The sequence below is a fragment of the Choloepus didactylus genome (assembly GCF_015220235.1).
Source record: "Choloepus didactylus isolate mChoDid1 chromosome 11 unlocalized genomic scaffold, mChoDid1.pri SUPER_11_unloc1, whole genome shotgun sequence".
Classification (NCBI taxonomy): Eukaryota; Metazoa; Chordata; class Mammalia; order Pilosa; family Megalonychidae; genus Choloepus; species Choloepus didactylus.
The window spans coordinates 9,438-70,385 of NW_023637577.1; the positions used below are offsets into that span (position 1 = coordinate 9,438).

The 60,948-nt window shown below is 38.7% G+C and overlaps 1 protein-coding gene and 1 pseudogene across 1 annotated transcript; one reads left to right on the top strand and one right to left on the bottom strand.

Annotated features, from left to right (window-relative positions):
• The first annotated feature begins 11,492 nt into the window (after nucleotides 1-11,492).
• Nucleotides 11,493-12,446, top strand: LOC119524461 (olfactory receptor 2T27-like). Its single transcript, XM_037823150.1, has one exon. It carries the CDS (start codon nucleotides 11,493-11,495, stop codon nucleotides 12,444-12,446), a length of 954 nt encoding a protein of 317 aa, XP_037679078.1.
• Nucleotides 12,447-45,424: 32,978 nt separating this feature from the next.
• LOC119524382 lies at nucleotides 45,425-46,365 on the bottom strand (annotated as a pseudogene).
• Between the last annotated feature and the right edge of the window lie 14,583 nt (nucleotides 46,366-60,948).

The window sequence follows — 60,948 nt, forward strand, 5'->3', positions numbered from 1 at the left end:
GTTGTGAAAGCATTGAGAAGCAGGTTGTGTATTTTATTTTCTCTGGACATTATCTGGAGCATGCATTGCAAATCTCAGGCTGTAAGGATGTCATTTGAGTGGAAGTTTGAAGAAATTTGTTTTCTACTCAATTCCTATTTATGCCTTTGTATGTGTGAGTTAAGCAGAGCCTTTTGAATTTCTGTTTTTTTTTTTTATTTTTTAAGCACCTTGTCCTTGTGGATTAGATGGCATAGGGACAATGCTATTTTAAAGGAGAAAGCAGGTTAAGTGAAAAATGTGTGCTGAATCTTAGTTTATAAGGAAAAGAATTAGGGCAGAGGGTGGATATTACTACAGATTTTGAAAAAATAAAAAATATCATAAGGGGATACTATGAATAACTTTATGCCAACAAACTAGATAATTTAGAGGAAATGGACAATTTCCTGGAAACACATGAACAATCTAGGCTGACTAGAAAAGAAATAAAGACCTCAACAAATCAATCACAAGTAAAAAGATCCAATCAGTTATTAAAAACCTTCCTACAAATAAAACTCAAGGACCAGATGCCTTCACAGGGGAGTTCTACCAAACTTTCCAAAAAGAACTTAAACCAATCTTGCCTAAACTCTTTCAAAAACTGAAGAAAACAGAACATTGCATAACTCATTTTAGGAAGCTAACCTCACTGTAACACCAAAACCATGTAAAGATGTTACAAGAAAGGAAAGTTACAGGACAATCTCCCTAATGAATATAGACGCAAAAATTCTCAACAAAATACTTGCAAATAAAATTCAAAGATACGTTTAAAAAATCATATACCATGACCAAGTGGGGTTCATTCGAGGCATGTAAAGGTGGTTCAGCATAAGAAAATCAATCAATGTAATACAACACATTAACAAATCAAAAGGGAAAAATCAAATATCATCTCAATAGGTGCTAAAAAAGCATTCAACAAAATCCAGCATCCTTTTTTGATAAGAAGACTTCAAAAGGTAGGAATTGAAAGAAATTTCCTCAATATGATAAAGGGCATATATGAAAAAAAACCACAGCCAGCATAGCACTCTGGCAAGAGACTGAAAGCCTTCCTTCTAAGATCAGAACAAAGACAAGGATGCCCGCTGTCACCACTGTTATTCAACATTGTGCTAGAAGTGCTAACCAGAGCAATACAGCAAAACAAAGAAATAAAAGGCATCCAAACTGGAAAAGAAGATGTAAAACTGTCATTATTTGGAGATGATATGATCTTATATTTGGAAAACCCTGAAAAATCAATGACACAGCTACTTGAGCTAATAAACAAATTTAGCAATGTAGAAAGATACAAGATTAATGCATATAAATCAGTAATGTTCCTATACACCAGAAATAACCTAACTGAAGAGACACTCAAGAAAAATATTCAATTCTAAATACCAACTAAAAAAATCAAGTACCAAGGAATAAACTTAACCAAGGATATAAAAGTCGTATTCATGGAAAATTGCATAATTTTACTTAAAGAAATAGAAGCAGACCTAAAAAAATAGAAACATATACCATGTTCATGGATAGGAAGGCTAAATGTTGTTAAGATGTCAATTCTACCCAAACTCATCTACAGATTCAATGTAATTCCAATCAAAATTACAACAACCCTACTTTGCAGACTTGGAAAAAGTGGTTATCAAATTTATTTGGAAGGGAAAGATGCCTCAAATTGCTAAAAACATTCTAAAAAAGAGAAACAAAGCAGGAGGAATTACACATTCTCTCTTTGAAGCTTACTATAAAGCCACAGTAGTAAAACAGCATAGTATTTGCACCAAGATAAATGTATTGATCAATGGAATTGAATTGAGAATTTGGAAATAGACCACAAGATCTATGGTTGACTGATCTTTGATAAGTCCCCCAAAACCACTGAACTGGGACCTAACAGTCTCTTCTACAAATGGGGCTGGGAGAGCTGGATATCCATCACCAAAAGAATGAAGGAGGACCCCTACACAAAAAATTAACTCAAAGTGAATCAAAGACCTCAATATAAGAGACAGTATCCTAAAACTCCTAGAAGATAATGTTGGGAAACATCTTCAAGACCTTGTATTAGGAGGTCACTTCTTAGACCTTACACCCAAAGTACAAGCAACAAAAGAAAACATTGATAAATGGGAGCTCCTCAAAATTAAAAGCTTCTGTACATCAAAGGAATTTGCCAAAAAGGTGAAGAGGCAGCCAACTCAATGGAAAAAATATTTGGAAACCATGTATCTGATAAAAGACTGATATCTTGCATATATAAAGAAATCATACAACTCAACAACAATAGTACAAACAACCCAATTATAAAATGGGCAAAAGATATAAGACATTTCTCTGAATAGGAAATACAAATGGCTAAAAAACACATCAGAAAATGTTCATCTTCACTAGCTATTAGGGAAATGCAGATTAATACCACATTGAGATATGCTCTCACACCAACCAGAATGGCTGCCATTAAATAAACAGGAAACTACAAATTCTGGAGAGGATGTGAAGAAATTGGAACTCTTATTCAGTGCTGGTGGAATTGTATAATGAATGGTACAGCCACTCTGGAAGGACAGTCTGGTGGTTCCTTAGAAACCCTATGATCCAGCAATTGCACTTCTTGATATATATCTAGAAGATCTGAAAGCAATGACACAAACATTTGCACATCGATGTTCATAGCAGCATTATTCACAATTGCCAAGAGATGGAAAGAATCCAAATGTCCTTCAACAGATGAGTGGATTAAAAAAATCTGGTATGTACACACAATGGAATACTATGTGGCAGTAAGAAGGAACAAGGTCATGAAACATATAACAACATGGATGAAGTTATAATGCTGACTGAAATAAACCATACAAAAAAAGAGAGAGACTGTATGTTATCACTAATGTGAACTCAGTGAAAAATGTAAAATAAATGTTTTATATTGTAGAATGCAAGGGACCTAGAGATAGACAGCAACTAGTGAAGGGGGAATGATAATCTAATAAGAACAGAGACGTTATTGAGGGTAATCTTAATGTTATAGGAATGCTCAGGAATGATTATGGTTTGTAAATTTTCTTGGGTATGGTAGGAACACCTTGGAAGCAATGTAGTTATTTTGGGTTATTTGTTTTCCTTATTCCTTTGTTTTGTTCTCTTTGAAAGGTTTTTTTTTTAATTTTTTGATAAATAAAGTTAAAATATAAATAAAAGGATCAGTCTACAAAAAAAAATCCATGAAAGTGACTTAAACTGCAGACATATTCAACTGAGCTCATTTTAAATGTATCCCAAACTCTACTGCTCTTTAGTTATGTCAAAAATGCCAAGGTACTCTGTATTACTCAAGGAGAGGTAAAGGGAGCTGTTAAATAAAATTTGCAGGCAATGGTATAATAACCCTGGTATTTGGAAAGGTAGGAAAAATCTTATCAGCATTATTTAAAAATATTAACATGTATGTAAAACACATGCCTTGAACAGCTCATTCCCCCAATTAGAGAAAAAAGCTGCCTCTCCAGTATCTGAAAATACTTCTTTGGTGTTCTGCCACCATTGTGTTTTCCTTTTAGATCTTTTGAGTGGGTGGAGGACTTTGAACACACATGCCAACTTGGGTGTTTCTCTAAAGATTCTAGAGCAATGGTCTTTCCATTATAAAGTTGTTCAAGCCTTAAAATATGGCCAGGGCATCATACAAAGGACACTAAAATGCTTTTTTTGTAGTCTCAATGAATCAGGTAGAAAACAAATTAAGTTCAAATACTTATTGAAAATGTTATTAAAAAAAATCCAACTTCAATTTGGAAATGTGTTCTGGAATATTTAAATGAACACATAAGAGCAGACTCCTGATTTGGGGTTATAAGAAGAATAACAACTTTGCCCTTTTAAAATATATTTACTGAATAATGGAAAATTCAGACAAAATTTAATAACATGAATAAAAGAGATAAATTTGAGTGATTAAATATCAACACATATTATATTGCAATTGAGAAGATAATAATAAAAATATTTAGATCCTACATAAAAAGATAAATTCTGAATAGAAATAATGAAAAATGCATTGGAATTTTTAAAATCTGAATTAAAGTGAAGTGATTCATATGAATATACTGTGGAAATTCCAAGTATCTACCTATCTATCATCTATTTAGTTACCCCATCAATCTATTTTTTGCTGATTTGACAAAAATATTTACATGTATGAAGACTACATAACACTAATTATATTGTCAATTCCTAACTTGTTTAAGAAAGGTCACTGCACAAGAGATATTGAAGTGCTCTAAAATCTTGCAGAGCACAGAATCACATACCTCCTGGGCACCACTGCAGATTCTTGTGGCCTCACTTGTTTCTTTTCCGTTATTACCTCAGTGAAACTTTTGTTTGGGCACCAACCAGTTTCACGAGAATAAGCCTTGTGGGAACGCACCCCTGCTAGGCTTCTCTTCCTGCCAGGCTTCTCCTGACACCCTGGAGGAGACACCTTGGGAACACTCTCTGATTTTGTACAGGTGCCATCTTGAGAAGCACACTGCAAGCACCCAGGAGCTAGCGAATGGATCCATCTCTTCCTCATTCTTTCTTCCTGGCTCCCTGAGGATGCCCAAAATGAAGTTTCCAGACATCTCTTAGGATGCCCCAGATGAAGTTTCCAGGCAGCCACAATCAAAATGCATCCTCTACTGCCTCACTTTCTCCTTGCTTTAACCTTCACCCATACCTGTCCTTCTGTCCAGCTCTCTGGATCACATTCCTCAAGAAAATATTTACAATTAAAATATCCTAAGATTGACATACTGGGAAGCCTAGCAAAGGTAGGCCATATATGAAAGTAACTTAATGATAGTTTTCTCAAATTGGACCCCAATCCAAAAAATGTGGGAGAGGCAGAAATAATATTTTCTTATCTATCAAAAACAACCAAAAGCAAAAAACACATTTCAGTAAATTATAGTAAAAGGATTGAATTGTTTTTCTATCTATTCTCAAAATAAAAGTGATACTGACCTATAAATGAGAAAATCACAAAGTAGACAGCCAAAAAGTACTGAAAAAAAAATGGTTAAAGAGGTGTGTCAAGCAGGTAAATGACAGCAAGATTGTTTTAGGATTTTCTTGATTTCTTTTTAGTATTTTTCAGCTTTTTAAAATTTGTAATTTGTTGTGAATTCTTTTCTTATTATTTATTCTTGTAACTAATTATGTGATTATGATCTTGTAGCCTTTTTCTTAAGAAGGGCTTTTGAAATTATGTAAGCTTCAGGTTCTAGAAAACCTAGATTCCACCTCCTACCTGAGAGAGTTAAATGTGAATCACATGAAAAAGAACCTAGATATAATGTGGAGGGAGAGTACTCAGAGAGGCCTGCATTCTGGGGATACACCCAAACCTTCCAAGAGAAGAGGTGGAGATTGTGAGAATATTGGAAAGAGGATGAGGAAAGAGATTTTATTGTTCTTGTAGTAACTCAATGTTTTCAATTTGTTATTATTTTTAGTTGTTTTGCTCTACATTTCAAATGTACTGCAAATGTACTTTCAAATGTTTTTACTATTACAAATTATATGAAAGACTAGGTGATTATACATCAATTAAGTACTTAAATGATGAAGTGGGATCTGAAAGGTAATATTTTAGAAAGACAATACTTCCTAAGGAGGGGTATATTTTCTTTAATCATTTAAGAGAAGGATGATAAGGATTGGCCTTGTTAAAAAGGGTAGGGGTTGGGGGGGGCAAATTCCAGAACAATGTCATGAGCAAAATAAGAAGAAAAAAAAGTAATTTAACTTGAGTGCAGGGAACAGCCTGATTTATTTGGTGAAAGTTTGATTATTATAATTCCTTGTAAATTTAAAGGTTACTTTTTCCCATATTAAAAAAATAATGTGAGGGAGCACGTCACCTTTGGGTGAACTGTGTAATTGTAGGCCAGGGACAAAGGGCCCCAGAGAATGATATTCTTAATTCAATTCTCCTTCCAAATGAGATGACTGGCCCCACCACCATGATGCAAGCTCTTCTACTTAAGTCCCTTGGTCTCTTTGTTCTTAGCAGCCTATGCAATGGAAGTAAGTGTGACCTTCCCTTGCATCATCTTTATTTGGAATTTAAGAACTCAGGCTGGTCAATCTCTTGATCCTCAAACAATTTGCCTATTTTAAAGGGTCTCAGACTGGTTAGGGACTGGCCCTTATCCTCATGCCAACAACACATAATTTAGGTCCAAGCCTGTGCACCATGTCATGCTTTGAATCCATAGATACTCCCTACCTGTGTATTCCTTCTTTTATCTTATCCTCTCTCCACTTTGTTTTCCTTTGCTTCTCTCCTCTGCTTCAAAAAAAAGTCAAAGATTTAGAAGGTCTGATTTCTTGCCTCTCATCTGCTCACACTTAATAGAAACAGAAATGCTGAGCAATTCCATTTAATACTTTAGTACTATAAGGTTTTTCTCTGAACAATAGGTACTTGACTTTCAGATTCAGATAATCAGATTTGGGGAGGCAGCTGTGTGAGGTAAGTAACTTGAAGGATTTTACATCAATCAATCACAAAGTGTTTTAAATATCAGATTCTGGATTTACCTATTGGAACATTGATTCACACCAGCACAATGTTGGACAATATTGAAGTTGATATGTCTGAACATTCTAATTATATGTATTCATGCATCTGTGCTACCCATGTAAATTTTATGTATTTTGGTTTCATTTCTTCAATCAGTTGATATGATGAACTTGATTCTGTAATGTGTATATCAGAATGTGAATTTTTTTCAGTGTAAATGTTCAACAAATTGTCCTTGTTGAAAAGTTATACTCATTTATAATTTAGAAATTTTTTATACTATTCAATCTTCTTAGGTACTTCATAAAATCTCTAAAGTATTTCAATTTAAAAAAATCCTTCATATCCTGCCTCAAGAAACTGCTCTTCCCTGACTTTCTAATTTAATTCTTAGAAATTCTTGTGAGAGAGATAGGACAAAAAATGTGAGTGGCGTGCCAGGCATCCAGAAGCTTGTAAATGATGAAGATAGGATGTGAAATAGGCTTTCTGATCCCCAACCTGCTGCAGTAGTCACAAAACCAATGCAAATGCCATGGATGAATGTGTTCCAAGTGTGAGAATAGACAGGGGGAAACAGGGGAAGTTCAGCTTCTCATGAGACTTAGCTGAGAAGGTAATAATGTCTCTGTTATGCTTTCAGGATGAAGGAAGTTCCCTTTGCTGTTATTAAAAATTCTCTACCATTTCAAAGATTCTCCCAATTGTTTCAGTTTTGCAAAGGTCATTTATTTCACCAGAAAAGGTGAGGGTTCATATGCAAACACTGCTGGGAAAAAAAAATTAACAGATTGGATTATATAGATGTTAAAAGGCTCATAGCAAGGGATGCCTTTCTTCCCTGATTGCCTAGGACAGTCCCTATTTATAACAATTGTCCACCTATTCTGTCCAGTTTAGCCTTTTAGCACTCAAATATCTTATGTGTTAGCTGGTGCTCCTCTTAAAATCTACTCCTTGACATAGAGCAGAGTTTGACAAGAGAATCACAATATAAAGCAATGACCACCTGCAAAAATCTGTCTACCTGCTATTGGATCTGCTATTATTGGGGATTAAAAGATATAAAATGAAGAGATGAAGTTCCAAAAGTTAAATGTTACTGCTATTACAATTTGCCTAAGATTAACCAATGTTATAGTCTTTCTTTTTTGGTATCTGTGCTTCATACCAGAATTTACACATGAAGCTTGGGTTAAAATTGAGTTCACCCAATATGATACTTACCTCAAATCACAGAGAAGTGGTGCACCCCATGAAGCAATCATGCTTATTCCTTATTCAGAGGTGAACTCTTTGATTATTTGAAAAACAAGAAATAAATGTCAATTGGCCTGATCTGAAAGGACAAATTTATCATATGTCATGGCCTTTTAAGAAATCCATAATTTGCACCAAAGAGCAAAATGGATTCTACATTTCCTAAATATTATATATTTTACGTTTATGATAACTGGACTAAAATAGAATTGCATGTTAATCACAGGCAAAATGGGGAATAAATTTAAAAATTAAACTCAGAATACAATAGGAAAATGAAATATCTTAACTACGTAAACAGTTAAAAATTTTTGTCCTAAAGTTATTGTAATTGCAAGTAACTGGAGGAAAAATAGTTACAAGTTAATGTCTTACACAAAAGAATGTCTTTATTATATAAAGGGAAAATGCATATTTTTGAGAAATTAAATATAATAATGAGTAGAGGCCATGAACAACAACAACAAAAAGAAGCAACCAAAAGACAAAAATAAAAGTGTTCAAATTTCTTAGTAATCAAAGAGATTCATATTTTAAAAGTTGTCATTTAAAAATTTTGCATATGATATGAAGCTGAAAGTGTTCCAAAATTTAAAACTTTCCACAGATATAGCAATACTTATGATATGGGCTTCAGATATTACAATTGATTTTCCTCCCTCATTTTCAAAATATTCTTTAATGTTGTTATACTGCTTTATATTATTTTTAATGCAGGGCATGAGTCAATTTTGACAGAGTAGAAGGAAGATGCTCTTAAAGTATGAGGAATTAACAGAGCTGCTCAAATCTCCTTTCCCATTTCTGAGGAATGCTGGGGAAATCTCCAGGGTCTCATTATGTGAGAATTAGTGCCACGAATATTCCTGGGCAAGGATGGGAATACTCATGCCATGAAAGGGAAATTTTGGTGCCCATTTCTCTCTCTTAGGCTTTACTATTCCTTATGGATCAATGCCAGTCACTGTGCTTGGTCTCCGCTAACCATCTACTGCCCACTGTATTTATAACAAAATAATGAACAGAGTACTTGGAGGAGCTTGATCTTATCCAACTTGTGAGGGGCAGGGCTGGTGGGCATTACCCTCTCTGTGTCATGCACTGCTGCTGAATGCTAGCATTTAATTTCCCTAATGGTTAAACACAGTGGGAACAAAGACAGAAAGAGAACAATGACACATATCAGGACAATAGACAGTGAAAAGCACTGGGGTAAAGCCAATATTTTAAGAATGAGAAAGCTGGAAAATCTGCAAAAATATAACTGGGGTCTCATCAGTAAAAGTTTGCCTGAGAATGTATTTTACATTATTATAGATCCATATGCCATGACAGAGCTGTAGTGAAATGCACAGAGGAGTTTTGGTATGAATTACCCATGTACCTGCCCTTGGACTTCAGCTTCTGTTACGCCAATCTTCCTCTTCTTATTGTGTTCTACCCTTTTCATGTCCTACATTATACCTTAGCTGGAGAGAAGTTAAGACCCCAGAGATCCTAATAAAAATTATTCTTAAAATGCACCTGCATGGCTGTGCTTGTTTGCCTTTGAAATTTAAATAAATTTATATAAAGTGGGCAGGTTTCCCCTGGGAAATAAACACCACCTACAGTCATACATAAAATGAGGGCTCTTAGTCTGCTCAATCCTTGGCTTCTTGAAAGCAAGGACCATTGCCACGTACATTCCTATCAGGGCTTAAAAGTTTGACTTACACAGTGTGTTCAGAAAATATTTATGGAATGAATGAACTGCTGGTCTATTTTGGCTTACTGGAAAACTGCATAAAGCAATTATACTGCCACTGGTTAAGTTGAGACATACACCAATGAGGAAGTTTCTTAGCCTCTGTAATTTTGTTTTTTTTTCATCTACAGAATGTATAAAGCAAATAGTATCTCATGAGGTTGTTGGGAAAAGTAAATGAAACAGAACTTGTGAATCATTAAGCAATGAGCAATCTTTTAGTGTTCTACTAAGAATGTAGTAACTGCTCTTACTATGATTTGCCAGTGAAAGAATAAACATGTAACATTGCTACTCTTAGTTGCCCTTGCAACTGAATTTTTTGCTATATTCTTTCTAATTTTGGGTGTTGTGACAATTAAGCTCTCAAGTACTTGGTTGGACAAAGATATTTAAAGCCATCTTATTCTGGGAAATGGAAGACCGCAGAGCAGCACTGTCTAGTAGAAATCTGATGGGAGTCACAGAAGTAATTATATATTTTATAGTAGCCATGTTACAAAAAGTGAAAAAGGAACAGGTGAAATTGATTATTAAAATCCATTTTATTTAACCCAATATATCCAAAATATTATCATTTTGACATGCAATCAATATAAAAATTTAATCTATATGTTGCATTCTTTTTTTCATACTAAGCCTTTGAAGCTAAGTACAATGTTAACTATAGCACATCCCTGTTCAGACCACTCACAATTCAGGTGATGAATATCCTATGTGGTTCCTGCCACTGTATTGGAGAGTTTAGATAAGTATGATGTCAAAAGAAGTTGCTTGTCTAAATAATTCACCCATTCAAAACTGTGGTAAAATATTATTTAACTGACATACACACACACACACACACACACACACAATTTGAATTCAGGTTTAAGCAAATAAGTTCCTCTGTTGGGAGACAGTATCCACTAGTATTATTTAAATTTAAATAGGATTATTTTTCCATTCCTGTTTCTATTTTTAACAGTTATTTGTTAATCAATCAATTTTTATTAATCATGTAAATGACTTGTAATTAATCAGTATTTTTCTGCTAAATGAAAGAAAATAAAAATACCAATTGACCATAAACATTATTTGTACCTTGATTGCCTTCTTTCAACTAATTATCTGATTGCTTCTCAGAGCTCAGAATTATGGCTTATTCTTTAATACAAGATCATTATTTTCCAAACATGCAACACCTGATTAATGTAAGTTAAGCAATAAAATTTTAAAAATATGCCAACATCTCAGTAATGGTATAAATTCCTTAAAATCAGTCCATGGACTTATATTTTCATAGGCAAAACATATGTCACAATGGGTGATTTTTCAAATGGGATTCAAGGTGTCAGATCTATAGCACCATGGAGGGAGAAGAGGATAAATTGGGGCCCTACTTTCCTACCTTACCCACCACCCTATCCTAATTCAATTTGCCTGGTTCTGTTTTTATTTCTTGTATGTATATTGAACCTAGTGTAATATTCAGAGTTCTATGCTAAAAGTATTTAAATTTCAATTACCTGAAGGACATAAAATTGTTTCATCATGAAATCTCAGAAGTAATCATCGAGAAGTCACGCATGTCATCCTTGAATGAATGATGGTGTGATGGGACAAAATAAAATCTTGTTCAGGCTATTCTTCCAGAAAACTGAAATTTCTGAGATTCATGGATGTGAGTAGTGCTTAAGACTCAATAGTAAAGATTAATTTCTTAGAGAAACCAATTAACTGTAGTAAACCCCAGAGAGTATTATAAAAAGGGAGAGATTACACAACGAGACATGATAAATTTCTCAGAAGTTGATATGTCCGTGACTGCATCACAGTTTTAAGCAAACCAGATAGTTTTCTTTCTATGCCAAATATTATGTATCATACCCATCTAATTTTTATGTAACTTACAGAGCTATGGAGTGGGGTAATTATTCCATGTATGCCGACTTTTTTCTCCTGGGCTTGTTCAGCAATACCCGCTTCCCCTGGCTCCTCTTTGCCCTCATCCTCCTCGTCTTTGTGATCTCCATCGCCAGCAACACCATCATGATTATTCTCATCCAAGTGGACTCTGTTCTCCACATGCCCATGTATTTCCTGCTCAGCCAGCTCTCTCTCATGGACATCTTGTACATTTCCACCATTGTGCCCAAGATGCTGGTTGACCAGGTGTTGGGCCACACGGCCATTTCCTTTGCAGCGTGCACTGCCCAGCACTTCCTCTACTTGACCTTGGCAGGAGCTGAGTTCTTCCTTCTAGGACTCATGACCTATGACCGCTATGTGGCCATCTGCCACCCTCTGCACTACCCTATCCTCATGAGCCGCAAAGTCTGCCTATTGATTGTGGTGGCAGCATGGCTGGGAGGGTCCATAGATGGATTCTTGCTCACCCCAGTCACCATGCAATTCCCATTCTGTGCCTCTAGGGAAATCAACCACTTCTTCTGTGAGGTGCCCGCCCTTCTGAAGCTCTCCTGTATGGACACGTCAGCCTATGAAACGGTCATGTATGTCTGCTGCATTTTGATGCTTCTCATCCCTTTCTCTGTCATTTCTGCCTCTTCCACTAGGATTCTCATCACTGTTTACAGGATGACTGAGGCGGAGGGGAGGAAGAAGGCAGTGGCCACCTGTTCCTCACACATGGTAATTGTCTGTCTCTTCTATGGGGCCGCCATGTACACGTATGTGCTGCCTCACTCCTACCACACTCCTGAGCAAGACAAGACTGTGTCTGCCTTCTACACCATCCTCACTCCCATGCTCAACCCACTCATCTACAGCCTCAGGAACAAGGATGTCACAAGAGCCCTACAGAAGGCTCTGGGGAGGTGTTTCTCCTCAGGAAGGTTAAATGCTTTTTAAGGAAACTGCCCCTGAAGCCAGAGGCTTAAAAATAATGAAATGATGTGAATCCTAGTGTAAGAGTCAGGCCTTGATCTTCACTTTTGGAGTTAAATATTCTCTGCCTAGAAATTTAGCAAGTCACTCATGGTCCAGAAACTATGGGGAATTCTTGGGATTTGAAAAGCTGACTGGATTTTCAAGGCTTGGCCATTTTGTGAAAGGTTTGAGGGTTCTGAATGATAGGAAATTTTGGATGGAGTAGGAATAAAATTGGGATTTCAGTATTCAGCCAATCTGCTTTGGACAAAGCATGTGCTCCACTGGAAACCGGTGACCTCTGGCACTCTTTGTATTGGCTACACTTAGTCATGCAAAGGGAATGCTGCCTTCAGGTATTCCTCTGATTTCTCAGCTTTCTTTCTCCTTAGACACTCTGCCATTTGGGCAATGCAATGAACTCTACTTGTCAACTATTAGCTTCATTTTATTTTAAATATTATTTCACTGTCTAACTGATTTTCTGCAAGTGATATTTTGGTCTTCCATAGATAAATTTAATTCAATCAAACTAGTAGTGGCATCATTATCTGTTGAAAATAAAGTTGATTTGAAGGTATTCAACTAATCCACTCAAATGAATTTAGTCAACATGGCTTATAGGAATAATCTAACAGGCCAGATTTTGTAGGAAGACACATAAAGATATCTATCTTAATTTTTTTTCATAACATTTTACTAAAACCATCCCAGCACAATGGATATAATGTAAAAAATTAAAAATGTAGTCATGAGACACTGATAAACATGGATGATTCCTACATTTCTTATCCATCATTGTCTCTGATCTCCTAATGATATCATTTAACAGGAGGAAACAAGATACCTCCAAATCATATCTTTTTTGCTATATTTAAATTTCTGATTGCTTTATATGTTATTTTTAGAGAAATCAGAGAAATAAGTTTACAGGAAAATAATTCAGAAAATACATAGCTCTCATACCCTCCCCTATTAATACCATTTCTTACAAATGATGAAAGAATATTATTATAATTATACTATTTACTGTAGTCTATGGTTGTCATTAGAGTCCCCTGACTGTGTTTTACAGTTTGTAGGTTGTTTCTTTTTTTATAATTTTTATTCTTGTAAGATATATACAGCCTAAAATTTCCCCTTTTAACAATATTCAAATATATAATTCACTGCTATTAATTACATATGCAGTGTTGTGCTACAATCATGACCACTCACTAACAAAATAGTTCCATCATCATAAATAGAAGCTCTGCACAATTTATGCATTAACATCCTATTCCCTACCCCCACTCTGGTTCCTGGTGACCCATATTGTAGTTTCTGACTCAATGAATTAACTTATTTGTATTATTTCATGTAAGTAAGTTCATGAAATATTTGTCCCTTTGTGTTTGGCTTATTATACTCAACTGGGATTCTTGCATCATATAGTAATTCTATACTTAACTTTCTGAGGAACTGCCAAACTGTCTTCATGTGGCTATACCATTTTACATTCCCACTGACAATGAATGAGTGTTCCTATTTCTTCATATCCTTTCCAACACTTGTAATTTTCTTTTTTTTTTGTAAATAGTAGCCATTCTAGTGGGTATAAAATGGTATTTCATTGTGGTTTTGATTTGCATTTCCCTAGTGGCTAATAATGTTGAGCATCATTTCATGTTCTTTTTGGCCATTTGTATATCTTCCTTGGATAAATGTCTATTCAAGTCTTTTGCCCCTTTTTAAAAATTAAGTTGATTTTGGGTTGAGTTGAAGAATTATTTTGTAAATTCTGGATATTAATTTCTTATTAGTATGGGGTTTTCAAATAAATTCTCCCATTTAGTAGGTTTACTTTTAACTTTCATGATGAAGTCCTTTGATAAACAAAATTTTTAATTTTGTTGAGGACCCATTTACTGTTTTTTCCTCATATTTTGGGTGTACAGTCTAATAAATCATTGCCTAACACAAGATCTGAAAGATGTTTCTACACAATTTCTTTTAGAGTTTTATAGTTCTGGTTCTTATACTTATATCTTTGATCCATTTTGTAGCTGATTTTGTATATGGTGAGAGTGGGGGGTCCACCTTCATTCTTTTCAAATGGACATCCAGCTTTCTCAGCACCATTTGTTAAAGAGACTATTCTTCCCTAATTGAGTGGAGTTGGCATGCTTGTCAAAAATAAGTCAGCAATAGAGGTGAAGGTTTATTTCTGAAGTCTGAATTTGATTCTATTGTTATTCATGCCTGTCTTTGTGCCAATAATATGCTATTTTGATAACTGTGGGTTTGTAATAAGTTTTAAGTTCAGGCAGTGTGAGTCTCAGAATCTTATTCTTCTTTTTCAAGATGGCTTTGGCTATCTGGGGACTCTTAAACTTCCAAATAAATTTGATGATTAACTTTTCCACTTGTGCAAAGAAGGCTGTTGGAATTTTGATTGGGATTTCATTGACCCTATATATTGGTTTGAGTAGAATTGACATCTTAATAATACTTAGTCTCTCAATCCATGAACACATGGAATGTGCTATTGGATTCAATTTGCTAGTAATTTATTGAGGATTTTTGCATTTATATTCATAAGGGATATTGGTTTTTAATTTTCTCTTTTTTGTGGTATTTGTACCTGTTTTTAGTTTATGGCAATGTTAGTCTCAGAATGAATTAGGGAGTGTTCCCTCATATTCAATGTTTTTGAAGCATTTGAGCAGGATTAGTGTTAGTTCTTCATGGATCATTTGGTAAAATAAAACTGAAACCATCTGGTGCTGGGTTTTTCTTTGTTAAGAGGTTTTTAATTCTGATTCAATCTCTTTATTAGTTTTTGGTATGTTGATATCTTCTATTTTTTTCTTGAATCAGTGTAGGTATCTTGTGTTTCTAAGAATGTATTCATTTCACCTAGGTTATCTGGTGTGCTGCTGTAGAGCTGTTCATAGTGTCCTCTTATAATCCTCCATTTCTTTGGGGTCAGTAGTAATGTCTTCTCGCTCATTACTGATTTTGATATTTGTGCCCTCTCTTTTTTTAATCTGTCAGGCTAGCTAAAGTTTTGTTGATTTTTTTAAAAAAAATTGGTTTTGTTGATACTATTTTTTTGCTGTTTGTTGTTCTCTCATTCATTTATCTCAGCTCAAAACTTTATTTTCTTCCTTCTGCTTTCTTTGGTTTAGTTTACTCTTTTTCTAGTTCTTCCAGTTTTGATTTTAGGTCTCTGATTTGAAATCTTTCTTTTCTTTTTAATGTAATAATTTACAGGTACACATTTCTCTCTCAGCACTGCCTTGCTGCATTTTCATTTGCATTTACCTCAAGATATTTCATAATTACCCGTTTGATTTCTTCTTTGACTCATTGGTTGTTTAAGAGGACACTGTTTAATTTCCACATAGTTCTGGATTTTCCAGTTCTTTCTGTCTTTATTAATTTCTAGCTTCATTCCATTTTAGTCAGAGTAAACATATTGTATGATTTCAATATTTTTTAATTTCTTGAGACTTGTTTTATTACCTAACATACAGTCTGTTATGAAGAATGATCCTTGTGCACCAGGAAAGGATGAGTATTCTCAGGCTGTCCATTTTTGAAGTGTTATCTATATGTCTGTCCAATCTATTTGGCTTAGAGTATTGTTCAATGCTTGTATTTCCTTGTTGATCTTCTATATCTGTGCTCTCTATATTATTTAATGTGGTGTATTAAGGTCTCCTTTAATGTAGAAGCATCTATTTCTCCCTTGCAATCTATCAATATTTGCTTCATATATTTAGGGAATCTGCCATTAGGTGTATTTATATTTATAAGTGTTATGAACCCTTATCAGTAAATAGTGAACATTTGTCCCTTTCTATTTTATCTGATATTATGTATCTACTCCAGCTCTTTTCATTGATATTGGCATTGTATATATTTTTCCCAACCTTTCACTTTCAATCTACTTATGTCTTTGAAGTTAAGTCTCTTGTAAACTATATACAGTTCAGTCATATTTTTGTATCTTTTCTGCCAACTTCATCCTTTGGACTGGAGAGTTTAATCCATTTAAATTATTTTTTTTTTTGGCTTTTATAAAGGAGGTTTATTTGGTTACACAGTTACAGTCTTAACGCCATAAAAAGTCCAAGGTAACATATCAGCAACCGGGCACCTTCACTGGAGGATGACCAATGGCATCCGGAAAACCTCTGTTAGCTGGGAAGGCACGTGGCTGGCGTTTGCTCCAAAGTTCTGGTTTCAAAATGGCTTTCTCCTAGGGTATTCCTCTCTAGGCTGCAGTTCCTCAAAAATGTCACTCTTAGTTGCTCTTGGGGTGTTTGTCCTCTCTCAGCTTCTCTGGAGCAAGAGTCTGCTTTCAAAAGCCATCTTCAAACTGTCTCTCATCTGCAGCTACTCTCTCAGCTGCTGTGCATTCTTCAAAGTGTCCCCCTTGGCTGTAGCAGGCTTGCTCCTTCTGTCTGAGCTTATATAGTGCTCTAGTACACTGATCGAGACCCATGCTGAATGGGTGGGGCCACACCTCTGTGGAAACTATCCAATCAGAGTCATCACCCACAGTTGGGTGGGGCACATCCCCACAGAAACACTCAAATAATTACAATCTAATGAACACTGATAAGTTTGCCCACACAAGATTACATCAAAGATAATGGCATTTTGGGTGACATAATACATTCAAACCAGCACAGGTGGTATATGGGAATCCTGTATTTTATGCATGATGTTCTGAAAACCCACAACTTCTCTAATATTATAGACAACAAACTTTATTATTAGATAGATGTCTAATCTATCTATATCTATAGTATTATCTATATTATCAGATGGATGGATAGATAGATAAATAGATAAATATATTAAAAAAGAAAGTTAAGAGAAACATCTTTTGGCCCAGTGTGTAAACACTTACATTTTGGCATTATTTTTATTGGCAGATTGGGTAAATACATATTTAGGAACTGTTAAGGTTTGGTAAAGCTCCTGGAATGCAATATACCAGAAATGAGTATATTTATTTTGGGGATTTATTACCTTACAAATTTACTGCTCTAAGGCTGTGAAAATGTCCCAATTAAGGCAACAACAGGACGATATCTTCTCTGAAACCAGTTACTGGCAAGCTTGGGCTTTTCTGTCAGATTGCCAGGCACATGGCAATGTCTGCTTCTCCTCTTCCAGGTTTCATTGCTTCAGCTTCTGGTTTCAGTGGCATCCTTTCTATTCTGTAGGTCCTCCCTTAGCTTCTCCAGGGCTTTTCCCTGTGAGCTTCTCTTAATTTCATCTCTCTTTTCTGTATGTCCTTTATTCTCTTATAAAGGACTCCAATATGGAAATTAAGACCCTCCCTGAAAGAGGTGGGTCACATTTCAATTGAAATAATGAAATCAAAAGGTCCCACCCACAATAGGTTTGCCCCCACAGGAATGGATTAAAAGAACATGGCCCTTTCTGGGGTACATAACAACTCCAAGCTACCACACGGACGATTAAGACATAGATTTCTGGCCTAAATTTTGATCTCTTTGCATATTGGTGCAATTACTTTGTTTCAGGTTCTCCTAAACAAAAAGTCAGATCTATTAGTTTATTGTGCTGATACAGTAGTTGTACATACCCACACAATAAGAGAATTAAAAACTCATGCCTTTGTTTTCTTTTTTTATCTTCATTTTATTGAGATATATTCACATACCACACAGTCATACAAAACAAATTGTACTTTCGATTGTTCACAGTACCATTATACAGTTGTACATTCATCACCTAAATCAATCCCTGACAACTTCATTAGCACACACCCAAAAATAACAAGAATAATAATTAAAGTGAAAAAGAGCAATTGAAGTAAAAAAGAACACTGGGTACCTTTGTCTGTTTGTTTGTTTCCTTCCCCTATTTTTCTACTCATCCATCCATAAACTAGACAAAGTGGAGTGTGGTCCTTATGGCTTTCCCAATCCCATTGTCACCCCTCATAAGCTACATTTTTATACAACTGTCTTTGAGATTCATGGGTTCTGGGTTGTAGTTTGATAGTTTCATGTATCCACCACCAGCTACCCCAGTTCTTTAGAACCTAAAAAGGGTTGTCTAAATTGTGCGTAAGAGAGCCCACCAGAGTGACCGCTCGGCTCCTTTTGGAATCTCTCTGCCACTGAAGCTTATTTCATTTCCTTTCACATCCCCCTTTTGGTCAAGAAGATGTTCTCCATCCCACGATGACAGGTCTACATTCCTCCCTGGGAGTCATATTCCACGTTGCCGGGGAGATTCACTCCCCTGGGTGTCTGATCCCATGTAGGGGGGAGGGCAGTGATTTCACCTTTCAAGTTGGCTTAGCCAGAGAGAGAGGGCCACATCTGAGCAACAAAGAGGCATTTGGGAGGAGGCTCTTGGGCACAATTATAGGGAGGCCTAGCCTCTCCTTTGCAGCAACCATCTTCCCAAGGGTAAATCCTATGGTAGAGGGCTCACCCCATCAAACCACCAGTCCCCTATGTCTGTGGTCATGTTAGCAACCATTGAGGTGGGGTAGGCCAATACCCCTGCATTCTCCACAGGCTCCTCAAGGGGACTCTACATATTTTTTTTCCTTGTTTTTTTTAACTTTTTGTTCTTTTCAAATCAACTGTATGAAAAAAAAAATTAAAAAAAAAAACATACAATAAAAGAACATTTCAAAGAGACCATAACAAGGGAGTAAGAAAAAGACAACTAACCTAAGATAACTGCTTTATTTCCCACCTGTTCCTACTTTACCCCAAGAAAGTTACCTAATATAGCAACATTTCTGTGAATTTGTTCCTACTATATCCATCAGAAATTAACAGACCATAGTCATTCCTGGGCATCCCCAGAACGTTAAATAGCTTATCTGTTCTTCTTGGATTATTGTTCCCCCTTCCTTAATTGCTCTCTATTGCTAGTTCCCCTACATTCTACATTATAAACCATTTGTTTTACACTTTTCAAAGTTCACATTAGTGGTAGCATATAATATTTCTCTTTTTGTGCCTGGCTTATTTCGCTCAGCATTATGTCCTCAAGGTTCATCCATGTTGTCATATGTTTCATGAGATCGTTCCTTCTTACTGCAGTGTAGTATTCCATCGTGTGTATATACCACATTTTATTTATCCACTCATCTGTTGAAGGATATTTGGGTTGTTTCCATCTCTTGGCAATTGTGAATAATGCTGCTATGAACATTGGCGTGCAGATATCTGTTTGTGTCACTGCTTTCCGATCATCTGACAAGAAGTGCAATCACTGGATCCAATGGTAACTCGATATCTAGTTTTCTAAGGAACTGCCAGACTGACTTCCAGAGTGGCTGAACCATTATACAGTCCCACCAACAATGAGTAAGAGTTCCAATTTCTCCACATCCCCTCCAGCATTTGTAGTTTCTGGTTTGTTTAATGGTAGCCATTCTAATCGGTGTGAGATGGTATCTCATTGTGGTCTTAATTTGCAACTCTCTAATAGCTAGTGAAACTGAACATTTTTTCATGTGTTTCTTGGCCATTTGTATTTCCTCTTCAGAGAACTGTCTTTCCATAACTTTTGCCCATTTTATAATTGGGCTGTCTGTACTATTGTCATTGAGTTGGAGGATTTCTTTATATATGCAAGATATCAGTCTTTTGTCAGATACATGGTTTCCAAAAATTTTTTCCCATTGAGTTGGCTGTCTCTTTACCTTTTTGAGAAATTCCTTTGAGGTGCAGAAACTTCTAAGCTTGAGGAGTTCCCATTTATCTAGTTTTTTTTTGTTGTTGCTTGTGCTTTGGGTGTAAAGTCAAGGAAGTAGACGCCTAATACAAGGTCTTGAAGATGTTTTCCTACATTATCTTCTAGGAGTTTTATGGTACTTTCTTTTATACTGAGATCTTTCATCCATTTTGAGTTAATTTTTGTGTAGGGTGTGAGGTAGGGGTCCTCTTTCATTCTTTTGGATATGGATATCCAACTCTCCCAGCCCCATTTGTTGAAAAGACCATTATGACTCAGTTCAGTGACTTTGGAGGCCTTATCAAAGATCAGTCGGCCACAGATCTGGGGGTCTATCTCCAAATTCTCAATTCAATTCCATTGATCTATATGTCTATCTTTCTGACAGTACCATGCTGTTTTGACTACTGTGGCTTTATAATAAGCTTCAAAGTCAGGGAGTGTAAGTCCTCACACTTCATTTCTCTTTTTTAGAGTGTCTTTAGCAATGCGAGGCATCTTCCCTTTCCAAATAAATTTGATAACTAGCTTTTCCAAGTCTTCAAAGTAGGTTGTTGGAATTTCGATTGGGATTGCATTGAATCTGTAGATGAGGTTGGGTAGAATTGACATCTTAATGCTGTTTAGCCTTCCTATCCATGAACATGGAATATTTTCCCATCTTTTAAGGTCCCCTTCTATTTCTTTTAGTAGAGTTATGTAGTTTTCTTTGTATAGGTCTTTTACATCTTTGGTTAAGTTTATTCCTAGGTACTTGATTTTTTTAGTTGCTATTGAAAATGTTATCTTTTTCTTGAGTGTCTATTCAGTTTGTTCATTTCTAGCACATAGAAACATTACTGACTTATGTGCATTAATATTGTATCCCGCTACTTTGCTAAATTTGTTTATTAGCTCTAGCAGCTGTATCATTGATTTCTCAGGGTTTTCCAGATATAAGATCATATCATCTGCAAACAATGACAGTTTTACTTCTTCCTTTCCAATTTGGATGTCTTTTATTTCTTTGTCTTGCTGGATTGCCCTGGCTAGCACTTCCAGCCCAATGTTGAATAACAGTGGTGATAGTGGGCATCCTTGTCTTGCTCCTGATCTTAGAGGGAAGGCTTTGAATCTCTCACCATTGAGTACTATGCTGGCTGTGGGTTTTTCGTATATGCTGTTTATCATATTGAGGAAGTTTCCTTCAATTCCTACCTTTTGAAGTGTTTTTATCAAAAATGGATGTTGGATTTTGTCAAATGCTTTTTCAGTGTCTACTGAGATGATCATTTGATTTTTCCCTTTCAAATTTTTAATGTGTTGTAACACATTGATTGATTTTCTTACGTTGAAACATCCTTGCATGCCTGGAATGAACCCCACTTGGTGATGGTGTATGATTTTTTTAATGCTTCTTTGGATTCGATTTGCAAGCATTTTGTTGAGGATTTTTGCATCTATATTCATTAGGGAGATTGGCCGGTAGATTTCCTTTTCTGTAGCATCTTTGCCTGGTTTTGGTATTAAATTGATGTTAGCTTCATAAAATGAGTTAGGTAGTGTTCCATTTTCTTCAATGTTTTGAAAGAGTTTGAGTAAGATTGGTGTCAGTTCTTTCTGGAAAGTTTGGTAGAATTCCCCTGTGAAGCCATCTGGCCCTGGGCATTTGTTTGTGGGAAGATTTTTGTTGACTGATTGGATCTCTTTGCTTGTGATGGGTTGATTGAGGTCTTCTATTTCTTCTCTGGTCAGTCTAGGTTGTTCATATGTTTCCAGGAAATTGTCCATTTCCTCTACATTATCCAGTTTGTTGCCATACAGTTGTTCATAGTATCCTCTTATATTTTTTTTAATTTCTTCAGGATCTGCAGTTATGTCACCTTTTTCATTCATTATTTTGTTTATATGGGTCTTCTTTCTTTTTGATTTTGTCATTCTAGCTAGGGGCTTATCAATCTTGTTGCTCTTCTCAAAGAACCAACTTTTGGTGACATTTATCCTCTCTATTGTTTTTTTGTTCTCTATGTCATTTATTTCTGCTTTAATCCTTGTTATTTATTTTCTTCTATTTGGTTTAGGATTGGTTTGCTGTTCATTTTCTAGCTTCTTCAGTTGATCCATTAGTTCTTTGATTTTGGCTCTTCTTCCTTTTTAATATATGCATTTAGTGCTATAAATTTCCCCTTCAGTACTGCTTTTGCTGCATCCCATTTGTTTTGGTATGTTGTGTTCTCATTTTCATTCATGTCTATATATTTAGCAATTTCTCTTGCTATTTCTTCTTTAACCCACTGATTGTTTAGGAGTGTGTTGTTTAACCTCCAGGTATTTGTGAATTTTCTAAGTCTCTGGTGGTTATTGACTTCTAATTGTATTCCATTGTGGTCAGAGAATGTGCTTTGAATAATTTCAAGCTTTTTAAATTTATTGAGGCTTGTTTTATATCCCAGCATATGATCTATTCTGGAGAAAGTTCCATGAGCACTAGAAAAGTATGTGTATCCTGGTGATTTGGGATGTAATGTCCTGTATATGTCTGTTAAATCTAATTCATTTATCAGATGGTTTAGGTTTTCAATTTCTTTATTGGTCTTCTGTCTGGTTGATCTATCTATAGGAGAGAGTGATGTGTTGAAGTCTCCCACAATTATTGTGGAAACATCAATTGCTTCCTTTAGTTTTGCCAGTGTTTCTCTCATGTATTTTGTGGCACCTTGATTGGGTGCATAAAAATTTATGATTGTTATTTCTTCTTGTTGAATTGCCCCTTTTATTAGTATGTAGTGGCCTTCTTTGTCTCTCAAAACATCCCTGCATTTAAAGTCTATTTTATCTGAGATTAATATTGCTATACCTGCTTTCTTTTGGCTGTAGCTTGCATGAAACATTTTTTTCCATCCTTTCACTTTCAATTTCTTTGTGTCCCTGTGTCTAAGATGAGTGTCTTGTATGAAACATATTGGTGGTTCATTTTTTTTGATCCATTCTGCGAATCTATATCTTTTAATTGGGGTGTTTAATCCATTTACATTCAACGTTATAACCGTGAGGGCACTTCTTGAATCAGCCATCTTATCCTTTGGTTTATGTTTGTCATATTTTTCCCCTCTCTCTATTAGTATCCTTTATTGTACCCATACCGAATCTCTTTAGTACTGAACCTTTCTCCAAGTCTCTCTGTCCTTTCTTTGTTTCTCTGTCTGTAGGGCTCCCTTTAGTATCTCCAGTAGGGCAGGGCTCTTGTTAGCAAATTCTCTCAGCATTTGTTTGTCTGTGAAAAATTTAAGCTCTCCCTCAGATTTGAAGGAGAGCTTTGCTGGATAAAGTATTCTTGGTTGGAAATTTTTCTCACTCAGAATTTTAAATATATCATGCCACTGCCTTCTCACCTCCATGGTGGCTGCTGAGTAGTCACTACTTAGACTTATGCTGTTTCCTTTGTATGTGGTGAATTCTTTTCTCTTGCTGCTTTCAGAACTTGCTCCTTCTCTTCCGTGTTTGACAGTGTGATCAGAATATGTCTTGGAGTGGGTTTATTTGGATTTATTCTCTCTGGAGTTTGCTGGGCATTTATGATTTGTGTATTTATGTCATTTAGAAGATTTGGGAAGTTTTCCCCCAAAATTTCTTTGAATACTCTTCCTAGACCTTTACCCTTTTCTTCCCCTTCTGGAACACCAATGAGTCTTATATTCAGACGTTTTATATGATCTATCATATCCCTGAGGTCCATTTTGATTTTTGCATTTTTTTCCCCCATTCTTTCTTTTATGCTTTCATTTTCCATTCTGTCATCTTCCAGGTCACTGATTCATTGTTGAACTTCCTCTAGTCTTGTACTATGAGTATCCAGAATCTTTTTAATTTGGTCAACAGTTTCTTTAATTTCCATAAGATCATCCATTTTTTTATTTAGTCTTGCAATGTCTTCTTTATGCTCTTCTAGGGTCTTCTTGATATCCTTTGTATCCCATACTATGGTCTCATTGTTCATCTTTAGTTCTTTGAGTAGCTGCGCTAGGTGCTGTGTCTCTTCTGATCTTTTGATTTGGGTGCTTGGGCTTGGGTTATCCATATCATCTGGTTTTATCATATGCTTTATAATTTTCTGTTGTTTTTGGCCTCTTGGCATTTGCTTAACTTTATAGGGTTCTTTTAGGATTTGTAGACCAATTGAAGTCCTTATCTCTAATTTATCAGATCTACAGCTTCATGGAGTACACTTTCTCTAACTAACCAGCAGGTGACGTCCACGAGCCACCTGTTCTCCACAAGCCAGTTCTCCCCTGCTTTGCCTTTTTGGTGAGTGGGGGAGTGAGTCTTGTGGGGTCCAATTGGTGTACCAAGCTTGCGTGTGTAGTTGGTGTTGCCCGCCCTGTATATGGGGTGTGTTTCTGTGCGGTCAGGGAGGGGGGATGGCACTAGGGGAGGGCAGTGTCAGGATGCAAGATTAATGTGAAAAAAATCATAATGTTCCTATATGCTAATAATGACCTAGCTAAAGAGGTAATCAAGTATTGATCAATGGAATCAAATCAAGAGTTCAGAAATAGACCCCCAGATTTATGGTCAGTTCACTTTTGGCAATGCTCCCAAAGCCACTGAACTGGGAAAAAATAGTATCTTCATCAAATGGGTTTGAAAGAACTGGAAATCCATACCCAAAAGAATGAATGAGGATGCCTACCTCACACCCTATACACACATTAACGCAAAGTGGATCAAAGACCCAAACAAAAAAGCCAGTACCATAAAACTCATAGACTATAATATAGGGAAACATCTTGAAGACCTAGTAGTAGGAGGTAGCTTCTTAGGCCTTACACCCAAAGCAGAAGCAACAAAAGAAACAATAGATAATAAATAGATAAATGGGAACTCCTCAAAATCAAAACTTTCTGTGCCCAAAGGTCTGTCTCAAAAAGGTGAAGAGGAAGCCTACTCAATGGGAAAAAATATTTAGAAACCAGACACCTGATAAGAGACTGATAGCCAGTATATATAAAGAAATCCTAAAATTCAATGACAAGTGTACAAACAGCCTAATTATAAAATGGGAAAAATATATGAAAAGACATTTTTCTGAAGAGGAAATACAAATGGCTATAAAACACATGAATATATACTCATCTTCACTAGCTATTAGGGAAATACAAATCAAAACCACAATGAGATTTCACTTCACACCAATAAGAATGGCTGCCATTAAACAGACAGGAAACTACAAATGCTGGAGAGAATGTAGAGAAATTGGAGCCCTTACCCACTGATGGTGAGAATGTTTAATGGTACAGCCACTGTGGAAGACAATTGTGTGGTTCCTCAGAAAACTAAATATTGAGGTTCCCTATGATCTGGCAATTGAACTACTTGGTATATACCCGGAAGATCTGCAGTGACACAAACAGACATTTGTATAACAATGTTCATAGCAGCATTATTCACAATTGTCAAAAGATGGAAACAATCCAAGTGTCCTACAACAGATGAGTGGACAAACAAAATGTGGTATGTACATATGATGAGGTCCTGAAATGTGAAAACATGGGTGAATGTTAAGGGTGTAATGCTGTGTGAAATAACTTAGAGAAAAAAGAAGAGATATTGTATGTTATCACTAATATGAACTCCCTGAATAGGTAAAATCAGTGCTTTAAAATGTAGAACATAGGGGAACTATAGATAGACAGAAACTGGAGAGAGGGAAATGATTACCTAATAGTTTAATAGAGACCTGATATCTAGGTTGAACTTAAAGGTATGGGAATGGACAGTGGATATGATTGTTTGTTGATAGGATTATAAGTATCAGTGGTGTATTGAAGGTGAGCATAATAAAAAGGGGTTGCTTAAAGGCTTATATCTCATAGATTAGTACTACAAATATAAATAAGTGCTTGCATGATCCGCTTCTAAGGTAAGACACTGGTAAGAGTTAGCAACAGAATGGTATATGGGAGAAACTATAAATTGCATATTATAGACTATATTTAATAGGAATACCTTACCACTACCACTCTAATACTACAGATAAATAATTAAGAGGTGATAAGAGTTTTGGGGAGTTTTGGGTCACAAGAATAGTGCAAAATTGAGAGTGATGATGATTGTAAAGTTAAGTGAAGAAAACATTAGACATCATTTATCTTGGACAGAATATACACTGTGAAATGGGGATCCCCCTACTTGATAAGCCAAGCCCTTGACCTTGAGATTTGCTCTTGGGAAACTTACTGCTGTAAGGGGGAGGCTAAGCCTACCTATAATTATGCCCAAGAGTCACTTCTAGAGAACATCTTTTGTGGCTCAGATGTGGCCTCTTGCTCTCTCTCTCTCTGAGCCTAACTCTGCAAATAAATCCATTACCTTCCCCCCTCCTTGGGACATGACCCCCATGGGAGTGAGTCACCGTGGTGATGTGGGCTATGACCCCAGGAATGAGTCTGGACCTGGCACTAAGGGATTGAAATTGCCTTCCTGACCAAAAGGGGGAAAAGAAATGTATCAAATTAAGGTTTCAGTGGCTAAGAGATTTCAAATAGTCAAGAGGCCATCCTAGAGGTTACTCTCTTGCAGTCTTCAGCTAGTTATTCCAAATGGCCATAATATGCTAAACCAAAATCAACAGTAGTCCCAAACTCCCTAAAGAATACCCAAGCCCCTATTTGAGATTCTGTGAGTTTCACTCACTCAGTTTATTTTTCAGAAACTTAAATCCTTCAGAGTCTTCCTATGACAGATAAGTCTCAAAACACAGAGGTAACAGCCTCTTCAAGAACATCAATCAGATGCATCCCCCTTCCCATAATGTCAAAAACCCTTTCCAATATGAACAAATTAGGGTGATCACTGCCCAGATATCCCTGAAGATTGAGACAGTGATCAAATGAGAGGGAGGAGTAGCAACAGACAATATAGGATTTAACAAAGGTTTATGAATGCTGAATATTTTTATAAATGTATTTTTAGATGCTAGGGTATTAGAATAGCTAGAAGGAAATAACTAAAATGGTGGAACTGTAACCCATAACATTCTTTGAAATTTGCTCTATAGCTACTCATTAACTTGTAGTTTGAAAGTTATCAACTTTTCCGTATATTTCACAATAAGGAAATAACAAACTGTAGAACTGTAAACCATAACATTCTTTGAAATTACTAATATAACTACTTAAATTGTATTTTTAAAGTTATCACCTTTCTGTATATATGTTATATTTCATGAATAAGGAAATAACTGAAATTGTGGAAGTGTAACCCACAACATTCTTTGAAATTTGCTCTCTACTTGTTAAATTGTACTTTAAAAGTCATCACAGTTATGTACATGTACCAGTTTGGATGATTGTGACCCCCAAAATGCCATTATCTTTGATGCAATCTTGTGGAGGCAGACATAATAGAATTGATTAGATTGAAATCCTTTGTTTCCACTGAGATGTGATTCAATCAACTGAGAGTGAAATGTTTAGATAATTTGCATGGAGGTGTTACCCCGCCCATTCAGGGTGGGTGTTAAATGGATCACTGGAGTCCTATAAAGGAGTTTATGACAGAGAGGACTCAGTGCAACTGAGAGTGACATTTTGAAGAGCAGCTGCAGCTAAGAGAGGACAATACACTTCAAGAGAAACATTTTGGAGAATGCCATTTTGAAACACCACCTGGGAGCAAGTGGATACCAGCCACGTGACTTCTGAGCTAACAGAGTTTTCCTGATGCCAATGGCCATCATTCAGTGAAAGTACATGATTGTTGATGTCTTACCTTGGACACTTTTTGGTCTTCAGACTTTAACTGTGTAACCAAATAAACCCCCTTTATAAAAGTCAATCCATTTCTGGTGTTTTGCTTAATGGCAGCATTAGCAAACCAGAACAGTATATATATTTAATTTCACAATAAAAATATATTAAAATAGTAAGAGGTTGTTTTTTCAAACAAAGGAAAATTAACACAAAAAGTTGGCTCCAGATCTTGGAGGGCTGCAAGAGCAAAAGTGAAGCTGAGATAACTCAGTTTTTGAAGCAGATATCTTCCTCTCTGCAGGCACAGGGAATCAGTGGGAAGAGATGGGGTAACCAGATCTCTTCTTTCCTTTCTCCTTTCATTCTCTTTCTGCTTCTTATTGGCAGAATTTTATAGGAAACCAGCTGGTAATGGAATCAGAGCAATGAAGTTTGTGAACCCAGTCCAGCTTCAAACAGCATAATAACAGAGATAGATGTCAAACTGAGACACCATAGATAAATTACTGGCACAAATATGACTACCCAAATTTGTTCCCCTCCATTCCTCTCCATGCTACACACCCAGATACACATTCTTCAGGTTTGAAACCGGAGGTATCCCAGAAAAGATCACATTACTAAAGCTAATCCATTCCTGGTGGGTATAGACCTATGTTAGGTTTTTTCAGCTGAGGCATGCCCCAGGTAGGTCTTAATCCTCTTACTGGAGTCCTATATAAGAGTTGAAATTCAATGAAGCACAAAGCGAAGCTGAGAGACAAAAGCCAGAGACATTGAGAAAATAGAAACCACGGAAACAGAGAGGAAGCCACTAAAGCCAGAAGCTGGAAGCAATGAAACCCAGGAGAGAAGCAAGAGACCAGCAGACATCACCATGTAACTTGAAGATTGGCAGTAGCCAGTTCTCAGTGAGAAAGCCTTCCTTGTTAATGCCTTGCTTTAGACATTGCCATTGCCTCAGAACTGTAAACTTGTAAGTTAATAAACCCCCATTGTAAAAGTCAGCCCATTCATAATGATCATCTCAATATTGCAAACATTTCAGGAATCCTTTCTATTTTTCTTCATGGGCCACCCTCCTGCAGCCTCTGTCCCCCTGCTCCCATCCATACTATTTGGCTTCTGGCTCAGCTATAGAGCATTCCTTCTGGGATGTCACTTCACTGTCATTTCTACTTTTTCCTGCCTTGGATTCCCTGTTTTCTGGATTCCATGCCTTCGTCTTTCTTGGTTTACTTTTTGATTTATCTGGAGGATATCCTTCAATAGACTCTTTCTAATGCAATTTTATTGAGATATAGTCACATAACATACAATCATTGAAAGTGTAAAATCAGTTATTCAAGTATCATCATATAGTTGTACTTTCATCACAATTAAACTGCACATTTTCATTACTCCAAAAACTAAAATAAAAAATTAAAATAAAAAAGAATATCTAAAACATCCCATTCCACACCTCCCCCATTGTTGATTTACTTTTTTATACAGTTTAACTGACATATATTCACACACCCTACAGTCAACCACAGTGTACGTCTATTCACAGCACCATCATATAGCTGTGCATTCATCACCAGAATCAATTTTGAAATTTTTCCCTACTCCAAAATAAAAATAAAACAAAGAAACCCTAACTCTTTCCATCTCCTCCATCACACCCTATTCTTCATCTAATTTTTGTCTCCATTTTTTCACTCAAATGTCTATACACTTGATAAAGGGAGTGTGAGTCACAAGGTTTTCACAGTCACATAATCACACTATGCAATCTTCATAGTTATACAATCATCTTCAAGATCAAGGTCACTGGGTTGCAATTTGACTGCTTCAGGTATTTCCCTCTAGCCATTCAAACACACTAAAAACTAGAATGTGGTATCTACATAGTGCATCAGAATACCCCCCAGAGTGAACTCTCAACTCCATTTGAAGTATCTCAGCCACTGAAACCTTATTTTGTTTCATCTCTCCTCCCCCTTTTGGTTAAGAAGGTCCTCTCAATTCCACAGTACTACATCTAGGCTCATCTCCAGGAGTCATTTCCTGCATTGCCAGGGGAATTCACACCCCTGGAGGTGATGTCTCATGTGTGAGAAAAGGCAATGAGTTCACCTGCCCAATGGGCTTAGTGAGACAGGGGGCCACATCTGAGCAACAAAGAGGCTCTCTGGGGGGGGGGAGTACTCCTAGGCATAATTATAAGTGGGCTTTGCCTCTCCATTGCAGAAACTAGCATCACAGGGGAAAGCTGCCTGATTGAGGGGCTCGGTCCACCAAATTTGAAGTCCTCAATGTTTGTGGGAAAAACAGCAATAGCCCAGGTGGGGAAGTCCAACACTTCTGCATTTCTCCCCAGCTCCTTGGGGGCAGTGGGGCAGTGGGGCAGAAATACAGTTATATCATTCTGGAATGTGTCAGGATGTCACCCCAGCCTATAGAAACTCACCAAATCCCACTTCCCATTCAAAGCTCCATGTCCTTATGGTGTTCAAACAAACTGGTAGTACAAGTTAGAATATCTAGTGTGCTACAGAAAATATAGATCCTGCACCAGATAAACATCTCCTCCCTTGATCTCACACATAAGTTGTAGTTTTAAAACCCAGTCACTATTGTCCTTTACCCTTGAGCCTTATTTGCCTTAGTCCTAACCACATCCTCTTCATTCATATTTCTAATTAAAGTCTGAATTCTTTTCAGCTCTTTCAATCATTGCCATATGGGATAATACTGACATTCATAGCTGCCAAGTTCTAGCTCTGAGGCTCATGTGACACACATACACCCAAAGTTCCAGAGACCAACTAGATTACACACAAGGAGCTCAGCATCTCAGGATTTAAAGAATACCATTGCATCTCAGGAATAGACATGACTGTTATAAGAGCTTACTATCCAGGGACCATTACAGTAAGCATTTGCCTGATAAATTGTGCTCTAAGATTTAGTTCTCAGAGTTTACACATTATAATTAGCCCATATTAGTGAGGCATTATAGTGTTTGTCCTCTTGCTTCTGGCCTGCTTCAGTCAAAATGTTGTAGTCAAGACCCATTCACCTAGTTGCATGTCTCACAGCTTCATTTTTTTCTAGTAGTCACTCAATATTCTATTGTATGTACACACTACAGTTCACCATTCTGTTCATCAGTCAACATACTCTTAGGCCACCTCCATCTATTGCAAATAGTGAAAACTGTCACCAAATGTACCAGTGCATAAATGTCCATTTGTTTCCCTGTTCTCCAATCTTCCAAGTATATACTCCATACTGAGGTTGCAGGACCTTGAAACCCCCACATACCTAGCTTCTTGTGGGACCACCTTACTGTCCTCCAGATAGGCTACACCATTCTACTTCCCTACCAACAGTGAATGCCTACATCACTCTCTCCAAGTACTCTCCAGCACTTGTGTCCCTCTGTTAATTTTTCCCTGCAATTTTATAGGGATGTATTCAAGTACCATGCAATCATCCACAATGTACAGACAATTGTTTACAGTATCATTATGTGGTTGTACACTCATCACCCCAATCAGCACTTGCACATGTTCATTACTCAGAAAAAGAGGATTGAAACAAATGAATAATAAAAAGGATAAAAGGAAAAGTAAAAATAAAATAAATACAGCAGTAATATCAATAATAAAAGGATAAAAGGAAAAGCAGAAATAAGATAAAGTACAGCCACAAAGAAAGAGGAAGAGGCAAAAATGAAAAGGGACAAAATAAAAAAGAAAAAGAGGAAAAATGGCAACTAAAAATCCACAAAAGGTTACAATAAAATAAAATAAAATACAATGGAAAAAAGTCAGACAACAACACCAATGCCAAGAATCCCATACCCCTCCCTCCTGACCCCTCCTATAGGCACCTAGCTTTGTTGTATTACCTTTGCTACAATAAAGGAAGCATATTGCAATGTTATTGTTAATTATAGACTCTAGCTGGTATTGATTGTGTTTTTCCCCCAATATTACCCCCTTTTTTTAACACCTTGCAAAGTTGGTGTTCATTTGTTGTCCCTCACGCAAAAACGTTTGTACATTTTATCACCGTCATTGACTGCTCTATGTTTCACTAAGTCATACAGTCCCAGTCGTTATCTTCTGTCTTTCCTTCTGGTGTCCTACATGGCCTTAACCTTTCTCTTTCAACCATACTCACTGTCATCTTTGTTCAGTGTACTTACGTTACTGTGATACCATCTTCCAACATTGTGCTACAAACCTCTCTCTCCTGTCTTTTGCTATCTGTCTGTAGTGCTCCCTTTAGTGTTTCCTGTAGAGCAGGTATCTTGTTCACAAACTCTTTCTTTGTCTGTTTGTCTGAGAATATTTTAAATTCTCCCCCATATTTAAAGGACAGTTTTGCTGGATATATAATTCTTGGATGGTGGTTTTTCTCTATCAGTATCTTAAATATATCATACCACTGCTTTATCACCTCCATGGTTTCTACTGAGAAATCTGCACATAGTCTTATTGATGTTCCTTTGTATGTGATGGATCACTTTTCTCTTGCTGCTTCCAGAATTCTCTCTTTGTCTTTAACATTGAATAATCTGATTATTAAGTGTCTTGGCACAAGTCTATTCAGATTTATTCTGTTTGGAGTTTGCTGTGCTTCTTGGGTCTGTAATTTTATGTCTTTCATAAGGGATGGGAAATTTTCATTGACTATTTCCTCCATTATTGCCTCTGACACTTTTCCCTTCTCTTCCCCTTCTGGGACACCCATGACACATGCATTCATGTGCTTCATGTTCTCACTCAGTTTTCTGAGACATCTCTCATGTCTCGCCATTCTTTTCCCTATCTGTTCTTTTGTGTATAGGGTTTCAGATGCACTGTTCTCCGGTTCATGAATCTTTTCTTCTGCCTCTTGAATCTATTGCTGTATGTCACCACTGTGTCCCTCATCTCTTGTGTTGTGCTTTCCTTCCTGTAAGTTCTTCCAGTTGTTTTTTCAGACTTTCCATTTCTTCCTTGTGTTTGCCCAATGTCTTCTTTATATCCTTCATCTCTTTTTCCAATTCAGCTCATTTAATTGATTTTTGGACTAATTTTTAATTGATTTAGGAGATTTCTTTGAGTAAATAGTAGTTGTTTCAATTCCTATATCTCAGCTGAAGTGTAAGTTTGTTTCTTTGACTGGGCCATATCTTCATTTTTCCTAGTATGATTTTTCATTTTCTGTAGTCTAGTCATCTGGTTTCCTTGAATGTCCCAATCAGATTTTCCCAGACCAGAAGGGCTCAGGTCTTGGGGGAGGCTCTGTATTCAATATTGCCTGAGGGTGGGTCCTAGAAGATTGGCAGACTTTCCTGTGAGTTCTCTAGACTCTGTGCTTTCCCTATCTAGCCCAGCAGGTGGCACTTGTCAACCTGCAGTTCACCACAAGCATTAAGAGGTGCAGTCCCTTTAATTCATAATGGACCCTGACCTGTGTAGGGGCCAAGAGGTCAGAAGCCAAGCAGTTGTTTCTGGTTTGTTTGTTTTACCCTAGGTCCTGGGGTCTGAATTCTCTGAGAGAGGGGAGACACTTGAGCTGGTCTCTTTTTCATAGGGAGGATACACCCCTTAGGGAGTTATTGTCTCCATTTGAATTCCTCCTTTGTCTTCCTGGCTCTGTTAACTCCACACTTGCCTGGGTCAGCAGGGACTTGAAGATGACTGAGGCTTTCTCTAATGGGCTGCTTAGAATGTGAGAAAAAAAAATGGAAAAAGAGCAAATGCCCCTTTTCAGAGCCAGTCCTCAGCCCCTCAGTTTTCTTGGGACATAGCTACCTTACAACATTCTGAAAAGTCTCTGTTTTTATTTATTTATGCATTTTGCCCCATCAGCCCTGTCTCCTCCCTGCTGGAAGGAATCTGCTTCCCTTCCTGCTCTGTGCTTGTAGCTTGTATTCAGTAGTCCAAATGTGTTAATTAAAACTGCAATTGAAGCTTGGTTGAGTTACTTTCCCTGTAACCTGTTTCGTTTTTTCCACATTACAGTGTTTCAGCTTGGCCTGCACAGTCTTAGGGGGGAGGGGCTTCAGCTCTGGGTTTGAGGAGGTTTACTTATGATTCTGTGCTACAATCTCAGCCACTCCACCCATTCTGGGCTGGTGTAGGATGTGTGTCCACTCATGGATATCTCCCAACAGTTGTTCCAGATTATTTACTAGTTGCTCCTGGTTGTTTTCTAGTTGCTCTAGAGGACTCACTAAATTTGACACCTCTCTATGCTGCCATCTAGCTTTGCCCACAGCATGACATTTCCTTCAATAAACTCTTAAATGAGGTATTTTGGAGGAAAATTATGAGATTTTGCAAGTTGGAAAAGAGATTTTATCCTCCCAGATGTTGGAAGTTTGGTTAAATGTAGGCTTCTAGGCTGAAAATCATTTTGCCAAATGATTAAGAAGGCATTGCTCCATTGTCTTCTAACTTTCAGTATGGCTGCTAAGAACTTGACTACTATTACAATTGTAAATATTTTGCAGGTATACTCTCCCTCCTCTGGAATTTTTAAAGCTCTTCATTCATACCTATTGTATTAAAATTATCTGATGATATGTTTTGATATGGATCCATTTCATTTATTGTGATGAGCACCTGAGGAGACTTTTAATCTTACAAATCAAGTATTTTGATCACAGAATATTTTCCTGAAACATTTCTTTAATATTTCCTGGTATACCTTTTTATTTTGAGGGTGAGTCTTTTCTTCTTCAATTCCTATTGCTTGGAAGTAGGCTTTCTTAGACTGAAATTCTAAATTTATTACCCTCTCTATTCTTTCCCCCATCTCAGTATTTTGATTTATGTTATGGTTTCCACATTTTAAAAATTCCACCAGTGTCCTTTTAGAGCATAATGTGCTGGTTTAATACCAGTTCTTAAGTTCTCATCTCTCTGAACAGGTGAATTACGGATTTGTTGTTGTTTTAAAAAGTCCTTTTGTGCCTTGCATTCCATGTCTTCCCCTATTTTCTTCTGTGAATTTGTTTTGGATTTTGTCTTTTTGTTTGCTTAGGTTTCATCTTTTATTTTAGAAAATTTCCTCAAAATCTGAGGATGCCTGACTTTCTTGTGATGGAAGGACTATAGTCATAAGCATCTCTAATAACTGGCAGGCATCATAGAACTATAATCTTACACATTCATTCATTTGAGGACCCCTGATTTATCAGTATCCTTAGGTATTCCTTTGGGATGGTCTACTTCCTTGGACTGGAGTCTGTCTTGGGAGTGGAAGGATAAGACTGGCTGCCAGGACTCGAAGAGCAAAATTAGGGGATTGGGACTGAGCAGTGGATCTTGCAATTAAACATGAATGACTTCTTATTTATACTCTGACCAAGACTACTTTACTTCCCTTAAGATTGACTAAACTTTAGACAGTTTTCGCCCTCTCTCCAGGCCCCTGACCTTTATCTCAACCCAGCCCTTACATTATCTAGGTGCCAAGGTGCTCCTAACTGGTATTTCCTCATCTACCTCTTCCCTTCTCCTGGCCCTTTGGACTCCTGACGGTCTTTAAATACCTCAAAGGAGAGCACTCAGAACCAAGTGGTCCTGATTGTAAATTCAATAAATGACTCACTCATTCTGGTGGTCAAACACTTTGTATCTTGCAGTAAGTTTCCAATGACATACCTCCAACCCTTGAAAAGCTTGCCACCCTTTGTTCATTGGGTTGAGTTCTACTCTTTCATCCCCACCATGTTAGCTAGGAATAAAGGCATTCTTGCCTGTTGTGCACTGTGTGCAATTTTCCTTTATCAAACTTCACTGCTATCCTAAATTTCCTAAGTCTAGGGGCTTTCTTGAGTTCAACATCTCCTTATAGTAACATTTTATTGTTGTACCTGGTAGGGAGAAGTTGCCTAGCTACATGATGTGAATAAGAGGACCTGGGGACTAAGCTTTTTTATTCAGACTTCAGCCAAGGAGAAGAGACACAGAAAAAGACACATATCTTCCTCTTCAATGGGAGGGCTAGTAGTCCAAATAGTAGCATTTCCTACAAATCTTTTTCCCTAAAGTTTTCTTAGGCATCTCCAAAAGCACCCTATTCATATACCTGCTTTGAAAAAGGAGGGGTTACTTGACCTCTATTTCACAAGGGAGCATAACTTCTCCCCTCCTATCTCCAAAAGACATCATTGAGGAGGCGGGGCAAGATGGCAGACTGGTGAGCTGTATGTTTTAATTACTCCTCCAGGAAAGTAGGTAGAAAGCCAGGAACTGCATGGACTGGACACCACAGAGCAATCTGACTTTGGGCATACTTCATACAACACTCATGAAAACGTGGAACTGCTGAGATCAGCAAAATCTGTAAGTTTTTGCGGCCAGGGGACCCGCGCCCCTCCCTGCCAGGCTCAGTCCTGGGGAGGAGGGGCTGTCAGCTCCGGGAAGGAGAGAAGGGAGAACTGCAGTGGCTGCCCTTATCGGAAACTCATTCTACTGATTCAAACTCCAACCACAGATAGACTGAGACCAGACACCAGAGAATCTGAGAGCAGCCAGCCCAGCAGAGAGGAGACAGGCATAGAAAAAAAACAACACGAAAAACTCCAAAATAAAAGCGGAGGATTTTTGGAGTTCTGGTGAACATAGAAAGGGGAAGGGCCCTGAGATGCATATGCAAATCATGAAGAAAAGCTGATCTCTCTGCCCTGTGGACCTTTCCTTAATGGCCCTGGTTGCTTTGTCTCTTAGCATTTCAATAACCCATTAGATCTCTGAGGAGGAGGGCCCGTTTTTTTTTTTTTTTTTTTGGTTATTTTTTTTTGTTTTTAATCCTTTTCTCTTTTCTAAACAATTACTCTAAGAAGCCCAATACAGAAAGCTTCAAAGACTTGCTATTTGGGCAGGTCAAGTCAAGAGCAGAACTAGGGAGCTCTGAGACAAACGCAATAATCCAGTGGCTGAGAAAATTCACTAAACACCACAACTTCCCAAGAAAAGGGGGGTGTCTGCTCACAGCCATCATCCTGGTGGACAGGAAACACTCCTGCCCATCGCCAGCCCCCATAGCCCAGAACTGCCCCACACAACCCAGTGTGACAGAAGTGCTTCAAATAACAGGCACACACCACAAAACTGGGCGTGGACATTAGCCTTCCCTGCAACCTCAGCTGATTGTCCCAGAGTTGGGAAGGTAAAGCAGTGTGAATTAACAAAGCCCCCATTCAGCCATCATTTCAGCAGACTGTGAGGCCTCCCTACACAGCCCCAGCAGCCCAGAAACTGCCCTGGGGGGTTGGCACTCACCTGTGACATAGCACAGTCATCCCTCAACAGAGGACCCGGGGTGCACGGCCTGGAAGAGGGGCCCACTTGCAAGTCTCAGGAGCCATACGCCAATACCAAGGACTTGTGGGTCAGTGGCAGAGACAAACTGTGGCAGGGACTGAACTGAAGGATTAGACTATTGCAGCAGCTTTAAAACTCTAGGATCACCAGGGAGATTTGATTGTTAGAGCCACCCCCCCTGCCTGACTGCCCAGAAACACGCCCCATATACAGGGCAGGCAACACCAACTACACACACAAGCTTGGTACACCAATTGGACCCCCACAAGACTCACTCCCCCCACTCACCAAAAAGGCTAAGCAGGGGAGAACTGGCTTGTGGAGAACAGGTGGCTCGTGGACGCCACCTGCTGGTTAGTTAGAGAAAGTGTACTCCACGAGCTGTAGATCTGATAAATTAGAGATAAGGACTTCAATTGGTCTACAAATCCTAAAAGAACCCTATCAAGTTCAGCAAATGCCACGAGGCCAAAAACAACAGAAAATTATAAAGCATATGAAAAAAAACCAGACGATATGGATAACCCAAGCCCAAGCACCCAAATCAAAGACCAGAAGAGACACAGCACCTAGAGCAGCTACTCAAAGAACTAAGATGAACAATGAGACCATAGTACGGGAGATAAAGGAATCAAGAAGACTCTAGAAGAGCATAAAGAAGACATTGCAAGACAAATAAAAAAAAATGGATGATCTTATGGAAATTAAAGAAACTGTTGACCAAATTAAAAAGATTCTGGACACTCATAGTACAAGACTAGAGGAAGTTGAAACAACGAATCAGTGACCTCGAAGATGACAGAATGGAAAATGAAAGCATAAAAGAAAGAATGGGGAAAAAAAATTGAAAAACTCGAAATGGACCTCAGGGATATGATAGATAATATGAAACATCCAAATATAAGACTCATTGGTGTCCCAGAAGGGGAAGAAAAGGGTAAAGGTCTAGGAAGAGTATTCAAAGAAATTGTTGGGGAAAACTTCCCAAATCTTCTAACAACATAAATACCACAAATCATAAATGCTCAGCGAACTCCAAATAGAATAAATCCAAATAAACCCACTCCGAGACATATACTGATCACACTATCACACAGAAGAGAAGGAGCAAGTTCTGAAAGCAGCAAGAGAAAAGCAATTCACCACATACAAAGGAAACAGCATAAGACTAAGTAGTGACTACTCAGCAGCCACCATGGAGGCGAGAAGCAGTGGCACGATATATTTAAAATTCTGAGTGAGAAAAATTTCCAGCCAAGAATACTTTATCCAGCAAAGCTCTCCTTCAAATTTGAGGGAGAGCTTAAATTTTTCACAGACAAACAAATGCTGAGAGAATTTGCTAACAAGAGACCTGCCCTACTGGAGATACTCAAGGGAGCCCTACAGACAGAGAAACAAAGACAGGACAGACAGCCTTGGAGAAAGGTTCAGTACTAAAGAGATTCGGTATGGGTACAATAAAGGATATTAATAGAGAGAGGGAAAAATATGGCAAACATAAACCAAAGGATAAGATGGCCGATTCAAGAAATGCCTTCACAGTTTTAACGTTGAATGTAAATGGATTAAACTCCCCAATTAAAAGATATAGATTCGCAGAATGGATCAAAAAAATGAACCATCAATATGTTGCATACAAGAGACTCATCTTAGACACAGGGACACAAAGAAACTGAAAATAAAAGGATGGAAAAAATATTTCATGCACGCTACAGCCAAAAGAAAGCAGGTGTAGCAATATTAATCTCAGATAAAATAGACTTCAAATGCAGGGATGTTTTGAGAGACAAAGAAGGCCACTACGTACTAATAAAAGGGGCAATTCAGCAAGAAGAAATAACAATTGTAAATGTCTATGCACCCAACCAAGGTGCCACAAAATACATGAGAGAAACACTGGCAAAACTAAAAAGCAATTGATGTTTCCACAATAATTGTGGGAGACTTCAACACATCACTCTCTCCTATAGATAGATCAACCAGACAGAAGACCAATAAAGAAATTGAAAACCTAAACCATCTGATAAATGAATTAGATTTAACAGACATATACAGAACATTACATCCCAAATCACCAGGATACACATACTTTTCTAGTGCTCATGGAACTTTCTCCAGAATAGATCATATGCTGGGACATAAAACAAGCCTCAATAAATTTAAAAAGATTGAAATTATTCAAAGCACATTCTCTGACCACAATGGAATACAATTAGAAGTCAATAACCATCAGAGACTTAGAAAATTCACAAATACCTGGAGGTTAAACAACACACTCCTAAACAATCAATGGGTTAAAGAAAAATAGCAAGGGAAATTGCTAGATATATAAAGACGAATGAAAATGAGAACACAACATACCAAAACCTATGGGATGCAGCAAAAGCAGTGCTAAGGGGGAAATTTATAGCACAAAATGCATATATTAAAAAGGAAGAAAGAGCCAAAATCAAAGAACTAATGGATCAACTGAAGAAGCTAGAAATGAACAGCAAACCAATCCTAAACCAAGTACAAGAAAAGAAATAACAAGGATTAAAGCAGAAATAAATGACATAGAGAACAAAAAAAACAATAGAGAGGAATATCACCAAAAGTTGGTTCTTTGAGAAGATCAACAAGATTGACAAGCCCCTAGCTAGACTGACAAAATCAAAAAGAAAGAAGACCCATATAAACAAAATAATGAATGAAAAAGGTGACATAACTGCAGATCCTGAAGAAATTAAAAAATTATAAGAGGATACTATGAACAACTGTATGGCAACAAACTGGATAATGTAGAGGAAATGGACAATTTCCTGGAAACATATGAACAACCTAGACTGACCAGAGAAGAAATAGAAGACCTCAACCACACATCACAAGCAAAGATCCAATCAGTCATCAAAAATCTTCCCACAAATAAATGCCCAGGGCCAGATGGCTTCACAGGGGAATTCTACCAAACTTTCCAGAAAGAACTGACATCAATCTTACTCAAACTCTTTCAAAACATTGAAGAAAATGGAACACTACCTAACTCATTTTATGAAGCTAACATCAATCTAATACCAAAACCAGGCAAAGATGTTACAAAAAAGGAAAACTACCGGCCAATCTCCCTAATGAATATAGATGCAAAATCCTCAACAAAATACTTGCAAATCGAATCCAAAGACACATTAAAAAAATCATACACCATGACCAAGTGGGGTTTATTCCAGGCATGCAAGGATGGTTCAACATAAGAAAATCAATCAATGTATTACAACATTACAAGTCAAGGGAAAAATCAATTCATCATCTCAATAGATGCTGAAAAAGCATTTGACAAATCCAACATCCTTTTTTGATAAAAACACTTCAAAAGGTAGGAATTGAAGGAAACTTCCTCAACATGATAAAGAGCATATATGAAAAACCCCAGCCAGCATAGTACTCAATGGAGAGAGACTGAAAGCCTTCCCTCTAAGATCAAGAACAAGACAAGGATGCCCGCTATCACCACTGTTATTCAACATTGTGCTGGAAGTGCTAGCCAGGGCAATCGGCAAGACAAAGAAATAAAAGGCATCCAAATTGGAAAAGAAGAAGTAAAACTGTCATTGTTTGCAGATGATATGATCTTATATCTAGAAAACCCTGAGAAATCGACGATACAGCTACTAGAGCTAATAAACAAATTTAGCAAAGTAGCGGGATACAAGGTTAATGCACATAAGTCAGTAATGTTTCTATATGCTAGAAATGAACAAACTGAAGAGACACTCAAGAAAAATACCATTTTCAATAGCAACTAAAAAAATCAAGTACCTAGGAATAAACTTAACCAAAGATGTAAAAGACCTATACAAAGAAAACTACATAACTCTACTAAAAGAAATAGAAGGGGACCTTAAAAGATGGAAAAATATTCCATGTTCATGGATAGGAAGACTAAATGTCATTAAGATGTCAATTCTACCCAAACTCATCTACAGATTCAATGCAATCCCAATCAAAATTCCAACAACCTACTTTGCAGACTTGGAAAAGCTAGTTATCAAATTTATTTGGAAAGGGAAGATGCCTCGAATTGCTAAAGACACTCTAAAAAAGAAAAACGAAGTGGGAGGACTTACACTCCTTGACTTTGAAGCTTATTATAAAGCCACAGTTACCAAAACAGCATGGTACTGGCACAAAGATAGACATATAGATCAATGGAATTGAATTGAGAATTCAGAGATAGACCCTCAGATCTATGGCCGACTGATCTTTGATAAGGCCCCCAAAGTCTCTGAACTGAGTCATAATGGTCTCTTCAACAAATGGGGCTGGGAGAGTTGGATATCCATATCCAAAAGAATGAAAGAGGACCCCTACCTCACCCCCTACACAAAAATTAACTCAAAATGGACCAAAGATCTCAATATAAAAGAAAGTACCATAAAACTCCTAGAAGATAATGTAGGAAAACATCTTCAAGACCTTGTATTAGGTGGCCACTTCCTAGACTTTACACCCAAAGCACAAGCAACAAAAGAGAAATAGATAAATGGGAACTCTTCAAGCTTAGAAGTTTCTGCACCTCAAAGGAATTTCTCAAAAAGGTAAAGAGGCAGCCAACTCAATGGGAAAAAATTTTTGGAAACCATGTATCTGACAAAAGACTGATATCTTGCATATATAAAGAAATCCTACAACTCAATGACAATAGTACAGTCGGCCCAATTATAAAATGGGCAAAAGATATGAAAAGACAGTTCTCTGAAGAGGAAATACAAATGGCCAAGAAAACATGAAAAAATGTTCAGCTTCACTAGCTATCAGAGAGATGCAAATTAAGACCACAATGAGATACCATCTACACCGGTTAGAATGGCTGCCATTAAACAAACAGGAAACTACAAATGCTGGAGGGGATGTGGAGAAATTGGAACTCTTATTCACTGTTGGTGGGACTGTATAATGGTTCAGCCACTCTGGAAGTCAGTCTGGCAGTTCCTTAGAAAACTAGATATAGAGTTACCATTCGACCCAGCGATTGCACTTCTCGGTATATACCCGGAAGATCGGAAAGCAGTGACACGAACAGATATCTGCACGCCAATGTTCATAGCAGCATTATTCACAATTGCCAAAAGATGGAAACAACCCAAATGTCCTTCAACAGATGAGTGGATAAATAAAATGTGGTATATACACATGATGGAATACTATGCGGCAGTAAGAAGGAACGATCTCGTGAAACATATGACAACATGGATGAACCTTGAAGACATAATGCTGAGCGAAATAAGCCAGGCACAAAAAAGAAATATTATATGCTACCACTAATGTGAACTTTGAAAAATATAAAACAAATGGCTTATAATGTAGAATGTAGGGGAACTAGCAATAGAGAGCAATTAAGGAAGGGGGAACAATAATCCAAGAAGAACAGATAAGCTATTTAATGTTCTGGGGATGCCCAGGAATGACTATGGTCTGTTAATTTCTGATGGATATAGTAGGAGCAAGTTCACAGAAATGTTGCTATATTAGGTAACTTTCTTGGGGTAAAGTAGGAACATGTTGGAAGTTAAGCAGTTATCTTAGGTTAGTTGTCTTTTTCTACTCCCTTGTTATGGTCTCTTTAAAATGTTCTTTTAATGTACGTTTGTTTTCTTTTTAACTTTTTTTTTTTTTCATACAGTTGATTTAAAAAAGAAGGGAAAGTTAAAAAAAAAAAAAGAAAAAAAAAGAAAAACAAGGAAAAAAAAAGATGCGGTGCCCCCTTGAGGAGCCTGTGGAGAGTGCAGGGGTATTCGCCTACCCCACCTCCATGGTTGCTGACATGACCACAGACATGGGGGACTGGTGGTTTGATGGGTTAAGCCCTCTACCACAGGTTTTACCCTTGGGAAGACGGTTGCTGCAAAGGAGAGGCTAGGCCTCCCTATGGTTGTGCCTAAGAGCCTCCTCCCGAATGCCTCTTTGTTGCTCAGATGTGGCCCTCTCTCTGCTAAGCCAACTTGAAAGGTGAAATCACTGCCCTCCCCCCTACGTGGGATCAGACCCAGGGGAGTGAATCTCCCTGGCAACGTGGAATATGACTCCCGGGAGGAATGTAGACCTGGCATCATGGATGAGAAACATCTTCTTGACCAAAAGGGGGATGTGAAAGGAAATGAAATAAGCTTCAGTGGCAGAGAGATTCCAAAAGGAGCCGAGAGGTCACTCTGGTGGGCACTCTTATGCACACTTTAGATAACCCTTTTCAGGTTCTAAAGAATTGGGGTAAGCTGGTGGTGGATACCTGAAACTATCAAACTACAACCCAGAACCCATGAATCTCGAAGACAGTTGTATAAAATGTAGCTTATGAGGGGTGACAAGGGGATTGGGAAATCCATAAGGACCACACTCCACTTTGTCTAGTTTATGGATGGATGAGTAGAAAAATAGGGGAAGGAAACAAACAGACAAAGGTACCAAGTGTTCTTTTTTACTTCAATAGCTCTTTTTCACTCTAATTATTATTCTTGTTATTCTTGTGTGTGTGCTAATGAAGGTGTCAGGGATTGATTTGGGTGATGAATGTACAACTATGTAATGGTACTGTGAACAATCGAAAGTACGATTTGTTTTGTATGACTGTGTGGTATATGAATATATCTCAATAAAATGAAGATTAAAAAAAAAAGACATCATTAGCTGATTCCCTCTTTTATGCCTATGTGAAAGGTATTACACTATTCACGGACACACACTTTTGTTCCACTTTTGGAAACATATGAAGGACTGCAAAACTCTGCACATTTCAAGTTAGAAATGGCTCTCAGCCTTGCTTCAATGCAAGAAACGTAAGAGGAAGTGGTATTTGTATCTTCCAAGAAAGAAGCATTTGTTTTCAGGTTTGCTTGGCTCTCCAGTCTTGTCTTTCCCTGACATGAGAATACATGTATCCTAAAGGACAAAGATGCTTGAACACCAAACCCATAAGTAGAAGACATCTGCCTCAGAGAATAACAGGCACCTGGATTTGACTTTTTATGTGCAAGAAATAAAGCATTAAAGCAATAAGGATCTGCAGCTATTATCACAGTATCCTCTTACCCAAACTGTATGAGGAGCTCATATAAAGTCACTTTATCTCTATACCTTTTGCCATCAGGGTTAATCCCACCCTATGTTTTAACCAACTCTTGGTAATGGCATCTGATAATTACCCCCAAAGTCTGTGAAAATCTGAGAATGAACATGTCTTACAATCTTGTAAGTATGTGGCATTTTTGGTACTTCTCACAGAAAAAGGGTCTAGAAAAATTTCAGTAAATTTAAATGTCCTTACTCTATTTGAGCTGAATTACTGTGACCCCTTAATAGCTGGATCCTGTTTGCAACATCTTGCTCAGCTTTAGCTTGAGTTGTGTTTCTACAATTTCACACTGAAGGAAATAACACAGACAATCCAGGAGTTACTTAAATATTTTAACACAAATTCTGTTCAAAAATTAATATGAATTAAATCTTATATGATAGAAAAAAGTTTAAAAAATAGCATATCTATAATCCTATGAAGATAAAATTAAATTTGAATTACATTTAGATATCTGTCTAAAGGAATGAGTGCCCACACCTCTTATGGGTTCAAATATCTCAGAAGCATCTCATGCTGGTGACACCATCTTCTGAAAATTCAAAGGAAAGATTACAGCACAAAACAAATACATATGGGATCTGTTTTTTTAATGCAGATCTCATTTCCAAACAGAAATTAAAGGCAATAATTGCATACATAGAAAGAACTTAGTGAAACTTCAGGGAAATTTCACTCCCTTCAGACATTTATTTAAAATCTATGACAAATTTAAAATCAAATAACATATAATTCAAAATTTATCTGTTTGCTTATGCCAGAATGCTTAGCCCTGGTGCTTATGTTACTTAAGAAATAGTTTCTCTTCCTCAAACTAACTCTGTAACTACTATTTCCCCCATAAACAAATATATTTTGAGGGTTAATTACATGCTTAAAATTGTGATATTATATTTTTGTATATTTGAACAAGATGATGTAAAATAATAGGAGGAAAATAAGTAAGCCATCAATCATAACATCTTTGAACCAATCACATGTTTGTATTTGCATTTGAAAGAGTGTATCCTTGGCCCCTTTAGAGGAGAGTGGATTGATTTCATAACTTTCAAGTCCCTTTCTGGTTCAAAAGATCAATTATCTACTTTTTAGTATCCTGATCTCATTCCTCAGCAATCTTTGCAAAGTGTCTTTTACCTCTTTGTTTCTCAGGGTATAGATTAGGGGGTTCAGCAGTGGTGTGACCACAGTATAGAAGAAGGTGAAGAACTTGCCATGTTTTGAAGCAAAGTAGCTCTTAGGGTCTGTGTAAACCATTGCCACTGTCCCATAAAACATGAAGACCACAAGAAGTTGGGAGGAACAGGTGGCAATGGCTTTCTGCCTTCTCTCCTCTGACTTGATTTTCCCAATGGCTTCAGCTATGTAGCCATAGGAAGTTAGAATCAACCCCACTGGCATGATGCTGAAAAGGACAGCAGTGATGGTCATCTGCTGCTCAATGGAGGAAGTGTCTCCACAGGCCAGGCATATGAGGGCAGGCACCTCACAAAGAAAGTCATCCACACGGTGATGGGTACAGAAGGGAAGCTGGAGTGTGATGGGGGATTGGATCACAGATTCTACCAGTCCAGAGAGCCAAGCCATGATTACCAGCTTCCAACAGAGAAGAGAGTGCTTGATGATGGTGTAGCACAGTGCCTGGCAGATGGCAACATATCGATCAAAGGCCATCACCACCAGCAAGATAGTCTCTGTGGCAACAAGACAGTGGAACATGCAGAGCTGGATGACACAGCCTGTGCAGGTGATGGTCTTGTCTGGCCCCCACAAATCTGACAACATCTGAGGAATGGTGGTTGTGGTAAAGCAGAGCTCCAGGAAGGAAAGATTGCTAAGAAAGAAGTACATGGGAGTATAGAAGCGAGGGTCTATGCAAGAGAGCAAGATAATGTCAAGTTTCCTAGGATGAGCATGGTGTAGAAGATGATGACAATCCAGAAGAGAACCATTTCTAGCTGGGGCCATTCAGAGAAACCAAGAAGGATGAAGCCAACTGGGAAACTCTTGTTGCTCATTCCTGTTGCATTTGGCATTGGGTTTCAGATGTAACTGCAAATAAAATTTTGTAAACTATTTTTTTTTTTTTTGATAGCTCTATTGGCATTTCTTTAGAGAAGGAAAACATTAGTTTTCCTGGAAATCTTGGGGGACTTGACATATGGACATTTCCCTTATCTTAAATAAACACAATGTAACTGAGCTTTTGTGAAGCCATATTGTCTACACCAAAAGGGCATTAGTAAGACACCCCTTGTAATCCATTTCTAAAATTTGTATTTACAGCAACTCTAGTGAGATCCTCACAATTAATTACCTTAGATCACTTATATGTTCTTCCTAGACTGATTGTCAGCCATGTACCTATTAGCTACTCTAAAATATTTATAACAGATGTTTGATCCAAATTTTACCTTTCAAATATATATCCCCAAGAGTAATAGAGAATGTTACTAGGAAAATGTGAAATAGATTATCCTGAAAACTAGATCTTTCTGCTTTCACTGACATGCAAAATAGACTCTAAACAGTGAGGCCTGGACAATATATCATGTTTCGAGTGTCTGAAGAAGCACCTTGGCATAGGATATATATCAGCTTTTAAATGATGCAAACTTGGGTTTGCTACCTGTTTCTTTTACCTTAAAAATATAATTTAATTTGCTTTAAGTATATAACTTAAAAATCTAGAGATACTATTCTTATCTGCAAAATGGTACTAATAACTTCTACCTCAGAGGATTCAGGGCTAGAATAAAGGGTATAACCTTTAACATTCAATTTTAAGCAGCACTAAACCTAATAGAACGAAGACATTATTTTTGCTCAAGTATCCATTATTTCTATTTTCAATAATCAGTTGAGTTTAATAAAAAAATTGATGCCACAGCCATAATTTTTAAAAAATGAAAATGAAAAAGTCACAAAATTATGAAATCTGTAATTATTTAAAGCTTTGTTTCATGGGCAGTGGGAAAAGATGACCAAGATTTATTAGCTGAATACTTATTTTGGGAGTTGAATTTGGGGAACATTTTCGTGGAATATTAATTTTCTTCGTGGGAATTGTCAAATAGTTTCAGAGGATATCAAAAACATTGTAAACACAAAAATGCAGCTGGGCAAAAGAAATTGATTCACAGATTGTGAAAAGTTAAATTGTGAAAGTAATCAAACAATGCAAAAACTTGAGGAATGTTACTGGATAGTATCTCAGTTCCATATCAATTTTATGGGTATTTACTTAGTGCCTGCTATGTGCCAGGCTTTATGCTGTTATCTGGGCCTACAGTGTGAATGAGAAAGAAGAACTCCCTGCAGTTTTAGAGTTTGCGTGTCTGTAGAAGACAGAAACAGCAAGTAAAAAATTATCAAATCACTGAAAAAATCATCAAATCATGTAAATCATAAGATTCCAACTATTTCAGATGATACTTTCCTTAAGGAAATGTGATACTGTATTATAACTGAAGATAATAATACAGCATGCAAGACACAGGAGGCTCATTCCATGCATAAGGAACAAGAGGAGCAAAAAGTCTCTTGCTGTCAAAGTGTGTCAGCAATAAATTGCTGGCATGAGTGGGGAAATCAAGTGCATGTTGTGCACTATACGGGATGAACTCAGCTTTTCTTTTCTCACTGCCCATCCTCATTCCCCTGAACTCATTTCATTTTACTTTTCTCTGCAAGCCTCGCTGAATTATACAACGTTCATTCTGCATCCATCAGACTGTACCACTTCAGTTTTCTCACTTGCTGCAGACACGTTTACTTCATTTACTTACCTTCGGCCAGCTGGGAGTTCAATACTGTATTAAATTGTGGAGTTCAGGCAAACATTTTCAAGTTGTCAGTTTAAGATTTTTTTCTTAAAATGTCATGGATTCTGAAAGGAAGTGGCCGCCGCCCCCAGAGCCGGGTCCCTTAGAGTCGCCGCCCGGCCGCCCCCAGCCCCAGCCATCGGAGACCTTCAGGCAGCGCCGCCTTCCGGCAAGGAGAAGATGAACGCCTTAACTTGCAAGAGGTTGTTCTACATTACTGACATTTGCCTTTGATTTTTATGTGGCCCTCATAATTCTCCATTTAAGGAATCTGTTAATCTGATTTACGTCTTTTTCTTCAGATAGTATTTTTTTTCCTTATTGAAACGCTAATTTATTTTCCTTGGTATTTTCTTCACTGCATTAGTTCATAATTTAGGTTGATCTTTACTCATACTTTTTTTCTAGTTTTTATTTTCAATATAGTTCATTTTCTATATCAAAACTTTTAGTCAATTTGAGTATTTTTAGTGTAATTACAAGATCTAAACTTTTTTCCTAACTAGTAACTAAATTTTGAAAGTATTTTACTGAATAATCTTTTTTCAATTCAATGACCTGCAGTGCAATTTTGCTGCTAGTATTTTCGAAGGGTAAGCATTCTGCTAGAACCAAGCCAGCATCTATGTATTCTTTTCTCATGATTATGGCCAAAATTAATCCAATCTCTCTCTCTCTTTTTCTTAGTTCTATTTTTATCAGATAATTAATAGCACTAGAAACTTCTAGTGTTTTTATTAGGTATTATTTAATAGACTAAGATGTTAATTTTAGTTCTAAAAGGGTCATAGTAAGGCTTACCTTGCTTCTTACTGGGTGATATAAAATGTTCACGTATATGGAATAACTAAAATGTGGGGTCATTTTTAAACAAACAATTTTTTAAATAATAGACCTTGATGCCTTTCAATAGGAGGGATTTTTAGAATTCCTTGCTATGCTATCAGAAATGAAATGGTGCATAATAAAATTTTTGTGGCAAAACAGTCATAAAAGTCAGTTATTAGAATGTGTGGGTGTGTGTTTTAAGATACAGAGTCTACAATTTACAGCAAAGCACCTTGAGACTATGCATCTAAAAATACATCCTGCTCCATGAAGTTCTACAGAAGGGAGCACAAATTCCTTTCAAATTCAGGGAAATTGTACGCCTTCTGAATTTCTGAAATTCTGACCCTTCCCAGCTTCCATTTTTACACTTTCCATTTCAGAACTGTAAGCAGCTTACCTGGGATGGGAATCAGCTCAGAGGCAGAGCTGGGCAAACTCTGAGCTGGTCTGCCTGGGTGTCCCCTGCCCAGTGATGCCTTTTCTCTGTCCTGGATTCACCTCAGGCTCTTCTACCCAGCCTGACTCCCCAGTTAAATACACGGTATTGTGTAGACAGTAGGTGGTGGGTCAAAAGGCTAAAACCAGTGTTTTGAATCTATTTAAGGAAAGAGAATAAGGAGCACAGGGAAAATGGACTTCTCAGGACATCTCTGGGGATTTACAAACTTGCAAATATTTACCTGCTGGCCCAACATTTTGTAAAAATATAGGGACTGAAAGAATACTTCTCTTATTTTCAGTACATGAATTGAGATATTACTTTTTTGTTCAGTTGTCACTTTTAAATAGTTTCCAAGTTAACACAATTGAGTAATCAATTTATTGATTTTAATGCTAAAATAAGTTTTGATTACTTTTATAGTTCTAATAATATACAATCATGATTTTTCCCTCAAGCATGAAATAATAAATAATCATATACATAATTGTACATTTCATTAATTGTCATACTATGAAAACTGTGCAGCATACATAAGAGAAGTTACTTTAAATAAATTGAAAACAATTTTTGATTGAAAGTCATTAATTGGTATAAATAGAAACATATTTCTTTAATTGTAAAATATTTCACTTTAGATAAAACGTACATCAAAATTAAAAGGAAGAATGAAACATAAGAAAAGGTAGCCAATGCACAGTAGAAATATTATATACCACAATATATAAAAAACATGATGAAAAGTTTTATCCTTAAAATACAAATGTAATAGAATATATTTCTGTGAAATAGAATTCAAATAATATACATGAAGTAACAAAGTATAAAATAAGGCAAAAACATTAATATTGATCCAATGAAGCTCACATAATAAATAGAGGAGAAAATAAAAAGAAAATAATGTTTGGAGAAAAGTAAGATTAGAAACAGCTAAAATTTGTTAGGAATTGAAAAAAAAGAGGTTTAAAATATTCTGAAAAAAAAAACAAGAAAATTTAAAGATTAAAAAGCAAATGAGAGGCGGGGCAAGATGGCGAACTGGTGAGCTGTATGTTTTAGTTACTCCTCCAGGAAAGTAGGTAGAAAGCCAGGAACTGCGTGGACTGGACACCACAGAGCAATCTGACTTTGGGCATACTTCATACAACACTCATGAAAACGTGGAACTGCTGAGATCAGCGAAATCTGTAAGTTTTTGCAGCCAGGGGACCCGCGCCCCTCCCTGCCAGGCTGTCCCATGAGGAGGGGCTGTCAGCTCCGGGAAAGGGAGAACTGCAGTGGCAGCCCTTATCGGAAACTCATTCTACTGATCAAAACTCCAACCATAAATAAAATAAGACCAGACACCAGAGAATCTGAGAGCAGCCAGACCAGCAGAGGGACAGGCATAGAAAAAAAGCAACACGAAAAACTCCAAAATAAAACGGAGGATTTTTGGAGTTCTGGTGAACATAGAAAGGGGAAGGGCCCTGAGGCGCATATGCAAATCCCGAAGAAAAGCTGATCTCTCTGCCCTGTGGACTTTTCCTTAATGGCCCTGGTTGCTTTGTCTCTTAGCATTTCAATAACCCATTAGATCTCTGAGGAGGGCCCTTTTTTTTTTTAATCCTTTTTTTTTTTTTTTCTAAAACAATTACTAAGAAGCCCAATACAGAAAGCTTCAAAGACTTGCAATTTGGGCAGGTCAAGACAAGAGCAGAACTAGGAGAGCTCTGAAACAAAAGGCAATAATCCAGTGGCTGAGAAAATTCAGTAAACACCACAACTTCCCAAGAAAAGGGGGTTGTCTGCTCACAGCCATCATCCTGGTGGACAGGAAACACTCCTGCCCATCGCCAGCCCCATAGCCCAGAGCTGCCCCAGACAACCCAGTGTGACGGAAGTGCTTCAAATAACAGGCACACTCCACAAAACTGGGCATGGACATTGGCCTTCCCTGTAACCTCAGCTGATTGTCCCAGAGTTGGGAAGGTGGAGCAGTGTGAATTAACAAAGCCCCATTCAGCCATCATTTGAGCAGACTGGGAGCCTCCCTACACAGCCCAGCAGCCCAGAACTGCCCTGGGAGACAGCACTCACCTGTGACATAGCACAGTCATCCCTCAACAGAGGACCCGGGGTGCACAGCCTGGAAGAGGGGCCCACTTGCAAGTCTCAGGAGCCATACACCAATACCAAGGACTTGTGGGTCAGTGGCAGAGACAAACTGTGGCAGGACTGAACTGAAGGAATAGACTATTGCAGCAGCTTTAAAACTCTAGGATCACCAGGGATTTGATGGTTAGGGCCACCTCCCCTCCCTGACTGCCCAGAAACACGCCCCATATACAGGGCAGGCAACACCAACTACACACACAAGCTTGGTACACCAATTGGACCCCACAAGACTCACTCCCCCACTCACCAAAAAGGCTAAGCAGGGGAGAACTGGCTTGTGGAGAACAGGTGGCTCATGGACGCCACCTGCTGGTTAGTTAGAGAAAGTGTACTCCACGAAGCTGTAGATCTGATAAATTAGAGATAAGGACTTCAATTGGTCTACAAATCCTAAAAGAACCCTATCAAGTTCAGCAAATGCACGAGGCCAAAAACAACAGAAAATTATAAAGCATATGAAAAAACCAGATGATATGGATAACCCAAGCCCAAGCACCCAAATCAAAAGACCAGAAGAGACACACACACCTAGAGCAGCTACTCAAAGAACTAAAGATGAACAATGAGACCATAGTACGGGAGACAAAGGAAATCAAGAAGACCCTAGAAGAGCATAAAGAAGACATTGCAAGACTAAATAAAAAAATGGATGATCTTATGGAAATTAAAGAAACTGTTGACCAAATTAAAAAGATTCTGGGTACTCATAGTACAAGACTAGAGGAAGCTGAAGAACGAATCAGTGACCTGGAAGATGACAGAATGGAAAATGAAAGCATAAAAGAAAGAATGGGGAAAAAAATTGAAAAAATCAAAACGGACCTCAGGGATATGATAGATAATATGAAATGTTCGAATATAAGACTCACTGGTGTCCCAGAAGGGAAGAAAAGGGTAAAGGTCTAGGAAGAGTATTCAAGAAATTGTTGGGGAAAACTTCCCAATCTTCTAAACAACATAAATACACAAATCATAAATGCTCAGCGAACTCCAAATAGAATAAATCCAAATAAACCCACTCTGAGACATATTCTGATCACACTGTCAAACACAGAAGAGAAGGAGCAAGTTCTGAAAGCACCAAGACAAAAGCAACTCACCACATACAAAGGAAACAGCATAAGACTAAGTAGTGACTACTCCGCAGCCACCATGGAGGTGAGAAGGCAGTGGCACGATATATTTAAAATTCTGAGTGAGAAAACTCTCCAGCCAAGAATACTTTATCCAGCAAAGCTCTCCTTCAAATCTGAGGGAGCTTAAATTTTTCACAGACAAACAAATGCTGAGAGAATTTGCTAACAAGAGACCTGCCCTACTGGAGATAGTAAGGGACCCCTACAGACAAAGAAACAAAGAAAGGACAGAGAGACTTGGAGAAAGGTTCAGTACTAAAGAGATTCGGTATGGGTACAATAAAGGATATTAATAGACAGAGGGGAAAAATATGACAAACATAAACCAAAGGATAAGATGGCTGATTCAAGAAATGCCTTCACGGTTATAACGTTGAATGTAAATGGATTAAACTCCCCAATTAAAATATACATTCGCAGAATGGATCAAAAAAAAATGAACCATCAATATGTTGCATACAAGAGACTCATCTTAGACATAGGGACACAAAGAAACTGAAGTGAAAGGATGGAAAAAATATTTCATGCAAGCTACAGCCAAAAAAAGCAGGTGTAGCAATATTAATCTCAGATAAAATAGACTTCAAATGCAGGGATGTTTTTGAGAGACAAAGAAGGCCACTACATACTAATAAAAGGGGCAATTCAGCAAGAAGAAATAACAATCGTAAATGTCTATGCACCCAATCAAGGTGCCACAAAATACATGAGAGAAACACTGGCAAAACTGAAGGAAGCAATTGATGTTTCCACAATAATTGGGGAGACTTCAACACATCACTCTCTCCTATAGATAGATCAACCAGACAGAAGACCAAAGGAAATTGAAAACCTAAACAATCTGATAAATGAATTAGATTTAACAGACATATACAGGACATTACATCCCAAATCACCAGGATACACATACTTTTCTAGTGCTCATGGAACTTTCTCCAGAATAGATCATATGCTGGGACATAAAACAAGCCTCAATAAATTTAAAAAGATTGAAATTATTCAAAGCACATTCTCTGACCACAATGGAATACAATTAGAAGTCAATAACCATCAGAGACTTGAAAAATTCACAATACCTGGAGGTTAAACAACACACTCCTAAACAATCAGTGGTTAAAGAAGAAATAGCAAGAGAAATTGCTAAATATATAGAGATGAATGAAAATGAGAACACAACATACCAAAATCTATGGGATGCAGCAAAAGCAGTGCTAAGGGGGAAATTTATAGCACTAAACACATATATTAAAAAGGAAGAAAGAGCCAAAATCAAAGAACTAATGGATCAACTGAAGAAGCTAGAAAATGAACAGCAAACCAATCCTAAACCAAGTACAAGAAAAGAAATAACAAGGATTAAAGCAGAAATAAATGACATGGAGAACAAAAAACAATAGAGAGGATAAATATCACCAAAAGTTGGTTCTTTGAGAAGATCAACAAGATTGACAAGCTCCTAGCTAGACTGACAAAATCAAAAAGAGAGAAGACCCATATAAACAAAATAATGAATGAAAAAGGTGACATAACTGCAGATCCTGAAGAATTAAAAAAAATTATAAGAGGATATTATGAACAACTGTATGGCAACAAACTGGATGATGTAGAGGAAATGGACAATTTCCTGGAAACATATGAACACCTAGACTGACCAGAGAAGAAATAAAAGACCTCAACCAACCCAACACAAGCAAAGAGATCCAATCAGTCATCAAAAATCTTCCCATAAATAATGCCCAGGGCCAGATGGCTTCACAGGGGAATTCTACCAAACTTTCCAGAAAGAACTGACACCAATCTTACTCAAACTCTTTCAAAATTGAAGAAAATGGAACACTACCTAACTCATTCTATGAAGCTAACATCAATCTAATACCAAAACCAGGCAAAGATGCTACAAAAAAGGAAAACTACCGGCCAATCTCCCTAATGAATATAGATGCAAAAATCTTCAATAAAATAGTTGCAAATCGAATCCAAAGACACATTAAAAAATCATACACCATGACCAAGTGGGGTTCATTCCAGGCATGCAAGGATGGTTTAACATAAGAAAATCAATCAATGTATTACAACACATTAACAAGTCAAAAGGGAAAAATCAATTGATCATCTCAATAGATGCTGAAAAGCATTTGACAAAATCCAACATCCCTTTTTGATAAAAACACTTCAAAAGGTAGGAATTGAAGGAAACTTCCTCAACATGATAAAGAGCATATATGAAAAACCCACAGCCAGCATAGTACTCAATGGAGAGAGACTGAAAGCCTTCCCTCTAAGATCAGGAACAAGACAAGGATGCCCGCTGTCACCACTGTTATTCAACATTGTGCTGGAAGTGTTAGCCAGGGCAATCCGGCAAGACAAGAAATAAAAGGCATCCAAATTGGAAAAGAAGAAGTAAAACTGTCATTATTTGCAGATGATATGATCTTATATCTAGAAAGCCCTGAGAAATCGATGATACAGCTACTAGAGCTAATAACAAATTTAGCAAAGTAGCGGGATACAAGATTAATGCACATAAGTCAGTAATGTTTCTATATGCTAGAAATGAACAAACTGAAGAGACACTCAAGAAAAAGATACCATTTTCAATAGCAACTAAAAAAATCAAGTACCTAGGAATAAACTTAACCAAAGATGTAAAAGACCTATATAAAGAAAACTACATAACTCTACTAAAAGAAATAGAAGTGGACCTTAAAAGATGGAAAAATATTCCTTGTTCATGGATAGGAAGACTAAATGTCATTAAGATGTCAATTCTACCCAAACTCATCTACAGATTCAATGCAATCCCAATCAAAATTCCAACAACCAACTTTGCAGACTTGGAAAAGCTAGTTATCAAATTTATTTGGAAAGGGAAGATGCCTCGAATTGCTAAGACACTCTAAAAAAGAAAAACGAAGTGGGAGGACTTACACTCCCTGACTTTGAAGCTTATTAAAAGCCACAGTTGCCAAAACAGCATAGTACTGGCACAAAGATAGACATTAGATCAATGGAATCGAATTGAGAATTCAGAGATAGACCCTCAGATCTATAGCCAACTGATCTTCGATAAGGCCCCCAAAGTCACTGAACTGACTCATAATGGTCTTTTCAACAAATGGGGCTGGAGAGTTAGCTATCCATATCCAAAGAATGAAAGAGGACCCCTACCTCACCCCCTACACAAAAATTAACTCAAAATGGACCAAAGATCTCAATATAAAAGAAGTACCATAAAACTCCTAGAAGATAATGTAGGAAAACATCTTCAAGACTTTGTATTAGGCGGCGCCACTTCCTAGACTTTACACCCACAGCACAAGCAACAAAGAGAAAATAGATAAATGGGAATTCCTCAAGCTTAGAAGTTTCTGCACCTCAAAGGAATTTCTCAAAAAGGTAAATAGGCAGCCAACTCAATGGGAAAAAATTTTTTGGAAACCATGTATCTGACAAAAGACTGATATCTTGCATATATAAAGAAATCCTGCAATGCGGTCGGGGTTACTGCTTCTAGGGGAGTGGCGGCCGGTAGCCGAGCCCTCAGCTCTTGGGGCTGCTTAAAGGGTACCGGCGGCGGGGCTCTTTCCCGGAGGCGAGGGCGAGGCGGAGGACGTGGCCAGGGTCCTCGGCGAGAGGCGTGCAAGGTGTGGAGGGCGGCGATAAGGACAAAACACTCTTCATCCAGTAGGAGTATGCGCCAAGAGAGAGCTTTTATTTAGGGGGGTTACAGGTTATTAGGCTGGTAAGAGGGGCAGGGCTGGAAAGGAGGTGAAGCACCTTAAATGGCAATACTGAAGGGAGGGGCTAGGATTGGTTCTGAGAGGACGCAGGAGCCGTTGCAACGGGCGGGGGTTGTTTTGGCCACGGTGCATGCGCACTGGCGTGGCAGGAGTGGCCTTGGCACAAGGGAGTATGTGGGTAAGATAAGGAAGTGGGGAAAGGGCAGTTGGGAGAAAGGCGGTTTCCTCCGGCAAGCCTCCCCTGCCAGTGGCATTTTGGGTGAGGAAAAGGGAGCTGCCCTGACCTCGCTCCTCAGGCTCGGGGGGGCTGCAGAGGGCACTCACGCCCGTACCTACTACCCTCCCCAGGGGGTGATATCAGTCCCCTGGCCCAGGCCTGGTAAGTCGAGGCACAAGCTCAGCTACCCGCAATTCCCCTTTCTTTTCTAATTAGAGGAAGAGGCTTTACCGGAGAGGCCCGCTAAGGGTGAGGGAAGGGGAGGTCAGGGAAGGGAAAAAGAGGTTGACGGTGGCTCAGCGAGGCTGGAGCTCAGTGTTGGTGTGGTGCCCGGGCGCTCGACAAGGGCTTCGCTGCAGCGGGTTGGGCGAAGGTGAGGGGTTTAAAGTTCAGGGGTTCAGAGAAGCTGGAACTCGAGGCGAGAGCGATGTTCAGGTGATTGAGAAGGGCCTCGCGGTCGACGGGTTGACCGGTGGCGTTGAGGTCGCGGAGGGTTGGCTGTTATCTTGGAGTGGGGGGCGTCAGAGGTGGCGAGTCGCTGATACTGGATTTGCACGAACGAGGAAAAATGGGCATCTGTTTGTTTTCTTACAAGCTGGACAATTTTGCGGATGAGGCAGGGTCCTAAGATGAGAGCTAGAATAATTATTAATAGGGGGCCAAGAAAAGGAAGGATGTACGGAGGATGGGAGTGAAAAACTGGACCAATAATTGGTGGCTTCACGATCTCTTTTACGCTTTTCTAGTCCCTCTCGGACCCTTTTTAGGCTGTCCTCGACGAGACCTGTGGAATTGGCATAAACACAGCACTCTTCTCCTATGGCGGCGCAGAGGCCTCCTTATTTGAGGAGGAGAAGGTCAAGACCTTGGCGGTTTTGGAGCACTACTTCAGAGAGGGAATTGACAGAATTTTTTAGATGGTAAATAGCGTTTTGTAAGTGACGAATGTCCTCGTCAACAGCCGCCCTGAGGTGAGTTAGGGCGGAGCCTTGACTGGCTAGTGCAGCGATTCCGGTGCCAGCGCCGGCAAGACCTAGGAGGGAGGCAATTGTAAGGACGGTGATGGGCTCTCGCTTTTGCAGAAGGGCAGGAGCTGCAGTTCTTTCCAGACGGAGGAAGAAGTCTTCTTCGCTGTGGTATAAGACCCTAGGGATAAGGACAATTAGGAGGCAAGTTTCTTTATATTCACTGATGATATTCGTGCTGAGACAGGGGTAAGTCCTGTAGAGGAGCAGAGCCATTGGGAGGAGTTATGAGGAATGAGAAATTTTGCCGAGCTACTGGGAGATGAGTAGCTGGCACAGGCAGTGAGGTCGGGAGAGTTACTGAGCGAGGGCGGGCGGACGCACTTTCCTGTATAGGAGACTGAATGAAAGGTCAGGGGGACGGCAGAGGTATTCCAATTGCATTCCAAGGGGCTGTCTTCTGTGCTTTCTGAAAAGGAGAGGTTGGAGGCAACGGGCTCGTACAGTGAGGAAGAGGTGGAGAGGCAGAGCCAGCAGGAGGAGGTAAAATTGGGGTTGGAGGAGTTCACTGAGGCAAAGGCGGCTTGGATGAGGCTGAGGAGGGGAGAGGAATAACGAGAAGGGGCAGAGGAAGCTGGGGTGGTGGGGTTTGATATGTAGTTGAAGTGCGTTAGTTGGAACTAAGGTGCGGCTGGAGAGCTGTGGAAAAAGGGGGTTAATGACTTTATTGGGACCAATGTTAAAGGGCTTTTTTATAACAGTATTTTTTGGCATGATTGGTTTATAGCCTCCTTTTTTATTAGAATAAGTGATCCTCGGTCGGCTCCTTTCTCATAGATTCTGAAGCCTCAAGTTTGACCGAGTAACCAGGAGGGATTAGTGGGGAGCTGCACTGTAAGATTAAGATGTGTGCAGGATCCTTACTTTCTTGGCCGAGCCAGTTAACAGTAGGGAGTTTGCACCCTGTAGGGGCCCACTTTAAGGTAAGGTAATGATTAGGAACAGGAGGCTTCCAATTAGTGGCTAATGTTTTACACCCCCAGTATGCACAGTAGTACTTGTTGGGGGAATTACAGTACGATTTTCAGGATTTGAGGATGGGCACATGTAATATTGGGCCTGGGGATCACTTACCTTTCGAGCGCAGGTTTCTTCGACTCTGGAGACAAAGGTGGCGAAAGGCTTACTCGGCTCCTGGAAGAGCTTGGTGAATTTATTAGGCCGACAGCGGAACAGCTGGCAAAAGCTCGCAAGGCATTCTCCGAAGGATAGGCCAAAAGGTGGCAGGGCATTAATATAAGCAGACGCATTTAGAAACGCTCCAGTGCCCAAATAGGCTTCGGGGGGATGATAGACTCCATGGCTGCATCTTGCTCACTTTGCTTAGCTGCTTCTGCCTGGAAGTGAGCACGCCAGTCAACAAACTGACCGGGGTTAAAAATTGAACGGGCAAGCGAGGCCCAGTCTTGGGGGAGGCAATAGTTCATGGCGAGATCCTGCAGTATTTGGGAAGCTATGGGCTACCTAACCCGTCCTCCTTGACGGCCTTGCGAAGCTGCTTGATAGTATCTAAGTCAATGGGATACCAGTCATGCGGCCTCTGTGGGGTGGGGGCAAGGTTAAGAGGAAAGCACGAAAAGCACAAGAGAAAGGAGGACGGCGCTTGCAGAGGGCTTGGCGCGGGAGTGGGGGTAGGGGGAGCGTTGCCCCAAGGGTTGCCTTGAGGTGTAGAAGGCAGCCAGGGGTTGTTAGTCGGCAGGGTGGGAGGACGGCGGCAGCTGCCGGTAGCGGCTCCAAGGGGGAGCTCGCCGAGGGAGAGGCGGGAGTGGGAGGCCCCAAGCGTCGCAAGATGTGGCGCGGTAGGCGTGGCTAAGACACAAGATGGTGGATCAGCCCCGCCCTGTGAAAGGGTGGGGCCCAAGGCATAAGATGGTGGACTAGCTCCGCCCTGTGAAGGGCGGGGTAAAGCGTATGCGGTTTCCGGCCCAGCTTAGGGCTGACGTCATCGCCGGAGCATTTCCTCCCCGATGGAAGAAGAAGGAGGAAGTTCGCCATCTTGGCGTGGCGCAGTGTTTTTCTTTTTGGGAGTCACCTCGAGCGCGTTGTTAATCTGCTCGACTAAGGACTCCGTGTCCGAGTCATGATTTGAATTAGTATCGCTATCTGAATCTGTTGGCTGGGTTGATAGTGCCTCCTTGGATTTAACGGGGCCTCTATCAGGGGGGAGGGAGCCTTGAAGGCAGGAGCGGATGGTTATTAAGGTGGGGAGCAAGCCGGGAGGAAAACGCTTGCTCTCATGTTCCATGGCGTGTGACTCGATCAATAAGACGATCATAAGTAACAGGGTCCCAAAGATGGCAAGTGGTGAGCCATGGGTTAAAGGGCAGCAGGAGATCCCAGTATATCTGCAGCTGCCGGACAGACCTTTACAGCGATGCGTGTCTAGGAGACCCGCTAGAGCACGAACTTGAGGTGCCTGACATGTAGATATACGATTACCCATAGCTGAGGGGAGAGGAGGGGGAGTTGTTCCCGAGCCAGGCCGGCCCGGCTGGCGGGGAGGAGGAGGAGGAGTTGTTTACCGAGCAGAGAGAATGAGATAAACTGTGGCTGCAAGGCCGAAGGAGACGGCGAGAGCAGAAAGCAGTGCCCTTTGACAACGGAGCAGTCGGGGGGGCGGTTGCAAAGAGGCACACGGCACCAAATGAGGAAATAAAGATACAAAGAACTACAGCAAAGTAATGGAGGGGAAGAGGGAGAGCGTTAGGAGGAACGGGGGTCATAGAAGTGCGCATACAAGAGGACGAAGAGAGCGTGGGGGAAGGAGGAAAGTTCCTACTGGACGAAGAGAGCGTGGGGGAAGGGAGGAGCGGCTTCGGAGCAAGGAACCTCACACGGCTCCGGAAGCGGCGAGGGAGAGGCGGCCCTTACCTTGCAGGCGAGGAAATGGGAAGCTGGAGGCGTCCGGGCGAGCGGGTGACCTGCCAAACTGTCGTGTGGAGACGTTCCTCACACGGGGCACCAGTTGCGGTCGGGGTTACTGCTTCTAGGGGGAGTGGCGGCCGGTAGCCGAGCCCCAGCTCTCGGGGCTGCTTAAAGGGTACCGGCGGCGGGGGCTCTTTCCCGGAGGCGAGGGCGAGGCGGAGGACGTGGCCAGGGTCCTCGGCGAGAGGCGTGCAAGGTGTGGAGGGCGGCGATAAGGACAAAAACACTCTTCATCCAGTAGGAGTATGCGCCAAAGAGAGAGCTTTTATTTAGGGGGGTTACAGGTTATATAGGCTGGTAAGAG

Bases quoted from the DNA above. Each gene is read 5' to 3' on its own strand.
- LOC119524461 (XM_037823150.1), top strand. From the start codon at position 11,493: ATGGAGTGGGGTAATTATTCCATGTATGCCGACTTTTTTCTCCTGGGC.